The 62635-nt window shown below is 40.2% G+C and overlaps 1 protein-coding gene across 1 annotated transcript; it reads left to right on the forward strand.

Moving 5' to 3' along the window:
- Positions 1–7142: 7142 nt before the first annotated feature.
- Positions 7143–34866, forward strand: FAM185A (family with sequence similarity 185, member A; the record flags this gene model as incomplete). The annotated part of the gene is made up of 7 exons (XM_009073383.1): positions 7143–7252; positions 10273–10365; positions 16061–16199; positions 20291–20332; positions 22692–22787; positions 25334–25468; positions 34624–34866. Coding segments are annotated over 7 exons (731 nt in total), but the record flags the coding sequence as incomplete, so codon positions are not given.
- Between the last annotated feature and the right edge of the window lie 27769 nt (positions 34867–62635).

A 62635-nucleotide genomic window follows, 5' to 3' on the forward strand; every position in this document is an offset into this window, starting at 1 on the left:
TGCTCCCCCGGGGGATCCCCGCGGGCTGGGCTGGAACCGCTGTAAGGGAATTCTGGAATCATCAAGGTTGGAGATCTCTAGAATCGTCAAGTCCAACCATTAACGTGTCACTGCTGGAACCCCTAAACCCTAAACCATATCCTCCAGCACCAGATCCAGATGCCTCTTCAACACTTCCAGGGATGGTGACTCCACCACCTCCCTGGGCAATATTCCAGTGCCTGAACACCCTAACAGGGAAAACATTTCTCCTAACATCTCATCTGCCTCTCCCCTATCTCAGCTTACTACTGTTCCCTCCTGATTTCTTGGGTTCAAAACATGCCGTTTTTTGTGTGTGTTTCCTGACTTCTTGGCTGTTTGGATATGTGGTTTGTTGGTTCACTGACCTTCTTGTCAGCAATAGTTAATGCTAAGATTTCTGCTATTGGTTGGTGGTTGCAACATAACCTTTTATTGTTGTTCTGGCAGCTGCTGCTGCATAAAAGAAGTAAGTGCAGCTCAGCTCAGAGACAGATTCCTCAGCACGTGCTGTGCACACCTGCACTCCAAGGGCTGTTCCCAATAGGGTTGTTGGAGCCACCAGCTCTGTTAGTGGTTGTTAGACTGAGTGGCCATCCCCAGAGATCAAACAAGTCTGTAAGGTAACAATATAGATAAAACACTGAAAAGGTTCCTGTGTCCAGTATAAGCCTTGGATTATCTTTTTGGGCATAAGGCAAAAATCTGTGCAGGGTTTCTTGTACAGAGCCTACAGACAATTTGGGAGAGGAGCTGTAGTGGCTGAAATCAAAAGACATCTGTGCTGAACTGAAATCCTGACAGTGTCCCTAAGTTTAGGGAAGGAAAAGGGCAACCTTGCTAGGATAACCTCCCTCGGTGAGCTGAGCTTTAGGGAGATTTGTGTTCAGTCATCATTGTGGAGTTATTTTCCTATAGATTTGTGCAATCACCTATACAGTGCAGAGTGTTTAACCATGCTGGAAAAACTTTGCAGTGTACAATATACCTGGTCCCTTGGTTTGCTTCAAAGTTATTCAAGGCTGCTGCTTAATTTCATTTGATGCCCTGAGGAAGTTGTGATACAAGAAATCTTGAATGATCTCATCCTACTTGCTCTTCATACATGTCACCTGTGACTTTTGTAGAACATGTTATATACAGCAAAGACATTTTGCACCTTTTATATTCTCTTACTTTTTTCCTCCATGTCTTAAATTCTGTGATGTTTTTATTCTTGTTTTCATTCAGAAGGACCTGGACTATATACAATTCAGTGGAGAAGTGCTATGGATTTGGCATAACATTTAGAAGGAACTTGACTGTATATAATTCAGTAGAGAAGTGCTATGGATTTGGCATAACATTCCTTTTCATTTTCCTGTCTTACTCATCCCTATAACTCTTTTTTTAACACTGTTCATAACTGAAGGGATGTTCCTTAATTATGTTTATCAAAACTTATGGTCTCTTTTGTTTCCTAGCAACTAATACAGACACAAATATTCTGTAAATAACTTGACTGTATATAATTCAGTAGAGAAGTGCTATGGATTTGGCATAACATTCCTTTTCATTTTCCTGTCTTACTCATCCCTATAACTCTTTTTTTAACACTGTTCATAACTGAAGGGATGTTCCTTAATTATGTTTATCAAAACTTATGGTCTCTTTTGTTTCCTAGCAACTAATACAGACACAAATATTCTGTAAATAAATTCAGGGACATCTCACCCTGTCCTCAGTGTGCTTTACACTGTGCCTCTTAGAATGGCTGCACTGATTTGTACCATGGGTCCTGGCCTGTCTCTGGTTGTAAACAGATGCTCAGGGAAAAGTAAGAATAGAACAAACACAAATGATATTTCAGCTAAGTGTTCTCTGAGCTGTCAAATGTTTTCATTGCAGGATTTTGCAGAGCCTGGTGCAGCTCAGCCCCTCAGTGGATCTCTCTTCTGAGTGTCTATTTACACATGTAAACAGTTCCAGGGTGAAAGCTTCCTGGTAAACTCCCTGTCTCTTGGCAAAGTCCCACAAGGCATACCAGCCATCCAGTTTCCTGCTATTTCATCACTGGAGTATGTGGTATTGCAAGGTCTTTCTGCAATTTGTCAGTGGGGTTTTTTACCTAGGCTGAATTATTTGGTGTCACTGGTGAAATTTTTCAACCTTAGTATTTCTGCTGATTTTGAGATTCAGGTAGGGTTGAAGATGATGCATAGTTTGCAGCCAAAAGGCAATATAGAACTAAGGATATTGGTAAAGACATCCAGAAAAATAAGTTCATTCTCTTAAACAGATCAACTGTTACCTTTATATTCATTGACTGTCACTGAACTGCAGCAGAACTGTCTTCTCCAAGAAACTCCTGTAGTTTTGAATTTTCCCTAAGAATTTTCCCTTACAGCTCTTTTTTTTTTCTTCCCTTCTTTCTCCTCCCCTTCTTGGCAAGTACAAAGATTCCCTTGGCTTGTCTGTAGTGCATTCAGAGTCCCACCCAGAATTCCTGACAATCAAACAAACCCAGTGTCCCATTTATTACCCTTCATTTCTCCAGTACCACGTGTGTCTGGATACTGCAGCTGTTAGTCATTTAGTATTTCAGTTCCTCCAGGGTCTCTGAGTGACTGAGTCACTCCAGACTTGGTTGCTCTCAGGGGGTAGAATTCATTGTGTTAAGATCTGGAGGATCTTAGCCTTCATAAAGGGTTTCCATGTGAGGAACCTTCCTAAAGGTCTCTACAATGAATCCTGAATGATGAGGGAAAAAATAATTTAGCTTTTGTCCTATCTTTGAGGTTCTTACTGTGTTCTGAATGTCAGCCAACACTGCAGACCTTCTTGCAGCCTTTCTTCTTGAACAGGTTTTCTTAGTTTGTAGGTTTCTAACCAGTTTCACTTGGGTTTGTGGTAAGGTCATGCAATTCAGGTTTCCTGGACAGTCTGTGGATTATACTGCCCTTCCATGAGCTGCTTTTTGTCACCCCATAAATAACATGATGTTAGTATTGTCTATTCATGCTGTTATCCAGGCATATCCAGAGATGTATTTCCTAAAACCTAAGGTGAGGTTTTTTTTCCACTCAGTGGAGTAGAATTGCTTTCTGTTAGTGGCATTCTACTTTAAGTGTCCTTTCGGCTCTAGTTTGGTTTTTTTGGATCTTCTGAGTATTAGTTTGTGCCTGAGTTGCTGCTTTTGTTTATTTAGGAAAGAATTCTCCATTAAATATCATTGCACAAGTGAAAGATCTTATCCCTTGTAAAAATACAGCTCAAACCAGAAAAGAACTGTTGCTCTGCAAACACTTTGGCTTTTCTCTGGCCTTACTTGGATGCAGGAGGAGGATGTTAACTATGCTCTGAGCTCTTTCTGTCACTTAGCTGTAAGAAGTTGAGAAGTTGATGTGAATGTCTTTACAGTATTTTAGTTTCTTTCTTCATTTTGGAAGTTAAGGCATTTCATAACAGCTTCCACAATTTAGGTTGGAGCTTATCCAGGAAGCTCCAAGTTAGCTAAAACTCCTTGGATCCTGAAGAACATAGGGAAGATACTAGATGCTGAACTTAAGCATCCATTTTAAACCAAAGGCAACCTGTAAGCAGCTTAGGAGGGGAAATACAAAAGGATCCTCTATTTCTGTCTTAGTGACTAGTTTTAAGCTATACATGATCTGGTAATTGTCTCTAATACATTTAACCTTCATAGATGATAGATTAATTTCTCTTTAATCTACCTTATTTATTTTCCTTCAGGTCTCCTCTGTGTGTTAGCTGTTTATTCCAGGGACAGTGTGGCCACATGGCTGTGGGTTTGGAATCTGCTCAGTACATAGAGAGAAACCCTCTGTCTTGGCATGTTGAACTGCATGTGCTAATTAAACCTCAAACCAGCTCTTTGATTTCTGGTTACCGTACATTGACTGAGAGTACTTAGTAAACTCAACTGAGGTCTTGCATAACCATAATTTGAGATAATTCTAGTAGTTTAGGGCTGCTGAGTCACTTGCAAATAAATAATTTTCCAGTCTATTTCAAATATCATAGCTAAAGGGCACTTAATACCTGGAGTACCTTAATACCCTCAGGGTCCCCCTGCCTGCCTTCTATGCCAAACACTTAATTCCTGGAGTACCTTAATACCCTCGGGGTCCCCCTGCCTGCCTTCTATGCCAAAGTGTTTCTTTTTTCCTCTATACCTTCATTTCTAATACAAGTCTTTTGCACCTCAAAGATGTTTATAAATTCTCTGAGGTTTCTGTGGCTGAAGTTGGTTTCAGCCCTCATCTTTGCTAAGGGGGAATCAAGCTGGATATTTTTGGAGTTTTGGCATTGAAACTGATTGTATCCTGTTCCTCCTTGCTCGTTAAAATGTCTTTGGCAGTATTCTCCAGCTTTTAGCCTGCTTCTCATTAAAATGTCTTTGTATTCTCCAGCTTTTAGCCTGCTTCTCTATGGAGTTGTCTATCCTTGCTTTGGGAATCCTGTGAGACAGTTCCTTGTCCACTCATTTTTGCTATGTCCAGGCTAGCAAAGCACTGTGTCTGTGCAGGAGGTCAAGGCACAAAGTGTATTTCCAGAAATCCCTGGTGTTTCTTAACAACCTGTTCATGAATTCCCAGACTTCTGTGTCCTCTTTTAGCACCCGTCTCTGATACAGCTCAGATTACACTACTAACCCACTTTTCAAATGATGACCACAATATGCTCTACAGGATCAGAGGCTTTTGTTGACCTTATTCTGTAAGTTTGTATCATGGCTAAACTGACTGATCCCAAGTCTTTTCCTCACCCCTTTTGGCAGAAGCAATAAGGGCAGGAGGGTATCAAGCTGGCTGAATTCAAATATGTGAACAAGCAAACTGGTTTTCAGGACTATCAGAAAGCAAAATAGTAGAAGTCTTGGTCATAGTTCCTCGCAAGGACTGTGCAGTTGTTCACTGCTTGAATTGAGCCATTTTGGGCAAAACAGTTTGTGTTTCAAAACTAATACTTTTTTTCTTTTTGAACTCTCCAGGTTTGTGCTGTGCAGGGACATGGTGTTTCAAACATAGACATTTGGAGAGTGCCTCTATTTGTGTCTCCCTGGGAACTGTGTTTAAACAATCCAACTGCTCCCTGAGAAGTAAAACCTTATGTAAAAGTTTTGTCTAAACTTCAGAACCTATTGATCAAATCGAAACAGCTCGGATATCACACGGATATTTTTAGTCTGGTGAAACTGTCTAGGCTTTACCAACAAAATACTTTGTGGAGGTGTCCCTGGGATGTCTGATGGTAGTCACCAGTCCAGTTTGCCAGGTTTTGTGCCTTTACATGCCTCAAAATGTATCACAGAGTTTCCTTAAATTGAAGAAACATGTAGTTTGATTAAAATTTTGGTCACACTATCATTTTCCTGGAAAGAAAATAATGCCTGCAAATAAAACAGCATTCTGGAAGTTATCCAGTCTACCTCTTGTAGCCTTCTTTCTTAACCTCTTAGCTTACTGTAGCAATAAGGTAGGATGCTTGCAGCAAAGATGTTATGTGTTTTAGCTCTGTCTCTTGGATTCTCCTGGTTTGTCATGTGGCAAAACTTTCCTTCATCTGTTGGATCTCTCAGTCTCTTGTCTTGATGATCTGCAAGCTTAGTGTTGCCATGATTCCAGCACCTGTCCTGGACAGCAGTGTGACAGGATTGATCTTCAGGCTCTGCTGGCTCACAGGTTTGACTTGGGAATCTCATCAGGGCAAAGCTTGTTATGCATACTCTGATTCTTCTCATATTTCTGGTCACCTTAGCAGGCAGTGGAGGTGAAGTGAAGTCTTTCAGAGGTGCTTAAATTAAGGTTTCTTTCCCAGATAATATCTTTTTCTTTAAAGAGTAATAGGCTCACTATTTCTCTTAGTCCTTCAGTTATGTGTCTTGCAGCAAAGACTTGTGATTTCTGTTCAATTTTTCTTCTTAGAAGAACAAAACAACTTTTTCCCTCTCCTGCCTTTGCCTTTTGCCAGTTGTTGTGGTGGTCATTAATATAAAAGATTATTAATATAGTCAGAATCCCTAGACTGCACATTCTTGAGCTTAGAATCAGAATCATCATCAAGGTTGGAAGAAGGGAATGGCCATAAGCTTAGATAGGGGAAAGTCAGAATAGATGACAGGAAAAATGTTTTCCCTGTTAAGATGCTCAGGCAGTGGAATAGGTTGCCCAGGGAGGTGGTGGAGTCATCAGCCCTGGAAGTGTTTAAGAGGTGTCTGGATTTGATGCCACAGGATATGGTTTAGGGGTTACAACAGAGTGGCAGGTTAATGTTTGGACTCGATGATCTGAGAGGTCTCCTGCAACCTTGATGATTCTAAGAGACCTCTAACATCAAGTCCAACTTCTTCCCAGTTCCTTAAACTCAGGAGTGAGCTCGAGTGGCAGAAAAATGCTTTTGCTGCTCCTGCATGTTATCTGCAAGACCTAGTGATTTCCCTTTGAGGGAGGCTATGAACAGTAAGAAGGTGAGATGATTCACACTAGAGGCAAACATGCTTTTTTGTGCCATGGGATAAGTCAGGCCTTCCAGAGGGCTGGGGAGAAATGACTCACACCAACACTTCTTTACCTGTTTTTGTGTGGTGCTGTTGGCTCGTTGAGCAGCACAGGCTTGAGCAAGGTGTATTTGTTTGTGCTGTTGAACCTTATTACTGTGGCCTCAAACAACTTGCCAGCCTTCCACCCCAAAACCTGTCAGGGTGCCCAAGTGTCTCAGTAGAATTTCTGATGGACTTGACTGTATGGCTATGAGATGGAGGTGAAGTTAGAACTAAAGAAAAGGATAAAAGTTCACTGAAGAACCACACCCTGCTGATTCCTTGCCAGAGGTTACAGTCACTCTGCTGCCTCTTAATGTTCTCTCCTGAAGCTGGATGGCTTATGCCCAGGCTTACTTAACTTTCAGTGTCCATTGGTGACAGTGACTCATCATGCAATGGGAACTGTGTGGCCAAGCTTTGCAAAAAAGTTCTTAAGTAATAAAGAAGCTGCTTTCCCCCTGCTACTAGATATAGTTACTATATTATACATATAGTTACTATATGAAGTGATCAAATACTATGTTAAAGAGATGTGACTTTCCTCATTCTGTTGCTAATCAAACTCTTTCAATTCTAGATTTGGATATCAAAACATCAGGGACTGGCTGTGTGAAGATTCAGAAAATAGAGTGTGATAACTGCAAGATAGAAACGGAGAAGGGAACTAGTGTCTTGCAGTCAATAAAGGTACAAAGAACCCTCCCCTGCTCTGTCAGCGTTTGAAAAAGGATTGTGTGGTAGAATACAGTATAAAAACCTAAATACCAGTGCTAGAGATGAGAAGTACTCTGATATCTCTCTCTCATTGTAACGCTCCTAGTGTTGCTGTGTGTGTAGCACAAAGGTGTGTAGTAGCACCTTTAATTGTTAACTTTGTGTTGTAATTGTATGTAATAGCACTAAGCAATGTGGAGTCAGAAGTCCATGTGCCTGTGATAGCCAAAGGGAGCAGGAACAGTGACAGCAGTGAGCCTGATCTCTGTCCTCCCCACCCTTCAAAGGCAAAAGGTAGACCTGGATTTCCTGTCTACTAGGTTAATAGTTGTGCTCATTCAAGACTTTGCAGCATGCTGCTGCTTCTTTCCTGTGGTTTTTTTTCCCCTTTATAATTGATATATCAGTGACATTTACAAACCCTTTAGGTTAATTTTCAATCAGAAGTTACACATTACATGTCCAAAATAGATCTGTTAAGTACTGTATATATCACAGCCATGACCTTGTTCTTTTCAATCTTAAGACTTCAAGTTTGCTGACATAAGCTTTTGTAAAATTAAACATAGTATAGCTGACTTAGGTGCTGTTTGGGATCAAATTCACTTAAATATTTGGGACTGTACCCACAGGAATTGGTATGAATTCAAAAGAAGGTTTAAATATTTTTTTGAGGTATGAAAAATGTTTCAGCATTTTTCTCTACTGTGGTAAGAGATGGTTTTATAACACACACAGGGAAAACTGAACTTAGGGGGAGATTTAATATACAGCAGAGTTAGGTTTACTCCACATTCAGTGAACTACAGACAAATTGTATCTCCCAGATTCTGTCTAGTTGACCACATTACTCTTACAAAGGTAACTGAAATCTAACCAAAAGTTAAGAGCACTGTGCTGAGTACTGTAGGTGTCTAAAGCTCTGGTTAAAAATGACTGTTATAACAGCAACAGCAGTGTGTGAGAAACTATAGAATATGAGAAAACAAGATGGTTTTGACCAGCAATAGTGGCAGTAATGCCAGCATGCCATCATGTCAGGAATTTTTTGTGAAGTCTTGGAAAAAGAGGATTTTGAGGAAGGAGCACTAACTAATTTTTTGGGCATCTTGTCTCAAAGGCAATCCAAAATGTGAAAAATCTAGAGTTCTAAAAATTGAAAGAGTCACTTCTATTTTCCATGAGACTCCAAGTAACAGTGAAACAATATTTTCTAATGAACTGAAAAGAAGGCTGCAAAGTCACCAGTTTGGGGCTTTTGAGACCAACTCCTCCATGGCTTTGTATAATTTAGGTGAGCTTCGTGTTGATTTTTTTCTTCTGCCAACTCTTGTATAGTTTAGATGAACCTCGTGTTGATTTTTTTCTTCTGCCAACTTTGAGCTTTGCTTCATTCACAAAAGTGACAGCAAAACTATGAATGTAAAAGTTAATTTTTCATCTGTGCATGTAGCTCAGTGTTTCCACTGAGCTGGTGGCCACAAGAAGCTTCTTTGCTTGCTAAGGGTCAGAGGAGAGGAACACCCTTGTCCCAAAAGGCATTTAAATTGTAAAGTATCAAGAAAGAACTGCAGATTTCAACTGAAACCCCTGTTAAACCCAAGGGCTCTTAGATTACAAGGGTTTGGGGTTTTTAACCTTACTTACCCTAAGTATTCTTTTGGGTTGTGAGTGGTGATCACTTGTCTTTGTTCTGGTTGCTGTGATGGCTTCAGCATACAGAACTAGAAGATATGTTGCCACTCTTGGGTTTTGTTGACTATGAAGTAGTGAGATGAAGGGTTTGAATTAAAATTACTAACCATGTAGGTGTTTGCAAGAGCAAACAGTTGTTCCATTACAGTATTTCTTAGCTGTACAGCCAAGTTGGAGTCTAATCTTGGTTTTAAGGAGTACTGTAGTTCTACTAAGGTAACTGTAACTCTAATATTGCTTCAGGCATTGTATCCTGTATTATCAGGGAAGCAGAATTACTAGTGAGAAACAAAGTATTAACCTTTAGGGTCAGACTAGATGCTGGAGAGCAGCACAAGAGCTGATTCCCCTGCAGGGAAACTGAAGTGCTAGTGCCCTCCCCTGGATGGACTAAAGCTGTTTGATGTTGCTTTGCTGTCATGTTGTCCACAAACCTGATTGACTAACAAAGCAGGAGGCACTTTCTCTACAGGAGAGAGCTAAAGATAGTTGATCAATGAATGACTTTAAATAAATCAAAAAAATCTAGTCACATGGGGATTATCCAAGAGCACCAGCAAAAAGCTTCATAACTGCTAATTCTCCCAATTTGCCACAGGCTGCAAGAAGTTGTTTGTATAACTTGTAATTCAAAAAAACATGCTGATTTTTGGTATGCTCTATGGTGTCTTTTCCAAAGACCTGGAGGTTTGACACCTGCTTTCCTTTTTCATGCAGGCTAGTAATGGAACAGAAGAGCCAAGCATTCTGGATGAGGCTTTTTATTAGGTTTTGTCTGGCAGGTTTGGTGTGGTAGACCTTACCCAGCCACTGAGATTTGTTCAGGGTGCTTTTATTGAGATTTTTGGGGGTTTTGGTGGTGGTTGTATTTAATTGGCTGAAGTCCATTGCAGTGACAGCACAAGGGGAAATGGCTTCAAACTGAAAGAGAGTAGCTTTAGATTAGATATTAGGAAGAAATTCTTCCCTGTGAGGGTGGTGAGGCACTGGAACAGGTTGCCCAGATAAGCTGTGAATGCTCCATCCTTGGAGATATTCAAGGCCGGATTGGATGGAACTTTGAGCAACCTGATCTAGTGGAAGATGTCCCTGCCTATGGCAGGAGGGTTGGAACTAGAGTATCTTTAATGTCCCTTCCAAACCATTCTGCGATTCCATGAAATAAACAGCACATTTGGCATAAATGACAACCAAATGTTTGTCATCTAAGGTGGTTAATGTGGTGCAACTTGAAAACCAAAATAATTCATTTTCTAATTATGGTTATCCTAACTGTATGATTTTTAAACTTCTTTCAGAGCCATAAAATTGATATACAGACAAATGGTGGCAAAGTAATTGGTATTGGAACACTTTATGGAAATACAGATATTCGTGCAACAGAGAAGGGGGTAAGTAACAAGTAAAACTTTCTCTTCAGTGGCATATTTAGCTTATCTGCTGCGAAATGACTAAATTTGAAGAATGTGCTGAAGAATATTTAATGACCCTCAATGATTGATTGTGATTTCATGGTTTCTTACATTTGTCTTAAATTATATGATCTTATGCTTGATGTGGATTAACAGGCACCACAGAAAGAGCAGTAATAATCATGTGATCATTCCACCAGCACAGAGTTTGTGCTAACTGATACAACCCATCAGCTTTAATTATATAGAGTCTCACAGCAGAGATACAGATGAGATGTCAGCAGAAATGTTTTCCCTGTTAGGGTGTTCAGGCACTGGAATAGGTTGCCCAGGGAGATGGTAGAGTCACCATCCCTGGAAGTGTTGAAGAAGCATCTGGATCTGGTGCTGGAGGATATGGTTTAGGGATTCCAGCAGAGTGGCAGGTTAATGGTTGGACTTCATGATCTGAGAGGTCTCCTCCAACATTGATGGTTCTGTGAGCACTCAAACTTTCTCCTAGACTGATATCTAAGCACTGGGATTTTGCAGTAGGCAAAGGAGTTTGTTTTAGTGGCTTAATATTTGTACATGTTGTGCTCTTCCAGCATTATATGGTTGTAAGAGATAATAATGAAAGAGTAGGTTTTGCAGATGTCTTTGCAGCTGAGGGAATAAAGCCATAGGTAATCTTGGTATGAGATGCAATGCAGAGAATCACAAACAGAACAATTTTGCAGGGAAGTACTTTGCTTTTTTCAGTAGATGGCAGTGTGAGACAAGCCACAAACTACTGTAATCTGCTTTATTTTTCTTGACATTAGTCAGTTCTCCTTTATTTAAACTTACGTTGAGCTAGACTCCCTTATAATACTACAGTTCTCACACCCAGTCCTGTTTTTGGGCTCAACTTGAATGTTTAGGCATCTTATTGCCCATACAAGTGGTGGCAGTAGGATTCCTTAGATCTGAAGCATTGCTATGTGAACATGCAGAGCCAGGCCAAGTCTCAAGTAGTTTGGATGTATGCTCTGCCAGAATCAATAGGTACCCTTTAAATCAACAGCACTGGGAAGAATCAGAGTACAGGTAACTCTGCCTTGCCAAGGATAGATTTGAGACCAAGCTATTAGGGGTTTGAAATCACCTCTCTGAAGTGCCATTTGGCACTGTTGTGCACATTGTAGGTTGGGTTCTGAGGTCATATGTTCACTTACACAGAGCCAGCTGTGAGCTTTTCTTGAAGTCCTGCTGTAACCTGAGCAAATTACCATTGGATTTTCCAAAATCTGTCAGCATTAAATTCTGTGTTTCTTTGTAGTGGGTGCTAGACTGCCTTTTATGTAATAAATGTAATTATTAGATCTGTATCTATATGAAAATACAGTTCATGGAATTGTTTTGCTTTGAGCCTTAAATGCTTTTAAAAATTCCAACTCTTTTCAGATACATTTCCCTTCTGAAACAACAAAACAAACTTCGTACAGATTAAGCTGAAGTGCTTCTTTGTGATCGTGTTTGTATAGTCTGTAATGTTGCTAGAGGTCACTCTTAACAGTTGTAAAGGTCTAGTAACTCGAGTAGGTGACTCTCGAGTTAGGGGGAGCCCTCTACTCTGCTCTGGAATACTGCGTGCAGTTCTGGTGCCCTCCGTGTAAGAAGGACATGGAACTGTTGGAGCAAGACCAGAGGAGGCCACAAAGTTGCTAAGATGACTGGAGCATCTCCCCTATGAGGACAGGCTGAGGGAGTTTGGGCTGTTCAGCCTGTGGAAGAGAAGGTTTGTGTGAAGATCTCATAGCACCTTCCAGTGCAGAAGGGACTCTATGTTAGAGCTGCAGTGACAGGACAAGGGGCAATGGGTACAAATTGAAAGAGGGGAAATTTAGGTTAGATATTAGGAAAAGGTTTTTTCCTATGAGGGTGGTGACACACTGGCACAGGTTGCGCAGGGAGGTAGTGAATGCCCCAACCCTGGCAGTGTTGGATGAAACCTTGAGCAACCTGATCTAGTGGGGAGGTGTCCCTGCCCATGGCAGGAGAGGTTAGTTGGGGCTGGATGATCTCTAAGGTCCATTCCAACTCCTAAAATTCTATGATTCTACAGAACATTGTTTTGAATTATGTTACTGAACTTCTCACCGACAAACCTTGCTGTGTAGTTAGGAAGGACAGTGTGAGACTTCTTTTCTCAGTTGGCCATTTCTGTTAATAATCAGCCTTGCCTCTCTTGTGTGTGTCTGTATGAGATGTTTCTTCCATCAGTTGCAGTCATAACTATGTAATTATGGCTCTGTCAGCATTTTCAGCTCCCTCCTGGCAGTGGGGAGGGAGAGGATGTGGTAAAAGGCACTAAACAGTTGAGAAACAGAATATTTTTAAGGGGAGAAATTGAGGAAGACACTAGTAAAATAGTTGAGCAAGGATAGCATGAACAGGAAGGCCAAGAGCAGGAACATGTGGGGAAGGAGCTGTGTATGTCTTGTTTAAACATAGCAAGATGTTAGTTTTCATCTTAAAAATGTGTTCAGGTGCAAAAACATCTTCAGTCTGATTTATGAGGATAGACTGACACTTCTCTAAAGGGTAAGAAACTGATGGAACTTGAACATGTGGCCAGTTTCAGTAACTGCACCTCCCAAGGCTCTGCTCTTAAGTGAAGGATTTTTTACAGAAAACCTACTGGTTCAATGGACAAAAATAATCACATTTGTTTGACTGGGGAGTCATTAGCTAATCTGTGCCACAGGGACTTTTCTATAACACCTATTTAGCAGAACCAGACATCTATGTTCTGCCAAAATTCCATAAAAGTTAAAGAATTTGGGATTGAAAACAAATTTACTCCCTGTAAGAAGCAATTGTACTTTTTTTTCTCATGCCTTCCCTATCTAAAATACTTTTTTTAGTCTTATACTTGAGCAGTCTGACTTACACCCACCCCCAATTTAGTTTTTTCTGAAACAAAAGTTCACAGTGTTGGTAGTTTTTATTGTTTATAACAGCTTCTTTTTATGTGCATGTGTGACAGCTGTTTTTAATACAGTGCCTTTTTAAGAAAGGTAGTTGGGGCTGGTAAGTAAGATGAGGTGGTATGTGAGATTGACTTAATAAAGCATTTACAATTTTTTAGGTAAGATAATATACCTAAATAAAGTCAAAACTTGTATTCTATAGTAACAGATGTAGCTTTCTGAACTTTCCTTTGCCTGTTCAGCCAAAAGGCAGCCAGTTTGTACCCAAACTGTGCAGATATTTTCATTTCATTCCTCCCTCTTAAAGTGTGCTTTGCTCTATTTTCATTGTGTTGATAGCAGTGATGAAAGTGGAAATGTTCTTTGCAAGTCATTTAACTCTCTAGGCTCAGACCATAGAGCCTAAAATGACAGTGGCTTTGGCAACATGTGTCACAGCAGGTTTACACTTTGCCATCCTGGGTGAGGGACTAGTGGAGTACTCTGTGGGAAACATTTCTAGGACAGATGCAGTGTAAACTTAGATTTAAAGTTTCTGCTTATTGTTGTTTTGTTAGATGCACTGAAAGATTGAAAGGCTGAATTGCTGTCCCTTTCAGTAGTGACAGATTCTGCCTTGATAGATTTGGGTTTTGTTTGCTGTTGATGCTCAGATTCATAGAATCATAGAACAGCTTGGGTTGGAATGGACCTTTTTAAGGTCATCTAGTCCAATCCCCCTGCACAGGGACATCTTCAACTGGATCAGGCTGCTCAGAGCCCTGTCCAACCTGAGCTTGAATGTTTGCAGGGATGGGGCATCCCATCCCCCTCTGGGCAACCTGTGCCATTCAGCGTTTCACCACCCTGATTATAAAAGGTTTATTCCTTATGTCTAATCTAAATCAGCTCTCCTTCATTTAAAGTCATTCTGTAGCACAGTTTTAAGCAGCAAGACCTGCAGAGATTGTAGGTATTGACTGCTACGTATCTCTAATTCTAGCACAGCATTTTAATTTTCTTAGAGGTTAATGTATCTTGTTACACTCTTGGAAACCTAATTTTGTATTGCAGCATCATAGAATCACCAAGGTTGGAAGAGATCTAAGATCATCAAGTCCAACCATTAATCTGCCACTCTGCTGGAACCCCCAAACCCTAAACCATATCCTCCAGCACCAGATCCAGATGCCTCTTCAACACTTCCAGGGATGGTGACTCCACCACCTCCCTGGGCAATATTCCAGAGCCTGACCATGTGTCTTAGACAATGGTCCATTCTGTGATCTTATGATTTAAGGTATAAAAACATCATAAAGCTCAGGATGTATGGATTGGTCAGTCCACTTGGCTGTCATATAATCCATATTAAATGAATCTCTTCAGCTCACTTTTTGGGACACAATACAGCATAGCATTGAGTTTGTGCCACACTAGAACCTCTTGCTTCATCCGTAGCTTATTCTTTATATAACATAACACTGAGAGGGGCAGCAGACTTATTTTTTTACATTAACTTTTTTCTCCCAAGATGGCAATGCTCAGAGGGCAAGGAGGAGTTAAAGGTAATGTAAGTAAGGCACAGTTTGATGTGGAAGGCAATCTATTACTTCATGTAATGAATAAGGATGTTTTGCAATTCATTGGAAGTCTGCATAAGCAAAATAAAACCAGATTGAGTGGGGGTTAAGTGTGAACTATGGCATGTTTGCTTCATAGATCAAATTTAACTGAGGAAGAGTAGAGTTAAATTTTGTGTGGTTGTTGCACAAGCACATGATTTACTTTGTTTTGTTCATATAGGCTTAGGTTATATCATATTTCTTGTCACAGAATCATAGAATCAACTAGGTTGGAAAAGACCTCAAAGAGCGAGTCCAACTCTACTGTGATTACTAGACCATGGCTCTAGGTGCCACATCCAGTCTCAGCTTGAAAACCTCCAGGGATGGTGAATCCATCACCTCCCTGGGCAGCACATTCCAATGCCTGATCACTCTCTCCATAATCATTGTACATAGATCATCTCCTGTATCACCTTTTATTCCCCAAATCCATAGTGCAACTTTTCACTTCTATCCTTTCTCTCCATTTCTATGGAAAAGAAGTAGAAATGGAGATCCTATCCCTGTTTTTTCAAGGTTTTGTGTATCTTGAGGCTTAAGTCCAGGAATAGAAGCCTGAGTAACCAAGTGAACAGTTACACTGAGAAAACAGCAGCTGTGACTGTTTTGCAGACCTTCACCAAAGCTGCACATCCAAAGTTAGCCAGTTAGAAATCTCCATCAATAGCTGTGTGTCCCAAAGACAGTGGATGTTTCAGTTTATGGTGGCAGAAAACTGATCAGCGATGCTCTAAGTGTCATTAGTGCTGTATGAACATTCAGTCTTCATTTTGAAAGTTAATCCTTTTTTTTACTTCTCAAAATGAAGTGGTTTCGTTTTTCAAAACTAAAGCAAGTTTTTCCTCTTATCCATTTGGGACTGTTTGGGTTCTTACCTGAGTGATGGGTGTAATAACTCATAGGAATGTTGTAAAATTCTTTGTTCAGAGCTCTTGGATGAAAAGTTTTTTTTGTTTTGTCTTGTGTAGCTTTTAACTAAGAACTTGATTCCATTTGTTTTGCACCATCAACTGCTTTTCATTTGTTTTGTGTCTTAATGTGTCTTAACCTCTCTCTGCCTTTTCAAGCTGCAATGACAAGTTTTCCATTATGTTTATTCAAGTTTATTTCTCTTAGAGTGTGAATATAGAGAAGCTACAGGGGACAACCATCAACATATCTACTGAGGATGGGCTGCTGAAAACCAAGTATCTCTATGCAGAATCAGCATCTCTCTCTTCAGTAGCCGGTGATATTATGCTGGGAAGTGTTCATGGTAAGAAGGAAAACTGTCACAAATTTAGCTGCTTTGAAGGTGTTCATAATGTTCATATTAACAAAAGGACTAATGCAATAGATTGGCCCTAAGTCAACTGTGCACAGTGTATGAACAAAACAATTCTGTCTCTATTAGAGACTGAATTGGTTTTTTGCCTCCATCAGACTGTATTTATTTTTTAAAGCAATTTTATAAACACAATTGGGAAATAGCAAATAGTGTATGTTATGGGAAAAAACATCACACTGAGAAAATAAAAATATTTTAAAACTCAACCATGAAAATTATACTAGAAGTTGTAAAGAGACTTATTTTTCCCCTCTATCCTTTATTTTCTTCACAGGAGAAGCAACTCTTAGAGCATCTACTAAGAACTATTGTAAAAGTTGGCTGTAATTAGAAGTTTTTAGCAAAAATAGCCTGTGTGTGTGCTGGCACCTTATATTAACAGAGTGATGACAGTTCCTGTTCTTTGGTTGAGGAAGAAGTCTCTAATCCATCCACCCTTTAATGTCCTTCACCTAGAACTAAAACTAATTAGCTACAGAGTCTTTTATTTAAGCAGCAGTTGAGGTTTGAATCTGGTTTGGCTTTCTAACGTAACAGAATTCCACTGAATTCTCTCTGTGCTGTAATGCATTTGTGGTGGTTTGAGTAAAACAAACTGGAGGGTGTACAGAGAGTGAAAATTACTCCACTCAGTCAGAGTTCCAGATTTTCAGCTATATATGTCCTATAAACAATTGGCTGCAATTTCTTAGCAATTTGATGTTGTCATCGTCATTGAGAAACGACTTTTGTTTCTTCCATAAATGAGCAACTCCTCTGCCCATTTATAGTTAATTCAGTGAGGACTAGAGGGAATGGCCTTGAGCTGAGACAGGGGAGATTCAGATCAGGAGAAATTTTTCCCTGTTAGGATGTTCAGGCACTGGAATATTGCCCAGGGAGGTGGTGGAGTCACCAACCCTGGAAGTGTTTAAGGGGTCTGGATCTGACACTGGAGGATATGGTTTATGGTTTAGGGGTTCCAGCAGTGGCAGGGTAATGGTTGGACTTGATCTTAGAGGTTTCCTCCAACCTTGATGATTCTATGAATGGTTTCTAAACCTGTTAGGTAAAGTTCATTTTAGCATGTATAGGCAGAAATAAACTGCTTTTTCTCATGTTACTGTATTTTTCTAGCACATAGACTATTGTTAGTGGCACTTCTGACTGATAAGTAGACTGTATTGTTAGTGGCACTTCTGACTGATAAGCTATTTTCTTTTGGCTTTTTCTAACTTCAAGTGCTGTAAGGATACTGTGGAGTGACCAGTTTGTGAGCATGTTCATGCCTGTGCACATCCAAAAGTTTATTTTCATTTTCTTGGTATAAAAAGTGAAATCATAACTGCTGTAGTTAGTGACCTACTTCCTTAGTAATGCCTTGTTGCCATTTAGCTGCAGAACAATGTGAAAACAAATAAAATTGTATCCAAATTATACAGACATTTCTTATGTGACTTCAGGATTATTTTTTGAGCTCTCTACTAAATTGGGCTGGAACACCTAAAGTTATTTTAGCTGTTTCTTTTAAAAACAATGGCACATTAACATTTGCATGAGAATAGTTTTTCTGTTTGTTCAGGAAAATACTTTCTGCAAAACATCATGTGTTCCTCAATAATGTTTTAATTGTAAGCCCAAAGGCTTTGAAAGTACACACACAAACACATATATTAGCAGACAAGATAAGCTGCCCAGGTCCTTACCTGCTATCAGTAAAGCTTGTGCAGGACATTATATTTGCTTTTGACCTTTTCTTCTGTCATAGTCTAGTAACTATTTCATTATCTGAGAGAGTCACACTGGAAAGATGGTTATTGAAGTTACTTTATATATTTAGACATTGATTTATGTGTAGAAAAAGGTGAACATGCAACTGCCTTACCTTGTCAATGACCTGAATAAGACAGAGTAGAAAATCTGCTGTCTGTCAAAGGTAGTACAGTGTAATGCTTCAGTTTGGTATTCTGTGTATAAAATATTAAATATACCTCATATACCAAAGCATGTTCCATAAATTTCAGCTATGTTTCTGGATTTCACTGTATAAGTGGAATTGTAGAAGTTAATTTTATTTTCATTCCATTTTAGGTATGTGTGGACTTTAGTCTGATGCAAATTTAAAATTCAAAGTGCTAAAAGGTTGCATAATGGTTTATTAGGAGTTCTGTGCATCACAAGAGCTCTGCCACCTTGGGAGCCTTCAAAACAAATTGAAGGAGTGGAAAGAATACAGTATCAAGTGATGCCTTTATTTATATCCTCAAACTATCTTTTACCCCTGGTCCTATACTAATCCTGACTTGCAGTACTGTAGTTTGAAGTTTTACAGTCTTGATGGAGAAGCAAAGCTTGAGAGGACAGCAAAGATAACTATTTCTTCAGAAGCAGCACCAGCAACAAAATACTAAGCCACTGTCATCAATATTCTGTTAAAACTATTATATTTTGGGCTTCATAGTATTGCACTACACTGCTGGAGTTACTGAGTTGTAATAATCAAATTAGTAATTACCTCTAGTCAGGTCTTTTGCTCTTTGCCTTTGATGTGCCCAAGAAACACTTGCCTAACTTACAATTTTTAAGTTAAGTGTTGGTCTTTGTAGAACAATTACATGACCAAAAGTGCATTTCTGTGCACTGTCTGTAGATAGTGCAGGTCAGAACACAGCAGGAGTTTCCTGCCTGCTTTAAGAGCAGCTTTTGTTGTAGCTAAATGTTTGAGGAGAGCTTATCTTGCTAATATATTGAAATTGCACAACATCAGTTATCTGCCATGTAAGTCTGTGGTTAATAGGAGTTTAATTTCTACATGCTTAATAGTTTTCTAGGAGCTGCTTATCACAACAGAAACAAAGCACCCAGAAAAACAGAGAGCAGACCCAGAGGCTATGTGCACTATGTAGTCTACCTTCAGCTCCATGGGAGCTGCTAGCTGACTAAACCCTAGGGCTTTCTGTAGGTTGTACAAAACTAAGTATTAGTCATGATAAAAAGGGGAAAACAGGAGGATAATTAAATTGTACCGTGTAAAAATAGCAAAGAGTAAAGCCAGACCTCTTTCAAGTTTATTGAAATATGTTTCTTGTCTCTGATTTTCAGAACCCTTAATATTTTGTTCAGTATGTGCTCGAAAAGATGAGTTTAGGGCTGTTGATGATAGGCTGCTCTTCTATCTTTCAGCTCATGAACCACTAAGAAAAAGACAGGTCATACACAGTGGAATGCATTCTGCCCTAATGGCTGTTTGCTACTGTGTAATTACAGAAGAGGTCTGGAAAACATGTCCTGTGAGGAAAGGCTGAGGGAATTGGGTTTGTTTAGCCTAGAGAAGAGGCTTGGGGTGACCTCATGGCTCTCTACAGCCACCTGAAAGGAGGTTGTAGAGGGCTGAGGGATGTCTGTCCTGCCATGGCTGCAGGGAGAGGACTAGAGGGAATGGCCTTGAGCTGAGACAGGGCAGAGTCAGATTAGATGCTAGGAAAAATGTTTTCCCTGTTAGGGTGTTCAGGCACCAGAATAAGTTGCCCAGGGAGGTGGTGGAGTCACCATCCCTGGAAGTGTTTAAGAGGTGTCTGGATCTGACACTGGAGGATATGGTTTAGGGTTTAGGGGTTACAGCTATGACAGGTTAATGGTTGGACTTGATGATCTTAGATGTGTCTTCCAACCTTGATGATTGTGTGATTCTAGGATAAGGCAGAGCTTGATGTATTTCCAATTTTTAAAGGCCTCTTTGGAAAGCTATGAAAATTGTTGTGAATACTAAGCTACTAAAATCATCCATAGTGCTTCACTCAGTGCCTTTCCTGTCTGATATCACTTCACTGTTACCCACATGTTGAGATTTTTGTTTGTAAAGCAATAATGTTCGAGCAGTGTAACTGGTTTATGCCTTTTTGTGTTTACATGCAAACCAGATGTACTACTGCAATTATGATGCCCTTGTATAGGGTCTCATTACTTTAGCCTTTGCTGCGATTTCAGAAACCAGTTAAATAATTTGCTTTTAACATTTCTCCCCTCTCTTTTTATAACAGGTAACACCAGCCTTCAGACCAAAACAGGGAGCATCACAGTAGGTGGGTTCTACCTTTTCTCTGTGTCTCTTGTTCTTCTCTTCTCCTTTCTCAAAGCTTAAATATTCACAGTGAAAGTTAAAAGGAAGTGATTTCACACAGATGCCTGTGCCCACTTTTCTGTTCAGGAGTAGCACTGATAGCTGTGTGGCTGAAGGAGATACTTTCCAAACTTGGCTGTTAGCCTTCTGTAGCTGGGCAAGGCTTTTGACACCCAACACTCACTGGGCTTTGCACAAGTTGAGACAGGGGAGATTCAGATTAGATGTCAGGAAAAATGTTTTCCCTGTTAGGGTGTTCAGGCACTGGAATAGAAGGTGTTAGATGATAGGAAATTTTTTTCCACTGGTGGGTTGTTCAGGCAGTGGAATAGGTTGCCCAGCCTGGGATAGAAGTTGTTAGATGATAGGAAATTTTTTTCACTGATGGGTTGTTCAGGCACTGGAATAGGTTGCCCAGGGAGGTGGTGGAGTCACCATCCCTGGAAATGTTGAAGAGACATCTGGATCTGGTGCTGGAGGATATGGTTTAGGGTTTGGGGGTTCCAGCAGTGACAGGTTAATGATTGGACTTGATGGTCTTAGAGGTCTCGAAGTTGTTAGATGATAGGAAATTTTTTTCACTGATGGGTTGTTCAGGCACTGGAATAGGTTGCCCAGGGAGGTGGTGGAGTCACCATCCCTGGAAATGTTGAAGAGACATCTGGATCTGGTGCTGGAGGATATGGTTTAGGGTTTGGGGGTTCCAGCAGTGACAGGTTAATGATTGGACTTGATGGTCTTAGAGGTCTCCTCCAGCCTTGATGATTCTGATTCTAAGTTAGACTGAGTCTAGATATCATCTGTTAGATTAAAATGGGATAAAAGGACCTGAGAAAACAGTAAGTGTACATCAAATGCAGTCATGCCTTTAGCCTAGTTCTTTATCTGACATTTGTTGATATCAATGTTTAAGTTTTTTATTAGGAAGTTTAATCATTGTTGTATTACATATTCAGGGGGAGGAGAAGGCTTGTGATAATGTCAGCCTTTCCAAACTATTATGGTAATCACTTTCCCTTCAGAAATGAAAACAGGTTATAAACTTTCTGTCAAGAACCTGAGCATTTATATAACAGGATAACTCAGATTTATCAATAATGGTATACATTATATCAGTGCATTTAATAGTATATAGACATGAAAGGGAGAAACTCAAATTGTGATTATTTCTGTGGCAGAAAATTGAAGTAACAGAATTGTAGACAAGGCTCAGTGTCTCTTGAATGTATGTAGAAAGATTTATGTCAATAAACTTAGTTACAGGCCCAAATCTTGAAGACTTTTGCTAATGGTGTTAACTGTAGTCACTTACTAAGCAGTGTTCAGGGACAATCTGTACTGTTAAAACTCTTATGTTCCTAAGTGATCTGCATTAATATTCCTGGAAAATGAATGCAATACATATTCTTATGACTTAGTCATTAAACCACAGCATTAAATTAAGCTTACTAGTCTGCTTTTCCTTCTCTTAATAGACTCATAGGGTATGAAAAGTGGTTAAATAAGGATGTTTAACACAGGAGGTAGGTTTTTCCATCAATGATGTTGATTATTTTCCTTAATTAACCAGGGTTAGCTTTAACATTAAGACACATCTTAGAGTTGAAGCTTTATTTTTCAGATTTCAGTTCTGCAAGCTCTAGTTAGGCTTAATCTTTTCCTAAAGAGCATTAAACATCCTTTAGGTTTTTTTATTCATTTTTCCAAAGGTAAAAGACTTATAAGGTCCAAAGATCTAAAAAACTTGAGAAAGAAAATGTAAAGGACACACAGTGAAAGGTTTTTGTGCATGAGAAATGTATGCCACAGGGTAACTTATTGAATTGTCAGAGACCTGGCAGGGATTTGCTGATAGAAACAGGAAGAACAGCTCAGATCTTTCAGCTTCCTTGGTTGGGTTCTCCTAGGGTTGTATTTCTGTTTCACTGGAGGCAGAATATTTCAGTTAACTGGAAAAATGCACTGATCTTTGGGGTTTTTGGATGTGTCCTTGTTTTTGAGAATTTTATTTACAATTCAACTATTTTATAAATGCTTAAAAGAAATGTAAAAGATTAAAGGGAGTGAGAGACAACAGCATTGGGTTCCTGTTTTAATACAGAATTAGACAACAATGAATTGTAAATAGTCACTTGTATTTTCCTTAAAATATTTTGGAAAAAACAGTAAGTTATCAAAAAAAGACTGTGGCCTTTAAAACCAATGGATATAACTTTTAAATTGAGATAGAAGATAGATCATTTAAAGGCAAAAGGATAATCTGGACAACTTAGTTAGCAAAGAATTGTTTTCATGAGAGATTTTCTTACTTTCTTTTTCAGATTCATCAGATGGAAGTCTAAAAGCTTCTACATATCATGGCACAATAGATGTTTATGTCAGTCAGTTAAGAAAAGTGGATCTGAAATCTCAGAAAGGTTAGTAAACTAAACCTACTATTTCTTGTGGCAGATTATGATGTAAAAGAAAAAGGGATGAGGGTTTTGGTTGGTTTTTTTTTTAAATCTGTCTGGGAAAAAATAGTTTGTGATTGTTGGATGTCTACATTCCTTTTTTACCTCATTGTTAGAAGATATCTGCAAATACTTGTGATACAGTACATTCTGTGAGGGGCTATGATACTTAAAATGGATTTTGAAACTTTTGTGGTTTCCAATTTTCTTCTTTTTTTTCTTGGTCATATACCAGAATTCTGCAGAGTCCACCTGGATTCCAGTGTTCCTTTGCCTTGAGCACAGTTTACTCCATGCTGCTGTGTGTTCAGGGTGATAACTGGCACATGTACATGTCCTTTTCCTGCCTTCTGTGTGAAGTGTTCCATTGGAAAACAGGAAAACAAAGAGGAGAGAGCCTTACCCTACCATTCCTCCTTTATTTTTCTCCTGCTTATTCACTACAATTTCTTTTCTTAGTTAAAATCTCACACCTAAAATTGAATTCACAGTTTTGCCATTGGGAAGATATGAGACTGTAAATGACAACACCCTGAATACATCTTGTTAGTCCTAGTATTGGGGGAAAAAAAACCCCAAACCAAAACACACTACAGCATTCTTATGCTTGACTTTAACATCATGTCAGGCACTTCAGGTGGTTCAAATGAACATTTGGTACACTTCTGTGAGACAATACCTGTGCCCTGTTCAAACCTAAGAGTTACTCAGAATGGAGCTGATGATGGCAATGCATTGAAATCATTTGTGCATCCTTCTGTGCAAGCTATTTTGGTTTAATTAGCACAAAGAAATTTATTTGTATATTATTTCTTGGTTACCCTTTGAATCCGTTAGTGTGAAGTTCATGTCCCTTTGAGTTAGTAGCAAAGAAGAATGTGCTTAATAAAATCTAATTAATGTTATTTTCAAAACACTGACATCTCTTCTGGCTGCAGAGTTTAGTAAAGGCAAAGTTGAAGTTCTGTTTTTGTTTGTCCTGTGAGTTCAGAGTAACTGCTGACAGCTGCAGCGTAAAAAATGTCCCATTTGTGATAAATTAGCTGCATGTGTGTTGGATTTTATGAGTCACATCACTAAGCAACTCTCCAAGGAGGACCCAAAGATGAAGACCTTTTCCCTTTCTTATCCTAAGGCTTGTATGTGTCCAGCAAAATGTAGGCCTGAATTACACTGGCAGTTACTTGTTCATCAGGACTGTCACAGGCTCTGCTGAATTTAATTGCACAGCCAGAGTTGCTTTCTGATGCTACTCAGCTGTTATAACATCACTTTTTTCTTACCATGTTCTGCTTCAGCTTTTTGGATGTATGTCAAGAAACATTTTTTGTTTTTCTAAATTGAGTGCTGGAATTGAGCAAAAACTCTGGAGCACATGTAAAGAAAGTGTATTCTGAATTTTGCTAGGTTTTAGATTTAATGTGTAGGGGAAAGCTTCCAAACTTTGTGACTGAGTAATTCCAAACATGACTAATGTGGGCAAGTTGGGGGCCCAGCATTTGCCTTTGGTCTGATGCACAGAAGCACATTTTTAGGAGAAGCAGAAGTCATAGAATCATAGAATCAACTGGGTTGGAAGAGACCTCCAAGATCATCAAGTCCAACCCTACTGTGGTTACTAGACCATGGCACTAAGTGCCACATCCAGTCTCAGCTTGAAAACCTCCGGGAATGGTGAATCCACCACCTCCCTGGGCAGCACATTCCAATGCCTGAGCACTCTCTCTGTAAAAAATCTCTTCCTAATATCCAACCTAACCCTCCCCTGGAAGAGCTTGAGTCTGTGCCCTCTTGTCCTGCTGCTGGTTGCCTGGGAGAAGAGACTGACCCCCACTTGACTACAAGTCAGAATTTGTGGTTTTAGTCTCAAAGGTAGAATAATTCAGGCCACCAAAGCTGCAGTTTTGCTAGTGGTTTACATTTTAGTGATACATAGTCTAAACTTGTTAGTCACTTTTGAGACTGTATCTGTTGGAGGATGAGAACAGCTGCCCCTTAGCAGTAAAGCAAAGACAATCAGTAGTGCTTACAGTGGTGTCTCATCGTTCCAGAGGAGCAATTCTTGCATCATGTGCCATGCAGTGACTGGGTTTGTCAAATCCCATTCCCTGTCTTTGTTCAGGAGTTTAGATATGCAACTAGGAGGTGAAAATAGACATAATACCCATGAGATTTATTAGATTTGCTTGCCTTGATCACTCCTGTAATAAGATCCTCTACCAAGAGATGTTGCTATCAGTATATGTCAATGTTTATTTTTCATGTCTGCCAAGGAAATACTGTGACACCATTTTCTACATGTGACATACAGTGCTTTGTTTATGACAAATGAAGACACCTTAATTTAGCCCTTCAGTGACAAAAAAAGAGGTTGCTGTGTCTAAGGATTCTCTTAAAAAAACCAACAAACACAACCAAACGATGATTTAATTGAAGTTAGTGAAATAATTTCCTGTTTCATGCTTTGATCTCAGTGTTAAACTAACAAGCTTTCACTTAAATTATCCCAGGTTCAATTACAGTCAAGGTACCTGCCTCTCTCAAAGCCTATTTGGAGCTGTCTGGAAGAAAAGTGGATGTGAGCTCAGAGATCCAGTTAAAAGAAACACAGAGTGACTCCAAAGACGATCACGTAACTCTAAGTGGTAAGGCTTACTAATCTTGGCTTCCAATAAGTGTCTGTCTGGACTTAGTCAAAGGCATCTACATTTCTTTGTTAGTTTATTGCTCTTGGAGGCTTCTTGTTGCATCTGTTTCACATTGAAGTGTTTGCTTGGGCCTTTGTCCTCCCCATGTTACTAGCTGACTTCTTAAATTTGTTTGGTAAATGGCTTGTGAATATAATCAACTGCTTCTCCAGCAAAGGTCTTGGAGCCAAATTCATCCTCAGCATTATTCAAGTGCTTTTGTGGTAGGTAATCCAGAGCTGAATTTGACCCATTGCTTGGACAGTCACGTATAATAGTTTGCCTAGGAATATCTATTAGAAGTGGAATAAAAAGTTGTCTCTGAGTGAGGGGTAGGGGAGTAAAAAGGGTATATCTTATTTTATTTTATTTGTTAGTGCACAGTATAAATGTTACAAAAGTGCAGGAAGGCTGAGAAATGATGGGTGGGAGATCAGTAGGAGAAGAGCAGAAGCAGCTGGAGCAGTAGAGAGTATATGGAAAGGTACCTGCAATCACTAGAAACATCCTTCTAATGCATTTAAAATTGAGCTCAGAATCCCAGCTCTTGCTTTTCTGCTTTAGCAAACAATCATACAATTGATTGTCAGGGTGTGCATTTCTCTCCTCCCCTCCAGATGTGTCTATCTCTAGAAGTTAAAGCTGTTGCTTTTACCAGTTATGCAGTTTGCTCTAGAGGAAACATGAACGTAATGTGTCTGAAGGCTCCAGCTTTGTGTTTGAACGTGTTATGTCAGTGTGACCTGATGTGATAGCAGACTGGGTGAGGCTTTGGGTTTGGTTTTGTTTTCAAACCTAAGAAAATATGCACAAAAGATGTTTTCTTCCCCCATGTAAGATGCTAATCTCAAAGGCAGGAAACATTAGAAGTGTAATTACATAATTTTAATATGTAGCCTGATTATATATCACTTCCTGCCTAGGAACAGTAACTAGCACTTAAATTTAGCAGTGGTCAGTAAATACTTTAAAAGCCATAATTAGAAGTTCTCAGGCTAGAATCCTGTGGATGGACCCCAGAGTCTAGCAAGACTATGGAATGAATCACCTCAGCAATAAAACAAGACTTCTCCCAGTGAATGAGGACCACTGGCCAGTCCTCTTGCTGCTTTGGCAACATTAAAGGTACGAGTGGTGTTTCAAATATAAATATACACAGCTGAGTGGCTTCTCTGGTTTCACAACCCAGTCAGTGTTGATGTGGGACAGTCAGCACTGCTGCAGTTCTTCACTGCACAGCAATTCTTCAACCCACCATTCTGTATGGAAATGATCTTGGCAGTTGAGGCAAGAGCAGCTCTGATTAGTTAACTCTCAAATATACATGTCCCAAAGGCATGGAAATCATCAAGAATTGTGCAGAGGCAACAGCATTAGGCCAGTAATTATGAGTTGTTTAAAGAAGTTACAGCACTACACAAAAACTTATTAAACATGGATCTAAATTGATCGTAGTACAGGTGAATGAAAAGTAGCCCCTGGCATGGATTATCTGCAGGATACAATTCAGTGTTGGCCTGAAGTAATGTGTCATCATCAGTTTTTATACCCAGCAGTTAGCTTTGAGTGTTTTCTCACATCATGTAAGCAATGATCTGTGAGCAGTGCTGTCCTCCCTTTGCTTCACTGGTCAGTAAGAAGCAACAGACCTGAAGGGAGGTGAAGTAGTTGTTTTTAACATGTGCTTTGCTCCTTTTCTTACCTCCCCTTTCTTTGCCAAGTCAGTCACATTCCTTTGGCATAGCAAGGGAGATGCTTCCTGCTTCTCTTCACCTTATCCCATGGGCATGATGTATTCTTTCTGCAGGCCAAGCACTTGTCCCCTCACTCCCAACAATCTCCTCTTCTTGAAGTTGATATTTGATAATTTCCTCTTATAAGGAGATTCTCAAATAATTAAAAATCATTTCATACTATTTCTATATCATGAAAACATTACACACTGTTGAGGTTTTGGGTACAAGGTCTCTAGCTGTCCTGCTGCTGCAGCTGAAAGAATGTAAAATAGAGAGAGAAAAGAGGTTTTGCCAAGTGGGAAAAAAGCATGGCAGCTTAGATTTTTATGCTTCTGAGCTCAAAAGTTAGTTTAAAAATAGATTATTTGTTGAGAAACTGGCCAGTTCTCATGTGGATAACACAGGAACTATATGTTTTCAAGAAGCTTTACTTGCCTCTGGGAATATTGTGAGAGAGATTAGAAGAGTAGAGCTCTGTGACTTGGGTAAACATGCACTTAGTCTATCACCTGCTCTAGGAAAGCCTTCCCTAGTGCTGGTACTGTTAGAGCAGTTTTCATGTACCATCACCTGGCTGCATGGCCCCTATGGAGGGACAGTGTGATGAGAGCGTGGAAAGGTGTTTTGCTCTTTCAGAAAAGGAAGGGACTTTTCCTGCAATATTGGGATGCTTCCTGAGATTTGCAAGCACAAGGCACCTGTTTGCATTGACATCTGTGGGTACTCTTAGAAGTAGCATGTATGGTATAATGAAATCTGTTACAAACCCAGAGTTCATGCTAAGCACTCGTTCAGTTTTCATCTGTGAAAGTGTTTGGCTCTCTACTTGGAAAGTGCCTGAGTGATTCCAGTGATTTCTTATGGTTATCATGTCAAACTGATTTTTTTTCTTTTCCCTGGCAAAGAGGGAAGCCCTTTCTGCTCAGTCTCTGGCTTCTCTGTGTCTCCAGGCCTGTCTGTATTCTTAAATCAGCTGGTTTAAGAAACCTGTAGAGATAATTAGCTATAGGTACTGTATATGGTAAGAAGAACAGTAACAGGCTAAAAAGTGTTGTATATTTAAACAGAAAAGGAGCTTAGGACACTGTCCTGTCAGAGAGGTTCTAAAACATGTTGAAGGTCAAGGTTAAAATTCAGCTTATCTTGATTCTTTTAGGCCATTTTCCCAATAAGTTAATTCAATTTCAAACTACAAAGGTAGGAACAGTTACCTGTGTGGTACCGAAGAGGAGGTTTATTTAAATAAAACCATCAGGAAACAGTCCTGTAACACCATTGGAAATAATAAACAGCCTATTAACATGACTATTCTGTAAAACTCCAAATACAATGCCTTGGCTTTCCATGACATTAGTAATACTTTGCTGGAATGTGTCCATTTTGAATACTGTACTTCCAAAAGGACGCAGACAACTGTAGAGACTCTAAAGCAGCACATGCTGTCAGAAGTCTAAAATATGATTAATGAGAGAAGACTGGAAAAAAATGTTGTTTTTTCCCTAAAAAAAGAAGACTGAGGGAAGATGCACTTTTCTAGCACGTAAGAAATTGCTGCAGGGAAATAAAGAAATAAATTGTTTTGTCCACTGGTGATAGGGCTAGAAATTATGATTTGACCTTTTTGTAAAGCAAACTAAGCTAAACAGTAGGGTTAACTTTCTGGTAGTATCTGTCTGTTGAGGCAGTAGGACTGCCAGAACTGCAGGTTGTGAAGTCCAGGCCATGTGAGCATGGCAGGTTTAATTCAGTGCATCCTTGGGACGTTGCTTTCAGCCCTGTTTTCTCTTGTCTGAAGTTGATATGACCATCTGCTCCCACCCACTCCCCAGTAACAAAGGAAGGCTGTCGGGTGTGGGTGGATGGGGACTAAGGGAGATGCAGCCAGTGGGTATACTTCAGCCCACTTCTGTTGCCAGTTTGTGTGTCGACAGCTGTAAGCTGGCTGGAAAACATCTTGCAGTCATTTGGGGACTCGTTTTGGATTCTTCTAGCTGATAGTGTCAATTTCCAAACCTAATTGTCTGGAATATAACCCCTTTCTTTAACCCATGTAAATCTTCCAGCTCTGAGTGATGCCAGGGACTCATCTGGTTCCAGATGTTTCTCCATCTCTGGCCCCAGTTCTAGTGCTGAGTTCATATCCAGTGGCAACCTTTCACCCGATGCCACCCATCTGTTTGGTGCTGAGTGAGCTTTTAACTTTGGCAGTCACTTACTTCCTCTGGTTTTCAGCAGTTGCATAAGTTTCCTTGGTCAAAGTCCCACAGGGTCACAGGAGCTCCTCAGAGGCTGTAGATGTTTGTCTTTGTAGGTTATCGTGTCTCCCTGTTCTTTGTCAAGTTGATAAACCAACCTCTTTGTATTTTTCTGTGCTCATAAAAAGAGACTGAAAAACCTCTTTGGGAGTTATTGTCTTCTCCCAAGTCTAGATGTACTTGCTCCCACTGTCTCCCAGCATGACTTGGGAGTTACTGTCTTCTCCCAAGTCTAGACATACTTGCTCCCACTGTCTCCCAGCATGACAACAATTGCAGCAGTTAACAGGATTTTTAGGTTTTGTTACTAATCCCATCCCATCTACAGCACAAGAGCTTTGCTAAGCCATGTGTGAAGAGTGTTCCTCTGATCCATGGCTTCTGGTATCCGTGCACACAGGTAACAGAGTTCTCTCCTGTTAATGTCTGTCCCTGAGATGTCTAACCTGGGTATGAAGAGGAATCCCCTGTTGTCTTCTCTAACCCTTTTTCTCCTGTGAAAGTTTCCAGGTATACATTGTCTCTACCTTATGGGTTAATCCAGCATCCAATTAGTCTTTTCATCACTAGGAACTCCTTAGATGACCTTCCTCATCCTGTGCCTCTGGAGAGAATCAGCTTGTCTAATTGTCATATCGCTTTGGAAAGATGGACATGGAATAGATGACCTTCCTCATCCTGTGCCTCCGGATGTGTCTAATTACCATATCGCTTTGGAAAGATGGACATGGACAACACTGTCCTATCTCTGACTTTTCAGGTTTCTCTTAGTAACATACTTCAAGTCCTTTCATCCTGCCTGGTTCTCCTGGCAGGTTGTGGTGAGAAGCATCTTTCTCCTTACAACAACCATTCACTCACATATGCACTGAAACAGTACAACTTTCACATCAGCCTGATGTTCCCCTCTGGAGCAAAGGGGATTTAGACAGATGTTTCCTACCTTCAGGAGCAACTTAACTCTCACTGCTCACACAGTGGCTCCTCATACAGTAGTACAGTAGTGACCTATCGAGTGCTGTGGATTTACCCTTTAGGATTGCTTCAAAGCCAGTGTGCAAGGAGGGAGCTGTCTGCATGAGCCTCATCTGCCATCCACAAAGCTTAGGGATGGATGTGTTTGAGTCTTTATTATCTGAAATTCTGTGCTGTTTGCTCTAAGGTAATGTCCATGCTTATGGCTGCCTGGAGTTCCAGGGTTGAATACAAGCACAGCTGAATGGGCAGTGAATAACATGAGGCAAGCAACTTGCCTTTAAAAGGGGAATAACTGAAAGAGCTTCTGTTATGTCAGTCTGCTGAAACTGAAGGGGTTTTTTTCTGAAACTTGCCAGCTGCCCAAGTGTAGTGTTCCTTCTCCCACTGTGCAGCTGTCTTGGGTTTGTTGCCATCAGAGTCACAGTTTTTCTCTGTTCTCAAAGCTCTTCAAAACTTTCCTTCTTTCTTAGAAGCAGTTTTTATTGACTCTTGGCCACTGGAATTGAGTGGGAAGAGCTTTGGTTTACAATGTCCCTCTAAACACTGCCCTCTCTGAAGCCTTGATGCTAAAGCAAGATCTTTAAAAAAAAAAACCAAACAAAGACCCAGGTTGTATCTGGAAATTATTACATTCCTTCAAGTCAAATAGAAAGTTCATCCAACTTTTATTAAACACATTAGATGAGATGCTATCCTACAGATTTTTATTGGTTTCAGCTTGCACTCAACTCAAGATGTTCACAGCCTCTTTGAGATATACCACAGTCCTAACAACACCACTGAATAACATTTACAATATGATCCTTTTCTCGTGTTTTATGGCATGAAAATAGAGCTCTCAACCTCTCCAGTCTCCAGGAAGCAAGTAAATAAACAGTACTTGACTGTGTAAAGTTTTGCAAAGGTGTTATCTGCCTTTAGGCACCACACATGGGGGCAAAAAAATCCAACCTTTTTCATGGTTGTTCAATTGAAAAGGTGACTACACAACATAATGTGTTCAGGCACTGGAATAGGTTGCTCAGGAAGGTGGTGGAGTCACCATCCCTGGAAGTGTTGAAGAGGCATCTGGATCTGAGACTAGAGGATATGGTTTAGAGTTTACAGCAGTGACAGGTTAATGGTTTGACTCAGTGATCTTAGAAGTCTTCTCTGACCTTGGTGATCCTATGATTCTAACTGAAATTTTCCTCTCTGACCTTGGCGATCCTATGATTCTAACTGAAATTTTCCTTTACACTTGTATGTTGGTTCAGTTTTTTGGCACCTGGAGGCTATTTCCTGTTTAAAATTCAGGCTGATCTAATGTTTTAGGGGCCTATCTATGCTTGAAAGAAGATTCTGTTTTCATTCTGTGTCCTCTGATAAAATACTATTGCAAATCAGGGATTCAGGAAGGCTCTGAGGAACTGAATTTTCAGATTTTAACAGATTTCCTGTATGATATATTTGTCCAACTTGGTGATGATAATCATAGATATAAGTCTAGTGAAGTGGTGAGGTCTGTGGATTGTGCCCTACAGCCAGAATGGTAGGGATGCTGAGTGTGACTGAGACTGCTGAAATTGTACTGGGACATCCCTATGGAGATACTTGAAGGCACTTTGTAGTCTGATAACAAAGGACACTGAAGTGACTGTTGGACTCCTCTGAAAACTCTACTTACAGTACCTCAGCCTGCAGTGAATTGCTGTGGGTCTGGCCCATAACCTTAAATGAATCCCACTTAGAACTACCAAAGTGCTGAAATTCTATTGAAAAGTTCTGGCACAAAGGCCTGAGTTGTGGAAACCAATGCAGTGATGTCAGTTGGAGTTTTGCCACTGTTTTTGCTGTGGCCAGAATTTAATTTCAGCTGTGTTACAGGTCAGAGCAGAGCATGTTTGCAGAGTTGGTTCTGAATCTGCTTGCCTGCTATCCCTCGTGCTATTCCAGTCTCAGATTAGTTCTAAACTTAGAATTCACTCAGTCACAAATGCTAAATAATAAATAGTATGTATTTTTAATAATAAATGATGTTTTTGCAAAGATAAACCAAAGTGAAGGTTGACCTTGTGATAAAGGCTGATTTGGGATTGAAAAGATCCTAATTTAATTCCCAGTTTGGACATAAAACTGTATAAATTTGGAAGGTCACTTACCCTCATTTTACAATTAAGAAACTGAGGCCACGAGAGAGCAAGTTGAACTTTCTTCTTTGTTATACAGTGGACTTTTCAGAGCATGACCATGTGTACTGAGTTGATGTGAAACATGCAAGAAAACAGATTTCAGGGTTGTTTTTGGGGTTTGGTTTTTTTAGGCCATTATTATAAGAAAACAGTAATAGTAGCAGCATATCTGGTCATCTGTACAATCAGGTTTTACCATGTCTCATTGCTGTGTTTACAATAACAATGAAAACTTTTCAAATTGCTTAGCCAGATTAACATCTAATGCAATGTCATGGTTTAACCCTAAATGGAAACTGAGCACCACACAGCACTCACTGCCCACCAGTGGGATGGGGGAGAAAATCAGAAGGGTAAGAGTGAGAAAACTCATGGGTTGAGATAAAGACAGTTGAATAGCTAAAGCAAAAGTTGTGCACACAAGCAAGGCAGAACAAGGAGTTAATTGACTGCTTCCCATGGACAGGCAGATGTTGAGCCAGGACAGCAGGGCTGCATCTTGTGGAACAGTTAGTGGGTATGACACACACCATCACAGCTTCCCCCACTCCTTCTGCTGACAGCTTTGTGTACATGAGCATGACCCTTGCAGTATGGAATATCCCTCTGCCAGTTGGGCTCAGCTGTCCTGGCTGTGTCCCCTCCCACCTGGTGCTCCCCACCCTATGTGCTGGCAGGGTGGTACTAGAAGCAGAAAAGTCCTTGATGCTATGCAAGAGCCACTCAGCAACAGCAAATTTGATATATTATTATTTGTGTTTTCAGCACAAATCCAAAACATGGTCCATACTAGCTACTATGAAGAAAATAACCTCTATCCCAGACAAAACCAGTACATGCATTTGGTTTGTGTGGCCACGTTATGTCATGGAGGGACTACAGGGGTGGCTTTTCTGGGAGAAGCTGCCAGAAGCTTCCCCAGTGTCTGACAGAGCCAGTGCCAGCCAGCACAAATCCACCATGGGACAAGGCTCAGCCCTGGGATAACAGAGGGAAAAAAACCTGCTGCAGACCAGCAGCTAAAGAGAGCAGCTACAATATGGGAGAGAAACAGCCCTGCAGACACCAGGGTTAGTGCAGAAGGGAAGGCAAGGAGGTGCTCCAGGTGCCAGAGCAGAGATTTCCATGCAGCCCATGGAGGGTCATGGGGGTGCAGAGGTGAGAAGCAGCCCTGCAGACACCAGGGTTAGTGCAGAAGGGAAGGCAAGGAGGTGCTCCAGGTGCCAGAGCAGAGATTTCCATGCAGCCCATGGAGGGTCATGGGGGTGCAGAGATCCACCTGCAACCCCTGGAGGAGGAGCCCATGCCAGGGCAGGGGAAGAGTGTGTGAAGTTCTCCCTTTGTGGATGAAGGAGCAGCAAAGATAACATAATGAATGGACACAATCCCCCTGCAATGCTCCTGGGGGGGAGGTAGACAATCCTGGAGTGAAGCTGAGCCTGGGAAGAAGGGACAGATGGGGGGAAGGTGCTTTTAACATCTAGGTTTATTTCTCATTACCTTACTCTGATTTGATTGGTAATAAGTTAATCTTTATTCCCCAAGTTAAGTCTGTTTTGCTTGTGATGGTAAGTGGTGACTGATCTCTTGCTATCCTTATCTCAACACACAAACCCTTTGTTATATTTTCTTTGCCCTGTCCAGCTGAGGAGAGGACAGACAGAGTAGCTTTGATGGGCACATGGCATACAGCCAGGGTCAGACCACCACAACATGTTTCCTAGCCCATGGTAAAAAGTGCAGTACTATGCAATAAAATCCACAGCTTTCTTCTAATGATGTATGATGTGAAATGAGATTAATGCAAAAATCTGTATCAAGAATGAAATGTCAGGAGCCTCTGTTAAAAATACACAAACTCTACCAAATGAAAGGGCTATAAGTACTTCCAGGGAGCTTGGAAAAAAAATGGCAATGTGAAGGTGATGTGTTTACTGTGTGTCAAATTAAACTAACAGGATTCTCTTTTCCAGGTCACATGAATCAAAAGGATGAAAGAGACAAATGGATTAAGGCTGACACACAAAATGGGAAAGTGTATCTTAAAAGTCAAAGCTGGATCCAGTCTGTCAAGCTGAAGGGTTCTTAAAGGTGAAATAAACCAAAGAGGTTATAATGAGAAATTGTAAAGGAACATTTCTGTAAAATTATGAAACTTTGATGTATATTCTTAATATAAGAGAGAAACAATATTAAAAATGAGAATGTTTTAATCCAAGATTTGCCTGTGACAGTGGCTGGTGCTAAACAGGTCTGGTTTACTTTTAGTGCCTTCTAGGAACAAGATAATCTTCCATATTCAGGATTTATGTAATTTACCATGTCAGTTTGAGAGCTAGTAGCTTTCAAACAAAAGTTTGGAGTTGCCATTCAAAAATAAAAACCTTTTTCCACATCATGTATTGGAAAATATGAAAATTTACTTCCAATGCTTTGCAAGTTCTTTTGTATTTTATAAGTTAAATGTCTCTGTACTGTGGGAATTCTACTGGTTTATGTGACATGCAGAGAATTTTCTTCAACCAAATTATTTGTATTATGGATAGGATAAAATCACTTTCAGAACTGTAGTTCTCATCTGGTGTTTGACCCCTAAGCAGTTTCTGCCTTGTCAATGGGTACTCAGTGTGTAAAACTCCTTCTGTGAAAAGGCAGAACTTGCTCTGTGTCACCTTGAACCTCTTGTTTCTGGACAGAAATAAGAGCTCTAGCTATGTTTACCACTGCTCATCTGAAAAGAAAAGCTTTTAAAAGAAATACTCATAAGTGCAATGGGTCTGGCTGACTTCAGAGAGAAACACTCCTCCAACTAGACTTCAGGTAAGAATCCATATGACTGTTCTCCTAAAGTAAAAAGCTGCCACAGTATGGAAGTATTGGCCTAATAACTGAGAGCTGCACTCTTGTTTTTTGGCTACATTTCCAAAGACTTACAGCCTTGTCCTGCAAAGCTGACAGTAAACTCTTTGAGGCAGTAAGGCAGAGGAGGGAGGTGAAGGAAGTAGGTAAGCACAAGGGCAGGCATGATTTTTGTGGAGGAGTTTGTGTTGCTGTAGTACAAACACACAGTAAAGTAAATGGAGCTTTTAAAAGCCTTTCCATACATGTGTATGGCACCTTATAAAAGAAGTACTGAAACTTGTGTTTTAAAGCTGAAATGTAAGAGTCCCTGCCAAGTGAGTGGATGGAGAGCAGCAGAGGAGGGTTCAGGGTGTTAACTCAGGCTTTAGGCTGTGTATGTCTGTGTACATTATGAAATGAACTCCTCCTTTACCATAGGATTCCCCAGGAGGTATAATTCTATATAATAAGAGAATATTATAACCCCCTGGCTAATGGACTACACTAGTCAAGGGCAGCATTTTTACTGTAATTAAGGTGCTTAAAAGCTCCACATTCTCTTTGCTGTTGTGTGTACTGTTTATTGGCATGAGGTGAACACTGATGTGTATGTCAAATTATATATGTAATTTTGATATAAACACTAATATATAAAACATTTCTAATGTCATTACTAAAGGCAATATAATCTCACTAGTTATTAGTTGTTATTATGCTTTTTAAAGACACAAAATAAATGTGCAATGGTTTTAGATTTCCTGGTTTGAACTAATGATTTCTGTGCACTGCTGCAGCCAAAGTGAAAGAAGCCCCTCTCAATGCATACTGCATTGAAAAATAAAAGGAGTTTGGTAGATATTCCACAAGGTTGTGTCCATTTAATAGTCCCATTGCTCACCCAGAACACAAAGCCTGCAGCCTGTGTGATTAAGCTTGTGCTTTTGGGGACTGCTGTATCAGCATTTTAAGGGAGAACATAGTGAGGAAACATGTTTCTTCAAAAGAAAGCAAGCTAAGGCATTCATATTCTAAAACTAGCTGGAATTAAGCATCGAGAATGTTAGTTACTTGCTCAGAGAAGTTTAAACAAGACAGCAGAGAAACTGCTACCACTAAAACTACTGATTATATTCCTGCCAAGTTGAGACCAGCTAGAATATTATAAAGGCCAAGAGTGAGCTAAGAAGGACAAATTCTTGGGAGTTTCCCCAAAGGCATTGAATAAAGTCTTGCTCTGCTATAATGAGGTGAAACTATATTTTTCTCTAGATAAGGAAAGATTAGTAGGTTATCAGCAATTAGGATTTGAGTGGCAAATCCCATGCGTGCTCTTTATTTTGTCCATTTGATGAGAAGACATGTTCTTGTAACTGGAGGAAACTTATCCATCAATTCTTTTCTCATCTGTGCTCCCTTTTATTTGATTCTCCTGCTTTGTCAGCTGCCAGCCACCCTGCACTTCAGGTCTGCAGACATGAGCATCAGCTCACTTGGAGAGCTGAACTCAGACTGAGAGGCTTATGTAAGAATTAGGGCTGTGGGTGCACAAGTTGAGGAGTGAACTGTGCTTAAATGTGTCCACATTGTTGTGTATTCAAGAATTAGTAGCCACTAGCTCCTTGCTGCTCTTCATTACCTAGAAAGGCTGAGTTTGATGGGTACCAGCAGTGTCAGCTGTGAAGGTCTGTGGGGAGTCAGTGTTTATATCCTGCAGAGGACCTTCACAGCAAAGGAGAGCCCCAAACACATGCAGATTTATTTATTGTTTGCTCTGCATGGGACTACACAAACTTTCATTATTGAAAGATGAAGACAGCTTGAATCAACATCTGAGAGTTAGCAGTGCTGAGTGCAGCTGTCTTGCTTGAAGGCATTTGCACTCCTGTGAAAAGGATTTGCAATGCTTCCTTACTAATGCAACAAATGGCCTTTCATTAAAGTATGATTAGTCTTAAGAAAAAATAATACAGTGCTCTTTTCATGCTCTAGAGAAAAACCCTTGAACTGTAGATGTTGCACAATTTCTTCATTTTTCATTTTGAAGAATTTGTTTGTTTAGGCTCTGATCTGTGTTTTTTTGGTGAAGGTGATTATGTTACCATCCTGGTCATATCCAAGCCAGGAAGGTCAGCATCATTGTGTTCTCATTTCTCCACTTCAGCTGTGTATTACAAGACAGATTTTCCGAAACAAGATAATAATGACAACAGTAAAACAAAGATTTTTCAAAGGCTACTTCCACAAAGAACACTAAAAGCAGTTTAATGAGCTAAAGTTCCTTGGTTTTAACTGAAGCTATCAATACTATAAGAGGTGTTGTGGAAACTAAACCAGAAGATAATTGTTTAGGCCATACATTCAGTTTTAACTGAAGCTATCAATATTAGAAGAGGTGTTGTGGAAACTAAACGAGAAGATAATTGTTTAGGCCATACATTCACAGAATAAATTAGGTTGCAAGAGGTCTCTGGAGCTTGTTTAGTCCTGGTCTTGCCTTAAATGAATCCAACAAGACCAGTTGGGTCATGGCTTTGCCAGCTGAGTTCTGAAAATCTTTAGGGATGAAGATTGTACAGCCTGATAAAGAATTTGATGAAAGAATCAGTTTCCTTGTAATCAGCATGTAATCAGAATTTTGCATATGCCACTTGTCCTGTCAGTGCACCTTTGAGAAGAGTCTGGCTATGTCTTTTCTTCTGTATCTCCTACTGGAGTTAGAGACAGCAAGAAGGTCTTTTCCAGCTTGAGCTTTCTCTACTTGTGACTGAGCAAAGCAATTCTCTGAGGACTCTTCACATGCTCCATGTGAAGAGTTGAAGCACATGCTTTAATGGTCATGGTGGCCCAAGGTGGTCAGTGTCTGCCTAAACACAGGTCTTTGGGACTGAGTAGGTAATGCCACTGGAATAATAGCATTGTGTTTGGAAGAAAACAGCAAACAAATCAGCTCCATCAAAAGGTATCACAGTATCTCCAGAGTGGTATTTCATAGCTCTGTAAAGAAAAGTCTAGTAACTGTGCACATCCCTATCTCTGTTTTTCTCTTTGAACACTGCCTGTGGCACCTCTGAGTATTTTTACCCTTTCCTCCTTCACTTTGGTTTTGGCTAACATCCTAATTGTAGTTACTGTCTGTCACCCACCTTTTCAAAGTGTATTGTTCCCAAAATGGAATTGGATATGCCATGGGCAGTGTTACCTGCACTGGCCCTGGCCTTACCCCAAGGCTGTTTTGCAGCTTCTGTGATAGCTGAACCAGAAGATACTTGCCTGTGGTGTTCAAAACCACTCATGACCCCTCAGATGTCCCTCAACATTTTGTGGCCACTGCCCCTTTGCAGCATTGAAACACAAAAACCACAGAGTCAGTTAGATTGGAAGGGACCACAATGGGTCATCTGGTCCAACCTCCCTACTCCAGCCGGGCCACCCTAGTGCACATTGCTCAGGATTGTGTCCAGATGGTTCTTGAACACCTCCAGTGAGGGAGAATCCACAACCTCTCTGGGCAACCTGTTCCAGTGCTCAGTGACTGCACAGGAAAGTTCTTCCTCATACTCAGGTGGAACTTCCTGTGCATCAGTTTTTGCTGTTACCTCTTGTTTTATTGGTTTTCACCAGTGAGAAGAGTCTGATCCATCACCTTGGCACTTCCCGTTCGTGTACTTTAATACAACAAAGTAGAGCAAAATAGGAGAATATCAGGCCTCCTGAATGAGGCACCCCAAAAAAAAGCTAAAGAGCAAGTCTCTCCTCTCCCTCCTTTCATGGCAGTATCAGTCCAGTGACTTTCCTTGCCTTCCCAAGCTGAAGAAACTCAACCCACCACTTCCAGTCTTTGAAAGTCTCTTTCTTTCCATCCCTTCTGTGCCTTGGCTGTCAGCCCACTCCTCCCCCAGTCTCCCCCCACTGCTGGCTCCTGCACTGCAGAAACCTCCCTCGGGCTGAGCATACTCTTGTGCTTGTTGGGGAAGAGCCAACTCTCTGCATCCCCCATCCTCTTCAGGAGATTCAACCTGATCTGGTATGTTACAGCTGCAGCAGGGCGACCAATTCCCAAGCTCTCTAACAATATAGTACACAGCATCTAGACAGTACTGGGAAAAAAATCCAAATCACACTGCTCTGTTATCTGCCAGTAATGCTACTACAGTGCTTTTTTCATTCTTTTTCCCAAAGTGGAAATGCTGAAGATGGTTACAAACGAAGCAGCCGTGCCCAGCTGTAATGCTTGCACCACCACAGCAGGAAAGGGGAAATGTGCAGGGGTGGAAAAGGGACAAAATTAGTGAAGGAAAGAGGTTCCTTTTCAACCACTGCAGGATGCTGGGGTTTTTTTTGGTTTTTTTTACAAATCCAACACTGACACACTGTATGAACCATATGAACACAAGGCTGCATCTGTTTTTATATTAGGGAGGCCTGTGCCGTTGAGGAATGTGTGTGCAATTTATGTGAGCTATAAGCTCTGAGCTATAAAGTGAAAACCAACTCATCCAAATCCAAATTCCTGTTTTTCATGGAAACTGTAATGTATGGAGGCTGTCTGAAGCATGTGTAAGGGGAGCTGTTACTATTTTTTTGGAAACTGCTGTCCCATGCCTGGAGCTGCAGTCGAGTGGTTTGCCAGAAACAGCCATTCATTAATCATCAACACATGGCAAAGGAGGTGGTTGATTTAAGATATACTGTACTATGATAAGCCTGCTTATTTATTTATATAGTGCCTTAAATGTGCACATTGATGAATAAAAAGCATTTCAGCAGGTTATTACAATTATCTTTGGCAAAACAACTATCTCTAGGTATAAGTCAGACAAAAGCACTGGCCCAAACACATGACTTGAGCAGCACTGGAATACATAATTGAATCCTTAACTAAAGTTTCAATCCTTTTCACTGAGAGGGGGTAGCTAGGAAATACAGTTCTGCATCATGGTCTGAAGCCTGAGCCATTCCAAAATTCAGAAATGTTTGACTGGGCCCATCAGAATAAAAAGCAGAAGTTATTAAAAAAAAAAAGACTTTTTGAGATGAGGTTACAGAAGGCAATCAAGAGTAAAAAGTAATGGAAAATAAAAGCTCAAACATGGGAGAACTGTTTGTAGTGCTAGTGCAGAAGAAATTATGGCAAAGAAGCAAGTGGAAGCAGGGAGCTAATGGGAAGAGCAGAGAGCATCCTGCAGGCATGCTCCAGGTTACAAGCAGTGATAAGACTCCACAGACTCTAAAGTGTTCTGAGGTCTATGTCAGCTGCAGTGGTTTTATCATTCCATGGCATCCACTTGATGTGCACACAACAGCTGAACATGGCACTTCAGGAGCCTCCTGTCACTTCTGAAGAGCAACTCACAGTCAGTGAGAAGGCAGTACTGTATTTTTGTTGCTTGTTCAAGAGAAAACTTAGGAGTGATTACTGTTAGTCCTTTACCAAATCACGTGTAGGATGTCTTCACTTCCAATCGCATTGTGGAGAGCATGAGGCTGGTTGGCTTCTCTGGGCAATGGCACATTTCCTTTCTCATTTTGCATCTATAAATGTTAACACAGGATGTTTTGCAGGAGAGAGAAGTGTTTCTCTAAAGATGCCAGTGTGTTATTTCCTGTAGGATTAGTCCTAAGTGAATCATAACCAACACAACTTCTTCCTTCAGAAGCTTCAAGCTAAAAAAAGAGGTGACTACATTTTCTTTCCCTCTAGTAGAAGAAATCAATTTTACCTGTACTATGCACTCCCACAGGGAGATTATGCATGATTCTTTCTGGCATTTAGAAACAAGGATTAATTGAAAGGACATTTGCCTCTGGATACAGAAATATGCAGCAGAATACCAGGCTACAGACCTGATTTTTCTTCTAACACTTACTAAACCTGGAACAAGGGCAGTAGATTGGCAAATGTAATCTTGAATGCTACCTGACACTGGAAAGAATGGATAATTTATATGCTTGTAAGTATTTCCTATGAAGCTGCATTGGACTGAAACTTGAACTTTGTGGCTCTATGTGTTTTCTATTTTAATCTATCAAAACAGTAAGAGTAAAAAGCTTTGAAAAATAATGTGACACAATACAAAAGATATGACTCAGTATTTGCAAGGTTCAGTCTATTAAGAGATGTCTGCCAGGACTGGTTAGTGTTCAGCAATGAAGAATGAGGAATTTTTATGGCACAATGAAGTATACATGATCTATAGATATTTTATGGCAACTTTAACAACATATTTCTTCTATTGCCTATTTAGAACCTAAGCCACTAGTTCTCCAGATGAATCTGATTTTTACCTAGACAACCTCTTCCATCTCCTTAAAGAGGGAACAAAATGTCTCTGGAATGTAGGTTTCACACCTGCAGAATGTAAATCACACCTGAAACCAACCTTTACATTCTGTGAAAATCTAAGAACCTGAATGAGGTTTTAAGAGTTAGTCTGAAAACAGAGAATGAGGCCCCACTGTTCATTTTTCTGATCATCTGTTGCTCATTATTCATTACTAAAATCATGCAGGTTGGGAATGAAACATATAGTTCTATAGATACGTGTTGTGACAGTGACAATACTGTTGTAGCTTTTGAAGTCATTGAGAAGGTACTGCAAGATGACTGAGGCTAGAATCATGCCATATTTTACTGTGCTTTTGATGTAGTTATTGGCTGAAGGTACAATTTTTGTCATCTTTGCCATGTTGACCTTGAACTGCAATGAAAAAAAGATTCTTCTAAAGCGTGGAACATGCAGGGTGTGGAATATATCTGAATCTAGCTGTGAATTCCCTGTTATCTTCTGAATCTCATTCCATCTGGATGTGGACAATGTATGCTGTGGCCTGGCAAGGTTTAGGGAGGATCTTTAGACCTGTTGGAAGGGACAGGCAAAAAATCTTCAGTGCTAAATTATTCTGCATGATAGATCCACTTGATAGTTTTTGTCCCAGGCTCAGATGGCACTGGGTAGAAGTTTCACTGAACATAAGGCGCAAGGAGTTAGAAACTAAGGCTGGCAAAGAAAAGGAACATTCACTGTTCAGAAAATCAGGTCAAGAAAGTAAAACTGGCAAAGTTTGCCTAGTTCTAAAATCTCAAAAAGGGCAAAGATAACACTGGGTGGAGATGTGTGTCTCGTGGTTGCTTTTTTTTTTTTTGCAAAGATCTGCAAGTCTCCAGGGTATTCTTTAGAGTAAAAATAATGGGTTGGGAAATTCCTTGGCTGAGTCAGAAGAGTTTAATCAAGACGTTTGGAGAACCCATAGCATATGGGACTCTGAGGCTGAGGCATAACCCTGGGTCATCCCAGGCTACAATAATGAAATAGTTTTCTGAGAAATCATGTCAGCTCTTTGGTCGTGGCTTACCCAACACAAATGGGAACTCACACAAATTTCTGTTCTTATTGCATCTCACCTCTACAGGAAGATGCATAAGCAACCAGGGCCTGAAAGGGCTGACACTCTGTTTGCTGCTCTAAACAGCAACATGAAGTCACAGACTAAGTGACTTCAATAGTAATTTGAAGATAAAATAAAATCTCTTGAGGCTAATATGAGAAAACCTGTAAACTAGAAAGTTAGGAAGAGATTAAATGAATCTGAGTTAATTTAAATTCTTTTTTTCAATTACTACTTTTGCATACAAAATCTTCAAATTACTTTCTGCATCTAAATTCTTTTTTTCAATTACTATTTTTGCATACCAAATCTTCAAATTACTTTCTGCATCTAAGAAGTGTAATTCAGAATTAACCAGTTCTGAGATGACAATGAGAAAACTAAGTGAGAGAAAAGTGAAGAAAATATGAGCCATGACGGCAGAATTGTTTGTGGTAAGACAGAGGGAAATAACCAAGGAGGGTTTGGAAAGTGTGAAGCACACTGGAAATATCTTTTAAGTTATTAAGCATCTGCATTGGTCTTGTGGTCTCTAAAGTGACCATTACACCCTGGAATGGTTTAGCAGGGAGTGTACTACCTACAGTGTTTGAGTGGGGTTAGAGCTCTCCTAGTATGGACTGTATATGTAAGATCATATTATATATTTCTTACTCTCCTCAAGTTTGATTAAGTTGCATAGATATATCAACCATGCTTAAACTTAAGTTCTTTTCCAGTTTCAGACCCTGTGGTGTGTCTGGCCACTGTGCAGTTCTAGGTGTATGGTGCCTGGTCTGTCATGCTCTTAACCCCCATGGAAAGGTGGTGGACATTGAGGCCACACCTTTTGAGACTCTCAGGTGAAAACTCAACTTTTAACTCAACTCTCTCAATTTTCAAGAAGGACAAGAAGGAAGACTCTGGCAATTACAGGCCCTCCAGTCTCACTTCAGTGTCTGGTAAAATTATCAAGAAGGTTAGAGAGACAATGCAGTCATTGGGCATAGCCAGCATAGATTCACAAGGGGAAAGTCCTGCTTCAACTTATTTTCCTTTTATGACAAGGTCATCCATCTAAGGTGACCAAGGGAAGCCAGTAGATGTGGTGGGTTTGGATTTTAGCAGAGCTTTTGATACTGTCTAACAGTATCCTGGACAAACTGTCCAGCACTCAACCAAGCAAGTCCATAGTATGCTGTGTGATTGTCTAACAGTATACTGGACAAACTGTCCAGCACTCAGCCAAGCAAGTCCATAGTATGCTGTGTGAGCAACTGGCTGACAGCTTGGGCCCAAAGGGTTACAGCAAATGAGGTTACATCAGGTTGGCACCAGTGGGGTTCCTCAGTGCTCAGAGCCAGTGCTTTTTGATGTTTTTATAAATGTTTGGGAGGCAAATGCAAAGTTTGCCAATGATACTAAACAAGGAGGAGCTGTAGATTCCCTTGGGGACAGAGAGGCCTTACAAAGAGATCTGGATAGATTGGAGAACTGGGCAATCACCAGCTGTATGAAACTGAACAAGAGCAAGTGCTGGATTCTCCACCTGGGATGTGGTAATCCTGGTCATACATACACACTGGGAGATGAAAGGCTGGAGAGCAGCCCCATGGAAAGGGATCTGGGAGTTTGGGTTGATGGCAAGTTGATGTGAGTCAGCAGTGTGCCCAAAAACCATGTCCTGGGGTGCACCAGGCACAGCCTCATCAGCCAGCTGAGGGAGATGATTGTTCTGCTCTACTCTGCACTGCTGCAGCCTCACCTTGAGAGCTGTGTGCAGTTTTGGGTGCCTTAATATAAGAAGGATGTAGAGCTATTACAGTGCATCCAGAGGAAGGTGACCAAGATGGTGAAATGTCTTGAGGACAAGACTCACAAGGAGCAGTTGAGGTCACTTGTTCGGCTTGGAGAAGGGAAGGCCTCATGGCAGTCTACAACGTCCTCCAGTCTCGTTCAGCTTGGAGAAGGGAAGACCTCATGGCAGTCTACAACGTCCTCCAGGATGGTGGTAGAGGGGCAGGTGCTGATGATCTCTGCTGACCAGTGATAAGGCACAAGCTGTGTCAGGGGAAGTTCAGATTGGACTTCAGGAAAAGATTCTTCACTAAGAGAGTGATTAGTCAGTGCAACAGGCTCCCTAGGAAAGTCTCCACAGCTCCATACCTTGACTCATTCTCTGTAACTACGCTGTGTTTTGAGCACAGACCCACATCTGCTTCTGCCATAGACTGACATTCAGTCACTGGGAAACAGGCTCCCACAAACCCTGGGAGTTAGCTCAACTACACAGTGTGATGTCTGAGAGCATTAGGCCCAGTCTGCTTTTCTCCTTCATGTTCCCATGTGCTCTTGAGGTGTTATGTGTCTGCAGAAACTTCTCTAAGAGGACATTGTCTGCCATAAAGATAGATGGGGTCCCTATTTCTCCTCACTTCTGCCTGACTAGATTATGCAGATAACGATGCCACAAGAATCCTAAGGCACCAATGTGGACACCCCCTAGATAAAGAAGAAAGATAGCCCAAGCCAGACACCTAGCATGGCACCATGATGACAACCTCATGTTCTGGGGGTTGCAACCACCTCTGAATTATGATTAGGAAGTATCCTCGTGGTAATATTTCTCCAGTAGAGTGTTGTGAGGATCTGGAGTTGCTTACAATCTTTCTAAAGGTACTGCAGTGCTTTGTCAGTTGGATGAATGCAACCCAAGACATCCAAGATTTCAGTGCTTTGTCAGTCGGATGAATGCAACCCAAGACATCCAAGAAGTGGAGAGAATGTCAGGCTGCAGTCAAGTGTTGAATATAGGTATCAGTCATCTGTAAATGAAGCAACAATGTAGAAGTTAGAAGATTATTGAAGAGCTGAAAAAACAAACACAGAGACCAATTTTAGTGTCTGATTTGTGGGAAAACTATGTTTTAAAATGGAAGTTTCTGGCACAGCAGAATTCTGAGTCTCTGCAAGAGGCTCTACAGAAACTGTCACTTTCTAATATTAGATATTAGTTAACTGTGATTCCAGTCTGAAGTATTGTGGGACTTTTTTTCACCTACTGAGAATGGTTTAACTTTCCCAACCATATATGTGCATGTAGCACATAAAAGCCTTTAGCCTTACCTGCTACTGCATTGCTCTCACTGAACTATTAGGCTGCATTTATATCAGTTTGGTACCTCAGTTCTCTGCTATAAAGTAGTATCTCACACCAAGACCTTTTGAATGTGTAGTTGGGGTTTTTTAGTTCTGAAGCACAGCTGCTTAATTTCACCTCATGACTCCATGTTTCATGAACTGACATCCATTGCCATTAATGCTGGAAGTCTCACTTGAGAAAAACACAACACATAGAGTCTTCAAGGTACATAAGCAGCCATGCAAGCAGCTAATTGCTCCACTGACCTCCACAGGAACAGTCAAGAGCACATTATGTGCATACTTTAATTACCTTGTTCTGTCAGGACCAAAAATCAAGAGGGAACATAGTAACAAAAGATATATGATTGAAACCACTGGAGCAGAATGGTGGGAAAAGAGATGAGTGTTTCACGTGCATCAAACAGCCAATCTCATGAGAATCTAAAAGGGACATGGAGACAAGAACCTTGGGTTGTGGGACAGTGATATCTTGTGATAGTCATCTTGGTATACAGAGGAATGTGTATGTGCTTTGCTTGTTCCAGATTTAGCTATATGCTCAATATTAAGGTCAGCAATAGATTAATAAATAGATCAAAATATTATTAAATAGGTTAATATTCTGGTTGAAATGAAAAGAAGTTGCTAAGCCTGAAGTTAGTAATTGGTATCAGATGCATTTAGAGAAATCTACATTTGTTATGCAACTCAATCCTCTTCCCTTTAGGGGACTGAACGACAGAATTAATTGTCCATGGAACTGTGTCTTCACAACTCTGTTGTTTAAATAGCTGATTCATTTAACCAGAGATTTAGTTTCAATTCTTGCTGTATTTTTTCATGTGTGAGATATGTTTCCCATAGCAACTTCATTTTTTTCCCTATGAAATAAGAATTACTCTTGAATCAGGCTCATTCCTTGAGTAAGACTTGGAATGGCACTGCTGAATATTTTGTAAAATCAGCATTTGCAAAATGACTTGTACCTGCCCTAGCTATACAGACATGACAGGGAGGCTTGCAGCACTTTCACTGAATTACTGGAGTTTGTTCCAAGACAATTAATTTGCTCCAGTAGACAGGATTAAAGTGAAAAGCTTTTCTAATTTTAGAGTGACCTTCTCAGCACATCCAAAATATTCTCAATGTTTATGTATTTTTATATAGATTTTCCGCTCATGTTCTCTTCCAATGATTTCTTTGTTAAATTCTTCAATATGATCTATCTGATGTTGCAGGACACATTAGCATGTATCATTTGGAATAGGTTCATTCCCACTTTAATCTCCTGACCATTTTTAAACAGTCTCTGAGTGGAAAACATTTCCTTGCTTAGCAGCTGGATACCCTCAATTTACACTAGACATTGCCAAAGGATTTTTAAGACCCATTAGTTTTAACATCCACAGGTGTACCCATCTCATTTTATGGAGCTGCAAGCTGAATTCAAGTCAAAAAAAGACTTGTAAACTTATGTGTAGGTTTATTTGGAAGAGTCTTGATGTTCTTTTCTGAAAATAGTAGAGTATTAGCATTTCACAGATTGGCTTTATAATTGTTTAAAGAAAAGATACCATCTAGGAACAAAGTGCTGGAAGGAGATTACTAGGTCACTGAGTCGACTCATTGTTCCCATTTGCAGGAACTACAAAATATGACCCATTCCTTCCCTTACCAAGAGCCATCCTAATGTTCCTTAATAGTTTGCCTCTCTCCCTTCCCAGGGTTCAGTTTCAAAATTCACTGCTGTGATAATCAGAAACTCTCCCAACTGCCAGGCTAAAAGCACTTACTGACACTGTATAGGTGGTTTGGTTTGGTCTCCTGTGTTGGTACATAAGGTGTAGCAGGAGGCCACAACAGAGAAGACATTGCAACACTATCTAGCTTCAACTACTTTGGGAAGATCTCCATGCACAATAGAATCATAGAATCATCAAGGTTGGAGGAGACCTCTGAGATCATCGAGTCCAACCATTAATCTGTCACTACTGGAACCCCTAAACCATATCCAAACCAATAAAACAAGAGGTAACAGCAAAAACTGATGCACAGGAAGTTCCACCTGAGAATGAGGAAGAACTTCTTTCCTGTGCAGTCACTGAGCACTGAACAGATTGCCCAGAGAGATTGTGGATTCTCCCTCACTGGAGGTATTCAAGAACCATCTGGACACAATCCTGAGCCATGTGCTCTAGGGTGGCCCTGCTGGAGTAGGGAGGTTGGACCAGATGAACCATTGTGGTCTCTTCCAACCTAACTGGTTCTGTGATTCTGGGAATCCCAGTACCACTGATGGGTTTGCATTGCAATATAGAAAGTTCCTGTACTTTTCCATGGCAGCCAAGGTCTCTCAAGCCCTTTAAAATTCTAGAAAAAAATAATCTTAAAAATCAATACAAGTAATTATATGTAATTACATCTAATGTGTTAAGATGGTCAATAGTATCCAATACCTGTACATTAAATCTAAGAATTACAGCACATTCTCTTCAGTGTAATGACATAAGACATTCTCTTTAGCAGAATGCATATAGCTTATCCTCAGATTTTTCAAGGGTACAAAAGTAAAGAATTCTATGCAGAAATAATTCAGTTATAAAAGGGAAATTTTGATTTTTGCTATCTGTTAAGAAAGAAAAAAGCTGAACAAAAGTAGTGTGTTGTGAAACATTTCCACCAGGACTCTCATAAAGCAAAATACATATACAGATCTCCTCCAAAATTTGGGGTTGAAAGAACTTTGCACAATTTTTTACGATGTTGTTGATGAAAGAACAAGATCCTATTTACTAAGACCAAATAATGTCTTAAAATTGCTCCTCACCATGAAGGGCTTTATGGCTACAGCTATGGCACAAGACAACAGCTGAAATGGTGCAGTCACACTCATAGATGTATGAACAACCCCAATATTCAAGACAATAGGGAGGTGAAAACGTTAGTAAATTCCTCTTTCAGGAGTGCAAAAGGATCTGAAGATGCTTTGTGATTTTTCCTACTTGTACACAAGGAAACAGGATGATGTCCTGATCCTAACTGCTCTATAATCTGAAGGAGAATTAAATGTTGATTTTGTAAAACGTATTTTGATACTAACAGCAGAATATCGCTGCGCTTCGTAACAAGAAACAACTGAAAAACCAAGTTACCACTTTATTCCATATGGTTAATAAATTATCTTAAATTAGGCAGTGAACAAACTAATTGTAGGCAGAGAGGAAGTATCATCCTGAAAAAACAAGCAGATGTAAATGGTGTCTGGGATCCAGATGTGGACACTGCAATGATAATGCTGGAAGAGTGCGGCTGGAGTTCAAATTTTACGAATTCCTGAAATCTCACAGACTGAATAAACACCAAAAAATGGAACAATGAAGTAGATTTCCAATCCTGGCTACCTCTGAAAATGCAGAAATACGTGTTTTTCTCAGCAGATGCAGTTGTGTGGTGAGTGTTACTTTCAGCAGCTTCATGAAAAGCTACAGATTTCAAATGTTTGTTGACCAGAGACAGTAAAACATTTGTGTACTTAAACCCAGGATGAGTTTATGCCAGAACTTGAATTCCTTACACCAGAGACTGACTTCCACTATGGAGACAGGCTGAGGGAGTTGGGGCTGTTCAGCCTGGAGAAGAGAAGGTTGTATGGAGACCTCAGAGCACCTTCCAGGATCTGAAGGGGCTCCAGGGAAGATGGAGAAGGACTCTGTGTTAGGAGCTGCAGTGACAGGACAAGGGACAATGGGTACAAATTGAAAGAGGGTAATTTAGGTTGGATATTAGGAAAAGGTATTTTCCTGTGAGGGTGACGAGACACTGTCCCAGGTTGCCCAGGGAGGCTGTGGCTGCCCCAACCCTGGCAGTGTTCACAGCCTGGTTGGATGAGCCTTGAGCAACCTGCTCTGGTGGGAGGTGTCCCTGCCCAGGGCAGGGGTTGGGACTAGATGATCTCTAAGGTCCATTCCAACCCTTAAAATTCTATGATTTTCTGACAGTGAAAAGTGTGTCCTTATGGACATCATTTCTTCTTGCATTTTTCCTTACTTAAAAGTGGCACCACTTTAATGTGTTTGCTAATGAAATCCTAAAGAACATTTCAAAGACTTTTTTTGCTACGACTAATGGTGTTATGACTTCAAAGTTATTTTATAATCATTTTATATGCCTGAAGTGACATTGAATCGCAGAACAAATATTGTTTTATCAATAGAAATCAAGGTGTCCTTTGAGGCATTTCATTAACAATTCCAGATTGAAGAAGGGAAAGAACAAAGACTTGAGAAAAAAGAAATGTCATTAAGAACTATTACATAGAAAAGCTATGAAATGTCTGTATTTCCAAAATGAAACCACTTCAAACAAGGTCTATGCAGGAAGTCTAATCTATATCAAATCTTTAACTATTATTTTTGTGCCTAGCATATATACAAAGGAGTCAATTATCACTAGTTTTATTAGATTTACTGATTCATTCAGTAGTATTCCCTGACAAATAACGTCAGGGATCCCCATCCAGATACTTTACTTATTCCTAGAAACTTTCATCCTCTATACTAAGCCTCCTGACACTTATGAAATTTTCATATACTAAGCCTCCTGACACTTATGAAAGATATGGTTGGAGCTATCCTATAATTATTGGAACTGCTGGAAATAGATGTTGGCAAAACAAATGCTGTGCAACACAGACTAGAATCACCCACTCTTCAAAAATATATTTCTCCTGTATGATAAATAAAACACCTCCTGCATCTTGGATCAATTTCATATTTCCCCTGTATGATAAATGAAACACCTCCTGCATCTTGGATCAATTTTCTGTTAGTATGGAGAAAGGGAAGACTTTGGCATCTTTTCTATACCATATATAATTTCACTTCCATTTACAAAACAACTTACAAAGATCTTTCTTATTCCTCTGCAACAGCTGGGGTTTTTTTACAGTAATTTTTACATTTTTGTTCTGTTTCATTTACTTTCTTAACATGAGGCCTACAAACACTTGCAGAACATCCTTTAGTGTTAGTTCACTCTGGTTTCTGTAGATGAGAAAATGAGTATTGACTGCACTAGTTGGTGAGAGTCTCTATTTCACAGAGACAAATGTCACCTGAGGCAGTGACATACCACAACTCTCCAGTATTTGCATTCACAAGCTGCAAGTCTCTGCCTTTCTCCTGCAGACTGCAGTGAATGTACTGTCCCTTGCTAACAATAACCATGTGCTCTGCTATTTTCAACTTCTCTGAGATTTCTGTCCACATATCCCTTTGCAGCCTTCAAGGTCAGCATCTGTAATGTATCTTTGCATTCCAGAGATGTACAGATGTTACTTCCTGCTCATACTCCAAAGCTAACGGATTGACCCCAAAGGGACTCCCCTCTCAGAAGACATCCCTGAAGAGGCATCTCCCACCTTCTATTTCTGAGCCATTTAGTATTACATGACTCAGTTTATCCTCTGAAATGCTCAGATTTCTGCACAGATTAGCCACAGGCATCAGTTTCATGGAACGAAGACTAGAAGAGAAGAATGTACTTCCTACCATGCAGGTACATTTTGCCATTACCAATACAGATGTGGCAGAACAAAATTCAGTTTCACCGTGTAAAAATCTGGAAAATTAATAAGTTCTTGCACAAATGTAGCTGTACTCTTTCCAGTACCTGAGCTGATATAGAGGTGGGTCAGATATGTTTAGAGGAACTAACTGTAGGGACATTTTTCTATCACAGTACAGAAATCCCCTGGATGATTTTTGTGTGTAATTCTGTAGATTCTCTGCGTAAATTCTGTGTGTAATTTTGTGTGTAATTAAAATTGCATGTCAGTACATAACACCATTTGCAGTTATCATAACTTACAAAATATGATTGCCAGTGTTTCTTGAGACTAAGCTCTGATGACAGAGCTTCCATTGTAACAAAAGGTCCTGTAAAAATACCTAGTTTGTGTTGGGGCTCAAGGTGTTGGCACATCTGGCATCGATCGCAGCGACTCTCTGTGTTAGTATTTCTTATTTTCATCCAGAATTAAGTTTCTAAGTCTACAGATTACATTCTCTCTTTCTCTATTTTCCCAAGCAATCTCAAGAGCTAACAACTTAATTTGGAGCCCACTTGAAGATGTTTTAACATTTCCTTTTCCCTGCTTGGGGAACGTGTGTGATTTGTCATATCCTTTCTGTTGGAAATCAAATGCTCCCAATTCATTTGCAGTCTGTAACTGGTTATATCTATTAGACCTGATACAGCCCTTACAAGGCTCTTTCTCAGTCCCAATGGCCTAGTTTTCCAACAGACATGGAGCCAGGCTATGGACTCAAGTCATTGTGGATTCATAATCCCACTAAGACTGCAAAGAAATTACTCCAAATAATTGTGGAAAGCCAAAATGCCACTCCTGGTTTGGTTTTTTTTGCTGCTATTTAGAAACTTCTGGACCAGTCAGGATCTGAAGGTCATTAAGTACAAACACATAAGGAAAGAAAATTGAGCTAAGTGTTTTTACATCCATATAACCACTACTCCAGAGTGCCCAATGATTGCAAATGATCCTCCAGTTTAAATAGTAGCTACACATAGCACACAAAAAGTCTGACTGAATAGCTGAGTTGATGCCACAGATAATTCTGGAGGAGGCAATTCAGCCAGAAGAGAGAGTGGGGCCTTAGATTATTGTGACAGAGGATCTTATGCATGACAGTCATTGCAGAAGAAAATGCAGAAGCAAAGAATATTTCTGTGTACTTTGTATGTCATTTTTATCTTTGATTTTAGAAGTGTATCAGGGTTCTTCTCACTTTTAAAGTATTTTACCTATTTTTATGGTTTAGGTTATTTTTTTCCTCTCTCATTATTGCACTGCATATGATTCACCACTGATACTAAGCTTCCCAGAGTCTGTGTCAGGGCATCTACTGTTATTGTTGCTGGATGCTCTGTATGACTCAGGATTCAAGTTTCTTTCATTATACTTTGATGAGCTTTTCTGTCTAAATCTTCCCTGAATCAAGACCTTTTTTTCAAACGTCCTGACACTTTGATACTTAATTACTTTTTCTATCTCCCAAGTAGATGGGTGGTCCAGGCCATATGCATCAGCAGCTCATGCCAGAATGTGGAAAGTTTGGCAGCTGCATGTTTTCAGACTCCCACAGCTCCCAGAGCTGTCTCATATAGACATCAAAATAAATTCAAGATTTTTGAACAAAAATATGGAGAGTATGAGAATAAAACTTGTGACTAAAACTACTTCTCTAACTCCTGGAAGTATTTCCACTGAGTCTGCTTTTATAAGAGAGATTTTGGTCCTAAAAGCTAATATTTCCATCTCCAAAATATAATATAGAATCATCAAGGTTGGAGAAGACCTCTAAGATCATCAAGTCCAACCATTAACCTGCCACTCTGCTGGAACCCCTAAACCCTAAACCATATCCTCCAGTGTCAGATCCAGGTGCCTCTTAAACAGTTCCAGGGATGGTGACTCCACTACCTCCCTGGGCAGCCCATTCCAATGTCTGATCACTTTCTCTGTAAAAAATCATCCTTACTGCAGTAAATTCTGCTCTGCTTTGATGGGCAGAATTATTCAGCTCTCATTTGAGAAACCAGAAAGGAAAATTCTCTTGTGTAGTGCAAAGCTGAGTTGCACACTTTACACTTTTCACACGAAACATCAAGACAGCAAAAGCAAGAGAGTTGCACTGCACAGATTGCAGGAAAGCATCTGAGCACAGGGTGTTGATTACTGCACATAAACCACTGTGCTCTTTGCTGCATTCTGAAAGCAACACGTACAAAGTCTAAACTAGAAAAGATCTTAGTATGAATTCCTCTACATGCTAACAAAATAATATAAAGTCAAAGCACACAAACAGTAGTTTGTTACAGAGCAGACTGAGAGATTTCCTTTTATCAAGTCATGTTTTAAGACTAGAAAATGTATTTAATATACAAGTGTGAATGTTCTATACTTAAATACAGCAAATAGCATAAAACCATAAATGGGTTTGGGTTTTTTTTGCTAGTATTAGCATTCAGATAGAAATTACAAAAGTAAAAAATGGTCAGTTTCCTGGTTAATTTATCTGTCTTGTGGGAGAGAGAAAACTGAAAGCCTTAGAAATGCAGTATAAGCAAAAGAGCTTGGCTTGTTGCCGAGGTCATGGGTTGTGCTATGTGAAAACTAGAGTGAGAAGCAACACAGATTTTAAGAGACTAGCTGTGTCAGGCAAGGAGAAGGAAACTAACTTATGCTGAAACTGTGGGACTGTAATTCAAGGCAGCATGAACTTAAATCCGATATAATTTTATGATGTTTTACATGATCACATTAAGCGAAGGCTCCTTGGATTTCCCAACCCCTTTTATTTAGCTTAATTTTCTAGTTTACTTTCAGCCCTGCACAAAAGACAAGCATTTTAATTTATTTTTTCACGATTTAATTACTTTTGCACAAACTCTGTGTTAGAGCCAAATAATGAAGTTCTTGGTCAGAATTCTGTTTGGGCAGTGCCTGAGTAAATAGTCTCTATGGCAAGTTTTCTTCACGAAGATTCTCTTAGATTTCTGTGCTCGGTGTAGAGTTTGCCCAAAAAGTAAAAGAAACAGCAGAACTGGCTCTGAACGCTGCACACAAGGCAGGACTTGCCAAACACATCTAAAGTGGAGTCCAGCAATGTTTAACATGGCTCTGTTTTGCTTTCCAGCTTTAGCAACTTGACACATTGAAGATACCTCATTAGTAATTCTTTCACTAGCAATCCTGTTCTAGACCACAGCAGAGACCAGTGGCTCTGCTGGAGCTAATATTCCGCTCTCTTAGCTCAGCTCCTGAAGATCCTTGTACAAATGGCCTTACACATCCACCACTGATCCTCAAGGAGAAATGTAGGCAATATTTATAATCAGTACTTTTCCTACTCCAAGCAAGTCAATACAAAATTTGCATCCAGCAGCCAACATTTTATCAAGAAGAGTGTGGCAGCAGGACTAGGGCAGTGATCATCCTACTGGACTCGGCACTGGGGAGGTCACACCTCAGTGCTGTGTTCACTTTTGGGCCCCTCACTTTAAAATGGACATTGAGGCACTGGAGTGAGTCCAGACAAGGGCAACAAGACATGCTGACGGAGTTGGGCTTGGTTAGCCTTGAGAAGAGGCTCAGGGGTGACCTCATGGCTCTCTACAACTCCCTGACAGGGCTTGGAGAGAGGTGGGGGATGTCTGTCCTGCCTTGGCTGCAGGGAGAGGACTAGAGGGAATGGCCTTGAGCTGAGACAGGGCAGAGTCAGATTAGATGTTAGGAGAAATGTTTTCCCTGTTAGGGTGTTCAGGCACTGGAATAGGTTGCCCAGGGAGGTGGTGGAGTCACCATCCCTGGAAGTGTTTAAGAGGCCTCTGGATCTGACACTGGAGGATGTGATTTAGGGTTTAGGGGTTCCAGCAGAGTGACAGGTTAATGGTTCAACTTGATCTGAGAGGTCTCCTCCAACCCTGATGGTTCTATGTTTCTGTTGTACATAGGCAAAAGTTAATAATGGTGTTTTTAATATAGCCTTTTAATCCCAAAAAGGAGTCAGAATAAGTAATGGCTCAATTAAAAAAAAGATCTCTTGAACTACTGAAAACCAGAACTTTCTGATTAAAAGTCTATTGGACATGATTCCTTTAGTTCCAACACTCAGGCATGATAATACTCCAAAAGACAGAGCTTGCAAAACATCTCTAGAAAGTATCAGAACATGTTCAAGCATTTCAGAGTAACATAGGTATAAATATCTTTCTTAATGAACTGAAACAACTTAAAGAAAAATTATCTTCCAGCACAGAAGCAAAAGTCATTGGTAGCATCTGTCTGTAGTAGCTGTTCTGTACACTGAGTTAACCTGAGTTCTTCCTTGGAGTGTTTCCCCTTAATCAATTGCATATCTCACACACAGCTCACTTATAACATACACAAAGGTTATAAAAATTAAGTAGATAGAAAATCTTTCAGCCAAGCTGAGAGGTTTGGAGAGCTGACTACAGCTTGGGTGTTTCAACAGAGTTCATATCTCTGGTATGTTTAGCATTACTGTACACGTAGCTGTTCAATGTATTCTCAGTATTTCTTTTGTGTTCCCTGATGAATAAAAAACTAATCCCAAAATTCTGTAGGACAGAATCATATTTTGGCTTGTACAGTTTGTTGCAGCACAAAGAATCACTGCAGATCTCCAAGTCCCAGCACTGCAAATAAACTGATAACCTGAACAGAGCCTCGTTGTGTGACCACAAGCTACAGATGAAGCTAGAATTCATGAAGTGTTAATCACTCTGCCACAGTTCAACCACTGTGGTAGTACTGGTGTTATTTCACAGTGCAGTTGTTTTTCATTCGAGAGGATTAAGAAATGTAACCTCACAATAACTAATTTGCATAAAGCCTCTAAGGAATGCAGAGCCTGGTGCTACAGTCAACTGATTTAAAGCAATGTATATTCTGGAACCACACTGGGCTTTGGGGGCTGAAATAGGCATATTATAATGTTTAAAATAATTCAGCTGTGAATACACATGCTGAGTTTCTCTAGTCAGCTGATCAGCTGTGTAAGAGGCCACACATTGCTTTGTCATACATGAGGACAACCTATTTAAGCTGGAAAAATGTGTCAAGGGTATGAGACACCACATTGCCTGTGTCCATTTTTAGCCACCATTTTAATCATCTCTTAACATGAGTAATCATGATCTGTTCATTTTTTTTCTTCATTTTTCAAGTTGCTTTCTATAATTTTAGAATGCTTAGAATCATAGAATCATAAAGATTGGAGGAGATGTCTAAGATCATTGAGTCCAACCATTAACCTCTCACTGCTGGAACCCCTAAACCATATCCTCCAGTGCCAGATCCAGATGCCTCTTAAGCACTTCCAGGGATGGTGACTCCATCACACTAACAATTCTCTTTGTGTAGTTTCATATCTCCTGAAAGAAACTCATTACTAAGTTGTATTGGGTTTGTGTGATGAGGTTTTAGCAGTGAGAATATGTTAGAAGCTTCTCCTATGTCCACTGGAGCCAATGCTATCTGGCTCCAAGATGGCCAAGCCCATCAGTGACAGAGGTAGTGCCTCTGGGATAATAGGTTTAAGAAGGGAAGAAAGAAAGACAAAAACCATAAAACATCACAGCAATTTCAGCTGAGAAAGGAATGAGACTATGTGAGGGAAATATCCCTGCAGACACCAAGGTCAGTGCAGAAGGAGGGGGAGGAGGTACACCAGGTGCTGGAACAGAGATTGTCTTGCAGCCCCTGGTGCAGCCCATGGTGAAGCCCATGGTGAAGCAGGCTGTCCCCCTGCAGTCCATGAAGGTCCAGCAAAAGAATTAATGTTGGAGAAATTAATGGGAGGGAACCTATGCTGGGGCAGGGGAAGAGTGTGAGGAGCCCACCTCCCTCAAGGAGGAAGGAACAACAGAGCGGTTTCATATCTCCTGAAAGAAACTCATTACTAAGTTGTATTGGGTTTGTGTGATGAGGTTTTAGCAGTGAGAATATGTTAGAAGCTTCTCCTATGTCCACTGGAGCCAATGCTATCTGGCTCCAAGATGGCCAAGCCCATCAGTGACAGAGGTAGTGCCTCTGGGATAATAGGTTTAAGAAGGGAAGAAAGAAAGACAAAAACCATAAAACATCACAGCAATTTCAGCTGAGAAAGGAATGAGACTATGTGAGGGAAATATCCCTGCAGACACCAAGGTCAGTGCAGAAGGAGGGGGAGGAGGTACACCAGGTGCTGGAACAGAGATTGTCTTGCAGCCCCTGGTGCAGCCCATGGTGAAGCCCATGGTGAAGCCCATGGTGAAGCAGGTGTCTGTCTACAACCCACGGAGGTCCATGGTGGAGCAGGGACCCACCTGCAACCTCTGGAGAAACCCAGGCCAGAGCAGGCCTGAGGGAGGCTGTGACCCTGTGGGAAGGTGGCAGGACCTGTGTCCCCATGGAGAGAAGATCTCATGCTGGAGCAGTTCATTATGAACAGCGGCCTGTGGGAAGAAGCTGTGTGTATAAATTCATGGAGAATTGTCTCCCGGGGGAGAGACTCCACAGTGGAGCAGGGTAGGAGGTGAAGCAGGTGTCTGTCTACAACCCACGGAGGTCCATGGTGGAGCAGGGACCCACCTGCAACCTCTGGAGAAACCCAGGCCAGAGCAGGCCTGAGGGAGGCTGTGACCCTGTGGGAAGGTGGCAGGACCTGTGTCCCCATGGAGAGAAGATCTCATGCTGGAGCAGTTCATTATGAACAGCGGCCTGTGGGAAGAAGCTGTGTGTATAAATTCATGGAGAATTGTCTCCCGTGGGAGAGACTCCACAGTGGAGCAGGGGAAGAGTGTGAGGAGTCCTCCCCTGAGGAGGAAGGAGCAGCAGAGACAATGTGGGATGAACTGACCACAACCCCCATTCCCTGACCCCTGTGCTGCTGGCTGGGAGAGGTAGAGAATTTGGGATTGAAGTTGAGTCTAGAAAAAGGGAGGGGTGGGAGGAAGCTGTTTTTAAGATTTGGTCTGATTTCTCATTACCCTACTCTGATCTGATTGGTAATAATGTAATTTTTTTCCCCCAAGTTGAGTCTATTTTGTCTGTGATGGTAATAAGTTCTCTCCCTGCCTTTATCTTGACCCATGAACCTTTCATTATTTTTTCTCTTCTCTGCCCAGCTGAGGAGGTGAGTGATAGTGTGGCTTTCGTGGGCACCTGGAGCCCAGGGCCAACCCACCACAAAAGTTTAGATGTGTTAAAATCTATAGCTTAATGCTGAAACTTTTAAAAGTATCTGCAAAAGCAATAAGTACACAGTTCTACAATTGCTTTACAATTCTTAAAAGGTTTTGTTAGGGTAATTCAGCAAGTCTTTAGTAGTAGAGGCAGGAGACACGTGCAAAGACACTCACAGCCCAAGGTTTGGCTGACAGAGTGGAAAACCTTCTAAGTGTTAAACCAGAAAATGCAGACAGCTGTCCCACCTGCCCAGCTGAGCTACCTATGTGATACCACAGTATTACTCCAGCACTTCTCAGTACTTCTAGAGGCAACATTATCAGATTTTTTGCAGCATCAACAGGCACAAGAAGTCCATGAGTCCCACATTAAAGCAGAATCCCTGAAACTTCACAGGGCATCAAAAACTTTAAGACAAGCAGCTTTAATTCATAGGTCTGTCAATTTTGAAATGTTTGTAGGTTTTGCCTTCCCTCTTCTCTTACATCCTTGACTCCATCACTGTGCCACAAAACAGGGAACAAGTGTGCAGCTTTGGAAGCCCTTTCATTAGCCTTTGTTTTTACTGATACACAGAGTCATAGAATCATCAGGGTTGGAGGAGACCTCTAAGATCATCGAGTCTAACCATTCACTGCTGGAACCCCTAAACCCTAAACCATATCCTTCAGCACCAGATCCAGGAACCTCTTCAACACTTCCAGGGATGGTGACTCCATCACCTCCCTGGGCAATATTCCAATGCCTGAACACCCTAACGGTCCTAACAGACACTGGAATTGTCTATGGTTATCATATTCACCTTCTTTGTAGCCACATTCCAGCACTAAAATATGCCATGACTATTAAACTAATATTTTTGCTTGAACTGTAGTAATAATGACTGGATTTTTGAAAACATGATGCAAAAAACTCCTCGTATACAATATTTTTTAAAATATTAAGATACATTTTTTAACATTCTAAGGGCTTATTTTTAAAACTGATTGGTGTGTTAACAGGACTCATTATAAGTATAACTAACTTTCCCACAATCCCTTTGCAATGGTTACAGGAATCCAATGTGATCTAGGACCTTGTGCCACATTCAGTGCAAGAATATGCTTCAGTGGTGAAATCATCTCAAGATTATCATCTGCAATCTTCTGGCAATCAGCCAGATGAATGTGCCCAATGTGTGGTTTATGCATTGACTCATCAGCTTGAAACTTCAAACAGTAATTTGGTTATTCCATGTTGAAATATATAAAGATATAAGTTATGTGTCTGACATACATTAAGGGCATGATCCAAATACTGACTGAAACCAGATGGAAGAATCATTTCAAATTATCTGAACCAATTTTAAAAATACATCATCCTAATAATTTTGGAACTCTTGTACTAACTTTCAGTGCTTACCTTGACAAGTTTACATTCACTGGAGTCTGTAAAAGTTGTGTCAGAAGTTTTGGAGAGTGAAGAATGACAACAGACACTATCTGTTGGGCATTTTTCAACCAGAGTCTTTGAAGGGGAAACATGAAATAAAGCATTCATATCCCTATGGTGTCATGTAACAAAAGACCAGCAAACGTTCTGCATACAATACCAAAATGTTACCATTTCAAACAGTTATAATCCATTTTAACAGTAACTTCTAGACAGTGAGTGGTATATAAACCCCTGAAATTCTCCATAAAGTCATTGTGTTTGGCAACAAAAGGTAAAGAAGTAAGTACCTGCAGACATGAATCATGGCAGGCACCCGAGACCATGATCCAGTTAACAATCACTTTTGCAGAAGCCTGAAAATTCTTTTCTGATGGGTAAAATCAGTAGCAGAAAGCTGTTCCCATATATTATATTTGCTTCAACACTGAAAAAAACTGAAAAATCTCTCATTTATAGATTGCAAGACCACAGTTCAGCCACACCAATGCAAGAAAGAAGACAAGACAACTGAAATTTTCTGAGAGTGACTGCAAGTGGGCAAGATTTACAATCATAATTAGATAACAGCTGTAGTATAATGTTTGGGAGGGGAGAACTTTTCCTCTTAAATTGATTCTGCATAACTTTCTTTAAAGCAATTTGAGGGATAACCCAGGTCTAACAGCAGAAAGTTTCTCAAAGTGCAGATTTATTTTCAGTTTCTTACTTGAATACATCAGTCTGTAAGAGTTGGCATTTTGTTAATTAGCAAGTCTTGAATCCCATTGCAGCCACTGGCAATATTTCTGAAGACATCAACTGAAATTTAAGCAAGAAATAAAATGGGTATGTCAGCAACCCTAAGAAAAACAATGAAGGGAAAACTTAAGATCTTTTCAGTACTTAAAAGTCATAGTAACCTAGATGCTCACTAAAACAAAGAATGCATTAATCCTGTTATAATATTATATATTATGATTATAGTAGGATATTATCCTGCAAAAGGATCCTATTAGATCCTTTAGTAGGATCTAGTCTTAGATCCTACTAAATTCTGCAGAACAGACTTTTCCTGGATGGCTCAGTAAGATCATTCTATAAAAGCATTATTTTTTCTTGCATATACAGATCAGAAGTCAATGCAAAGATCAATTTTAAATGTAGATAAATGAGGAAAATATAATTCCTTGTCTGCAGGAGTTTTCAGTCTGATATGTAAATGACTGACTTGGATTTTTTATCTTGACTGTATGCTCATATACTGTGATCTGAAAAGAAAGCACATCAAAACAAACATTGAGCAAACCACAGCTAAAGATCTGTCCCCACAGATGTAGAAAATAAATGTAGTGAAATGATGAAATGCTGGTAAGAATATCAAAGTTCATTTAATTGAATCTTTTTATAGTTTCTTAACTCCAAACAATAGGAATACACAATTTTTATTCAGGGTTTTTTCACTTATTTTTCTGCTGCACATTTACCACTTTAAAATTCCTTCTTACTCCCCAGAACTGACTGTATTTGTGGAATTGCCCCTGCAAGGCTGAATGTTATCTGTGGTACAGAAGGGATTTTGAAGAAAAAAATATTCTCTTACTCCAGTATTGGCAATGCCCTGTGAGTGCAGAAACTTGCAAACTAATGTCCAGGATTGAGGAAATACTCTCTGGGGCACAAGGGACTACCTTTTTTTTTTGTGTCCTGTCTTTGTTAAGAATCATAGAATGAATTGTGACATCCTTTCAGATGTTTGGCACATTGCGTTGATGGCTTGTCTCCACATACTATTTGTCTTTTAATTTTCCACTGTCCAAAGGAAAAGCTTAGCTTAACATACTCCTGAATTAGCATATTTCTAAAAATAAATAACAGTGCATGTGCAACTTATAGTATTCTGCAGTTACACAAGTTTGTACTCAGGAAATGTAAACAATCAGTTCTCTTCTTCGGTAAATAAAGAACATTTGCTCCCCAAGTGATGATCCCTTTTTGTTGCATGATACATCTGAAGTAGCCAGAATTTCATATACTCATCAAGGTTGGAGGAGACCTCTAAGATCATCCAGTCCAACCATTAACCTGTCACTGCTGGAACCTCTAAACCCTAAACCATATCCTCCAGCACCAGATCCAGATGCCTCTTAAACACTTCCAGGGATGGTGACTCCACCACCTCCCTGGGCAACCTATTCCAGTGCCTGAGCACCCATTTTACAGATGAGCTTTCTAAGTCCTACAGTCATAATGGTAATAGAAGAACCCCTATAAAAAGAACTGTAATGTTAAAATAAAAAAAAAAACAACCCAAGAAACATGAAAAAAGCAGGAAAAGAAAAAAAACAACCCCAAGAAACATGAAAAAAGCAGGAAAAATACACATTCTATAGAATATATATTCTGTTCTGCAGAACATTTTCCGCATAATCTAAATGTTTATACTATAATTT

This window comes from Acanthisitta chloris, unplaced genomic scaffold (genome assembly GCF_000695815.1).
Source record: "Acanthisitta chloris isolate BGI_N310 unplaced genomic scaffold, ASM69581v1 scaffold544, whole genome shotgun sequence".
NCBI classification, from domain to species: domain Eukaryota; kingdom Metazoa; phylum Chordata; class Aves; order Passeriformes; family Acanthisittidae; genus Acanthisitta; species Acanthisitta chloris.